This window comes from Cydia pomonella, chromosome 4, assembly GCF_033807575.1.
Source record: "Cydia pomonella isolate Wapato2018A chromosome 4, ilCydPomo1, whole genome shotgun sequence".
Taxonomy (NCBI): domain Eukaryota; kingdom Metazoa; phylum Arthropoda; class Insecta; order Lepidoptera; family Tortricidae; genus Cydia; species Cydia pomonella.
This window is the reverse complement of record NC_084706.1, coordinates 26,165-98,253: the sequence shown is the minus strand read 5'-3', so window position 1 is coordinate 98,253 and position 72,089 is coordinate 26,165. Positions and strand designations below refer to the sequence as shown.

The following is a 72,089-nucleotide window of genomic DNA, read 5'->3' as shown; positions in this document are numbered from 1 at the left end:
ATATGCTAGTGATTATATGAGTTGCAAGAACCCGATAACACCAGGATATGTGAGCCGTAGCGGACGAAACGCCGATGTCTCTGTCGCACTAATATGGAAGCGTGATAGAGAGAGATAACTACGCTACGCTACGGAGCGTGAACGTTTGGCATCTTATTTATGCACCCTGATGATGGACACAAGAGGTGCCATAGGAACATTAGGAACTCTGTGATGATACAATGCAACCTAATTGTGTTTGGGTTTGTTAGAATCGTATCGATGAGTATTAGTTGCCTGTTGAAAGAAAAGTACAGTCAGTGATAAAAACTTATATCAAGAATGACGTTTTTAACAAATAAAAATTAAACTGTAGTTGCAAATCTTAAGTTTATTAAATTAGAATTATTTAATTAGGTTGGCAAGGTTTTGAACATTTTCATAATTCGTTAAATAAAGTAACACAGCATTGTGAGAGATCCTTGAACTCCGTTTGGTAATGTCCGACTGGTTTGTGATGCTATGAATGTTTGGGCTGGGGGCACGGCAGTGCCCCGCCAAGACGAGCCAGGCGAAGCGCAAGGGCACTACCTACCTTTTCTCGAAGCGCTTCGTCGTTTCTTTGAACCTTCGCAACTTGGGTTTGATTTATATATCTGGATGAACAAAATTCTCGGGATATGATGTCAATAGTGGACTTGTTAGGTAAATATAGAAAGTTTCAATTTTATTGATATCTAAAAAACCCCGATTTCGTCACTGACTCACACACTGACGATCATCAAAACCCTTATGGTACTGGTTTTATGGTACTACCGTCACGAGTAAAAATGTATTCACTATTTAATGCATTCATTACTTTTTGTTATAGGTTCCTACAATAGTTCATGTAACGAAACAACCAAGCTACATATTTTGACTAAGGTGTAGAGTTTCTGGTTTGTGGAGGGCTTGTAGAGTTAGAAGCTTGGCTCTACATGCGATCTTATAACTTTTTAACAATGCGAGCCTTATGCTTTCGTCTTAGCAACATTTTACATGAAAATGTTTTGGTGGTCAATATTACATTTTGTCGATTGAGGGATAAGGCAACCCTAGACTTCAGAATGACCCACATTAGACCCGGCCGGGACCGGGTCAGGGCTTCCAGCACTTGGTTTTCTATGACAGGTGATCGGTGCACACGTGATACTATGTATAAGAAACGGACCTCTTTAGCGTGAGTCTTTACGTTTGTTGTAGATGTTCAACAGAATTAGAAATGAACGAAAAGAAGCGATGGAAAAAATGGTACCAATAGAGGGGGACATTATTTTGGAGGATTTAGGTATATCCAGTGAAGATATGAAGGTGCTATCGAAGGATGTGTCTGTGGTGTTCCACCTGGCGGCCAGCCTCAAGCTGGAGGCGCCGCTCCGGGACAACGTGGCGCTGAACACGGCGGGCACGCAGCACGCGCTCGGAGTCGCCAGGCAGTTCAGGCAGTTGGCGGTCTTCGTGCACGTGTCCACGGCATTCTGCTATCCGGAATATAAAGTTTTGGAAGAAAAGGTAAGTATTCCATTTTAATTTACATTAAAAAAAATGTTAGAATTTTATTCATAACTTACTTGAAAAAAGGAGGTGCTCAATTATAGGTGTTATATTTTTAACTGTATTTACGAGTATGTTCCACGGTTTCTCGAAGACGAAGTTGTGATTTTTTTTATTTAATAATATTTTTTATAATATAATTTCAATCTGAAGCTGTTAAAGAATAATGATTTATAAGAGATTCGATTCCCTCATCGCACGGGATACGTAGTATTTCCGGCCCTAATTTGAAGTAAGTCATGCCAACATTTCATTGCAAGTTTGAGAAAAAGTTATTTTACGTGTGATACGTACGAGTATATTTTACAAGTGTATATATTTTTTCGTCGGTGTTTCGTCGGAACTTATATTAAATAACAAATTTAACAACGAACAAGAAATCCAATTAAATAGAATTACGAAATTAAAATTTTGAACTTTGCCTCCAAAACGATTAAAAAAATACCTACGCGTTTTTTTCTTTTGTGATTTGAGTAGACCGCTAATATTGAAACATTTTAAATGTGTATTTGTGTAGTTACATTTGCAATTCAAAATTATTGGAATTTGTTAATAATGTGTTATTTATTATGCTCGTGTCGAATTTATATAAATAAAACTGCAAAATGTAGCAAACATCGTTTATTGTTTTTTTTTTTATAGTCGAAGTGTCAGAATATCACACCGTACCAAAAATTTAATATTGTTTATATTTTTTTTAAATGGCTGAACGCCATGATGCTGTGTCACAAATATCTGTGAAATGAAAATTAAAAAAAACCGGACAAGTGCGAGTCGGAGTCACCCACCGAGGGTTCCGTGCAAAATATCTTATTATTTTAAAAAATATTATAGTTTTCAGATTTTTCCCTGTCCTTGTAGTGAGTAGACGATATTACTTGTCAAATGGCATAGTTCTAGGGCAACGGAAAGTACCCTGTACAATTTCATTCCCTTGTGAGTGTCGAAATATACATTTTAGCGTCACAAACGGCCGCACCTTTATTTTAAGCCAACTTAGAAGTTTGATTTTTTCACAGCTTCAAAGAACTGTATATCTGAGAATATGCTTTTAATTTCAACTCGATACCTCCATGCATTCTCGAGATAAAGGGTCTTGACAGACAGACAGACGGATGGACTGACGGACCGACGGACCCACGGACGGACAACAAAGTGATCCTATAAAGGTTCTGTTTTTTCCTTATGTGGTATAGAACCCTAACAAAAGCACCTTGCCGACTTAAACCTGCGATTTTGTACGAAATTTCATAAAAAAACCTCTAGTGTAACCGCGCCTGAAATGTGATAGAGGTACATCGCAGCCTATTATAAGGAACGTAATGTGTAATGTCAATATATCATCGCATGTTTGAGAAAAATATATTTTAGAGACAATCTTACATAGACCGACCTAGTCGCAAACTAAGCAAAATTTGTTCTATGGGTATACTTACTCAGAGAGATATATATAGATACTATTGACATATATCTAAGGACGGGTCTTATGGGCGATAAGAATGGGGCCAGTACAGCGGTGTCACGCACACGATTTCGAGCCAATCGTGCAGTCTAACGCCACAATCGTAATATCACGCGCGCGATTATTCGTTGGACTGCACGATTGGCTCGAATTCGTGACACCACTGAACTATCATCATTCTTAGTGCCCGTAAGTAGTGTCCTTAGATACATGTTAATGTGATAAATACACACATAATTGCCCTTACCGAGATTCTATTCTATTATAGAATCCCCACGATTTCAGTTCCACAGTCCCCCAGCGGACCCCCACGATGTGATGCGCCTGTGCGAGTGGCTGGACGCGGGGCAGCTGGCGCTCCTCGAGCCGTCCTTGCTGGGTGCTCACCCGAACAGCTACACCTACACCAAGCGGCTCGCCGAGAGCTTGGTGCGCGACGCCTTCCCGGAGATGCCCTGCGTTATCGCGAGACCATCCATCGGTAAGCCAGATTATACAGGATATTGTAAACTTTAGTCGCCTGCAATAATTTACGGGGTGAATATATAGGTCATACTGAACATCTTTTGCTATGGAACCAACCCCGAAATTGGCGCAAACTCGTTCGCCTTTCAAATCAGTAGCCTTACCAGTACGGTCACGTCTAAAAATATCTATACGAAAAAAATGCCAAAAATATGTATGCACGACTTTATTGCCCATATATAAAGGTAGTGTATACATCTTTTTGGCACTTTTTTCGTATCGATATTTTCAGACGTGTTTGTGCCACGACTACCTTGAGTGCCTTAAGTTAGCAGTGTCAAACTGACTTATTTTATAATATATACAACTTGCTCGCACTAATCTGCGAGTACGAGCGAGATGCATAGAAAGTAAGTTACGCACATGCTAGCGAATATGTCAGTGTCAAATGGTGGTAGCTAGTAGCTATACTATACAGTAAGCAAATCGATGAAACTACTAACCTAATTCCACAGCTGCGATGCATAAAAACCGACGTAGAAAAATTGATAAGTAAAACAAAGAAAACTTACTGTCATCTTTCGACACATGATTAAAACATTTAGAACGCCATTTGACTTTGATCCTTATTCTTTCACTGATATGTGTTACATTTATTAAATATCATAAAGTGGCGCCATCTAATAGATCATAGGCGACATCGTTTCAAGCGATACATATAATAATGATTTATTGTTTACAAATGATTTATTTTGTATTTCATGATTATCTCACTAACTACAAGTTTATGTAGTTAAATAAATAAATAAGTAGGTACCTCATTTTATCAGTGAAGTCCGGACTGTATTGCTCGTTATATCTCACTCGACTCGTATAAATTGTTAATAATTAATATTATACCTTCTGTTACAATAAGGTACCTACTGATTATCGTCATTGTAAATTTAAAATATGTTTTTTCCAAAAATATTAGCAGACAGATATAATATTCCATTAAAAATCATCGCACATAAATAACTAATTACTTTGTTAAATGATTATTTGCGTGAGTTGGGTGAATTGAACCATGATTTGCTTTTTGCGCATAGTGTTCGTTTGTCTAACTTATTTTTTAACTCTCAATATCTCACAGGTTAACTGGACGAGATCTCTTATTTTCACCTTTTTAAATTGCATATATATATATATTATAATTTTTACTTTTACCGTGTACAATAAGGTATGGTACCTCTAATGGTACTAATTTATTTCATATTGATCGATTTTATTTCGAACATAATACGCTACTAGACTCAATTTGGCACAATAAATAATTATTTTCTCTATAATTTCACTTATGAAACCAATATTTATAGATTTCGGGTATTCTAGGTGTTGATGTCTGTGTTTTTTTAAATTTTGAACTCTCAACTCTGTTGACCATGTAGTGACGTCATAGAACTCGAAGCTAACTTCATGTCGAACGAGTGACATTCGTTATAAGGCATGAGGCTTTCACAATGAATGATGGATAAATATCAAAATTAAATGTTGTTTTGGACCCGAATGACGTCCGCAGATAATCTATAGACTGACATGGCTACTATCGTTTACTCCCGATTACGTAAAAGTAAACTTTTAAAATATTCTTTGCGATTTTCTAAAACATAATAAACATAAAAAATAATGTTTTTTTTTCTATTAATTGCAGAGTAATAAATAATTTTAATTTAATTTCAATTACTATATGAAAGTACATGATAACAGTAATCAATATTCATTAAAATGCTAAATATAAAACAAAGTAATAAGAGTTGTATGCCGCCCATCAGTCTTGGCCGAAGATCGCTAGTTATTTACCGCTACTTTTAATAGGTATGTTTATTCTACGTTGTATCAATATGGTATATCAAAAGTCGATAATTGAGAAGTTCCTAATGACAACTCAAACTGCCACGAGAATTCCGGCCTCTGATTTTAAATCGAAAGGAAACTCGCTTTCACGTAAAAAAACCGCATCGAACTCGGTCCATCCGTTTGAGAGCTACGATGCCATGAAAAGACACACAGACTGGGTATTGGCGTGAAACTTATAACACCCCTTTTTGCGTCGGGGGTTGAAAACAAAGTATAGGTTCGTGCGACTCTAGATTCATTATATCTAAACAAATAAAACAACATAAATTTTATTTATTCAATAAAGATAGAGATAGAAACACGAGTAGAGTTAGAGAAGAAATAAAGATAGAGATTGAAATAGAGACACCTAGATATAGGGATACTTAGATGTAAATCTCTCCTAAGTTGTAGGAGGGTATCCCAATATGGGACGGCAGGCTACCCGGCGGGAACAAGAAACACATCTTGAGCCTTGATTTTGACATTAATATGTAATTGTTATTTCTCCGTCTGTAAGCACAAAATAGGGAAGTAAGAATCTCTTAAATTTGGGATTTAATTGGGTTAAAAATGTCCTGGAAAACGAGCGTCTATCCCGTGGACAATATAAAAATCAGATTCGTAAACTTCTATTGTATTGCTGAAGTGACTTCTTTCTTAAATGTGTTTGATCCATCTGACTAAAATTAGTAACCTACAGTGTGCCCCGCCATCGCGGACCCCCTGCCGGGCTGAGTGGACAGCCTGAACGGGCCGGTGGGCATCCTGCTGGGCGCCTGCAAGGGCGTCATCCGCACCATGCTCTGCGACAGCAGCTACGTGATCCCCATCATTCCTGTCGTTATTTGTTTGACATTTAGTATTTATTCTGGCAACATTCTAGACTAGTATTTTTTATGCAATTGTTTTTTTCTTTTGTTTGACGATATTTTGTGAAATTCTTAGTATTAAATTTAATCTGTGTTATAATTCATTAGTATTTTGGAATCATATATATCAGCTTAAAATAATTATATGTAATACTGTCTTACTTATTACACAAAATTTATAATACATCTTTCAGATCTGAAGAGATACCTATCTATAATTTGAATGCGGGCGATAAAAAACCGACAACGTGGGGCGAAGTGCTAGTTATGGGGAGACGGTACCACCGGGAGCACCCGTTGGCCTGGCCTCTGTGGTACCCCCGCTTGAAGCTCACCACCAACCGCCTCGTGCACGGAGTCAGGCGGGTTCTCTTCCATCTAGCGCCGGCATATTTCATCGATTTTCTTCGCTTATTGGCTTGCCAGAAACGAGTGTAAGACAAAGTTACTATTTGTAGAAATAGATTTAGTGTATGTAAGACAAAGATACTATTTCTAATCTAGCAACTACCGTGGGCTCAGTTACCCGACAGATTTTAACCACACATTCCTGAAGTCATAAGGAGCAAAAAGACTTTATTATAACTTTTGATGAAATTCGCCATTTTTTTCATACTTTGTGCGTTTGTGTGCTTTTGCATACGACACGCTATCCGAGGGCATGGTAGTGCCCCCGCCAAGACGAGCCAAGCGAAGCGCAAGGGCATTACCTACCTTTTCTCAAAGAGCTTCGTCGTCTTTTAACCCTCATAACTTGAGTCGGGATATGATTTCAATTGTAGACTTATTAAACATATAAAGTTTCAATTACATAGCTCTTATACTTTAGATTTTATTGATATCTAAAAAAAAAACAATTTCGTCACTGACTCACTCACTCACGCACTGATGATCATCAAAACTCTTCGGGTACTTCCTGAAGTCCTAGAAAGCTGAAATTTGGTATGTAAGTGAGTATTAATACACAAACAACAACAAAACTTCTAAAACTTGAACATCTACCCCCAACCCCTTAAACTAAGGGAACGGCCAAGCCACATATTTTGACAAGTTTTTGTGAAGTGAGGGCTTGTAGGGAAGCTTGGCTCTACACGAGATCTGATAACTGTTTTACAGTACGCCTTATTTCGTCTTGGCAACATTTTACAAGAACATGTGTTTAGGTTTCCACTTCTTTTTGTACTTGCCTCGTGTCTACATTTGTCTTCCCCATATAGACAGAGCATCCTTATGTACGAGGTATAATAGTTCAACTTAAAAATACGAGCAGGTAGGAGGTAAATCACGATTTAATATCAATAATAGGGCTATTGCATTCATTTCATTTATTTAATGAAGATAATAGTGATCGTATTAATGTTAGTAGGAGCATTTTTATTTAAAAATAATGTTACTTACTTAAAAGTTAAATTCGATTTTACATTTAAAATTATTCATAAATTACAGGACAACACACATGCATGATCAGCAATCATTTTTACGATGCTGTTTGGGCTGTTCCTTGTTCTGCTCAGCAAAGACGCTGTTTTTTGCCCAAAATTGCTGCAAATCCATCGTTCCGTGACTCCGCGAACATGGTGGATGCGCTGCAGAAGTTGAGCGGTCCAGTCAACATCCTAAAGGCATTGTTGTATTGCACCCTAATAGCATTGTTTGAGTTTTGCGCCATGTAACATACGTTCGTTTACAGCATGGTGAAGATACAAGAGAAAGTCACAACTGGACTGAACGGGTTGCAATTCTTCACCATGCGGGAATGGCACTTCCCCTGCTCCAATTTTGACTCTATCCACGCCATACTATCGAAAGAGGACAACAAATTATACCCCACGTACGTCACGGACTTCGACGGGCAGATATATATGAACAACACGATCGAGGCGGGCCGCGTGTACTGCTTTAAGGAGGATCCCGAGAAGGTGCCGTTCAACCGGAAGTATTATAACTTGTAAGTTGTTTGTCTCTGGTTTAAGAACCACAGCTAGAATACCACCGCTTTGATATCGGTTCATCCGTTTAATGCCGGCTGTACACACTCGCACTCGTGGAAAACCTCTCGCCGAGAGTCTCGGCACCGCTCCCATCGAATCGGAGAACCGTGAGACGAGACGAAGAAGAGCGAGACCAGAAGGGACTATGTACACACTCGTTCTCGGCCTGCCTCGGGGTCTCGACGAGTGTGTACAGCCCGCATAAGAGCTACACCTCATACAGACACACTCACATAACAGTCGAACTTATACGGCCGCGGACTGAACGCGCGTGGCGCGGCGAGCGGGGCGGCGGGTGCAGGTGGCGCGGCAGGCCGCCGCTGTCGTCCAAAAAAGGTTCATTCAAGTCAAAATCATCATCATCATCATTCAAATGACGATGACGACCTGTCTGGCCTAGTGGGTAGTGACCCGATGGTCCCGGGTTCAAATCCTGGTAAGGACATTTATTCGTCTGATGAGCTTGGATATTTGTTCCTGCTGAGTCATGGATGTTTTCTATGTTAATACATAATTTTATTAAGACAAGAATAATTACAAAAAAATACAAATATGATATAAAATAATTATTGGAATTAATAATAAAAACCATAGCTAAAACTAGAAGTCGTAAAATTAAATCTAAAATAAATCTAAAAATGGCCCCTGCGCTGCGGCATAGTACCGAAGACGCTGGCAGCATTTCCTCGCTGGATCGTTAGGCTGATGCGTTGAGCGAGGAAGCTGCCAGCTCTTTGTTTTCTATGTATTTAAGTATTTATAAATATGTATATGTATATATATCGTCGTCTAAGTACCCGCAACACAAGCCTTATTGAGCTTACCGTGGGACTTAGTCAATTTGTGTAGTAATGTCCTTTAATATTTATTTATTATACATTTTGATCGGTTGGATAAGGTGGTGGGCTGGTGCGCACCAGTTTCAGTATTGGCGTAAAGCCACGGCAGCATTATAATTGCATTCCAATTAAGTTAATTTAAATCCCTTAAATAACCTGAAGGATCCATTCAATAAATTTTTCGTGTTATGGCTCCATCAAGGTGTTGATGATTCTGCCAATGTCGAGGTTGGATAAAACACGGCTAATACTGAAGCATCTAACTGTGGCATTTTTAAATGTGTCATGTGTCAATGCATGTCACCGTGTTAATACTATTTATTCAATCATCAAACCAAATACAATTTCATTATTACACAGGTTTCATTGTGTTTAAAACAAATTTACATTAAATTATAACGTCCTTCGGTAGAAATTGTACCATTTAAAAATAAAATTAGATTGCTAAATTTTGAAACATAAATTTGCAGAATGTGGTAAATAAGAAAAATTATTTAGGAATCTTGAGATAATTAACAAATTTAGTTGATATTAAACCTTTTTTATATCACCATACTCCACAATTTCATGGCACTACCATGTCTACCTATGACAAAAGTAAACTTCATAGTGACATGACGGTATCATTGATTTTGTTTACCACAAGCCGACGATTAAGGTCTTAGTCTGTCGTTGAGATTCAAGATGGCGAACACGTCTCAAGAATATTTTTTTTGTGTTTTGCTTATTCATGTTGTTTAAAGTGTAATATTGATAGCTTATTTATTATGCAGTGAACTATCGTGGAAGTGTGCAGCTAATGAAAAACTAATCTTGAAACGCGTTTAACCATGTTTTAATCGACACCCGGCAATCCATCGTGGCTTTTAGTAAAGTCCAGCTATCTCTTTACTAAAAGCAACTAACGAACAACGTCATGCTCTACGAGCACACTTAAAACTTAAAAACATTAAAAACGAAACTCGACGTTGGCAAAACCATCATAGATTGTATGGAAGCCATATTTTAAAGGAAGAAGAAGAAATGATCTTATTTAGAAATCTTCGAAATGGAGTTAAACCAAGATAAGTTGGCAGCAATTTTGATCATCGGATCTACTTGTAAGATATGACATAGCTCTCGAAAATGAACGAGGTCATTATTTGATGCTTCATGTTTATATTTAATTAATAATTAACATATTGTATATACTTAATATAAACTATTCTTAGAAGACCAATTCCCGTGCCAGCAAAATTCAATTTCCATAGACCGATTTGAATTCCCGTGTCCAGATCCAGACCGAATTTAAAAATGTAAATACTCGTATCTTTCAGTTTCATGAATGTATACCCTAATAAAAACATTGGTTTTATTTTCGGAAAAACTTATTTATAAGAAGAAGGTATTGTTATTATTATTTTGATGTCTGTTTCAGTTTGTTCGTGATGGACACCCTAGTGAAGGTCGCGTTCGCTTGGTTCGCGGTGTCGTGCCTGGCCGCGTGGTGCGAGCCGGTGCGGGCGGTGCTCGCCCTGGCCGCGCCGGTTCTGAAGCACGTTCCGTTCCTAGGCAGAACACTTAAACCATCCGACTAACAAATAAACGAAACAAGATAAAGGAAATTTGCAAAATCAGAAATTAAAATAATAGACCTACGGCCATGTTTCTTTCTTTAGGAAATACTTGCAATCGGAGACTTCGCATATCTAAAGACAAATTATCCCTAACTAAAAACATTTGTATTGCAATATTTGTAACAACACATATATTTTATCAAACATGCAGTCATTTTAAAATGTTTTGTTCATTAAAGTATGAAAATCAGCGGGATTGTCTCTTTCTTTTTTTCCGTTTAATAATAGTTAACGTCATTACTCATACATACATCAAAGGACTTAAGGAGGAATATTCATAATTAGAATAAGTAAACTGAATTGCACTGTGTATGTCGGTGAGGACTGTCGTGTAGTAAAATGCATGTTTTAGTGTGTAAGTTAGTTTTAAGAGAACATTTTTCATCATGTCTTGGTGCAAAACGATTTTAATTCCATTTTGTACTATAGTTTAGACATCCCTTTTTTTGGCGAAATTGTCCTAATTTAATTATTATTTTTTTATTTGTAAGGCTCAGGAATGCTTGCTTAATTCACCGAGGTCCTTTTGGCCACCTTATCTTTCTTTATTTTTATTAAACAGTACTAAGATAACAACACCCTTAAAGACTGTATCATTCATTTTGGCTACAACTTTTTAGCTAGCCGTTTTTTTTTGGTATTACATTTTATTTAAAAATTACACATGTGTTAATAAGAGCTTTAATTAACTTATATTATTATGTATATTTACTTCGTAAAGTTGGGCCTTACGGGCACTAAGAATGGCTGACTCCTATATCCTTCGATACCCTGTCGGGAGGTATGAGTGGCCGTGTCCGCCGTTAGGCTGTGACGGCTGTAGCGGATCGCTCCCCACGGATGTGGGGAGGTCATTCCACGTCTTTGTGTGGAAGTGTGTGCTGCTGGTGATGGCCAGCTTTTCGCTACCGATCGTTACCCAAGCCCACGACCCCTAGCCTGGTGATACCTTTTGAGTGGGGTCAGGTTTCGGAGCTGCGGTGAAGGCGACCGGTAGCTTAGCTATCGTGTGCGGCGTGCTGGTGAGGCTGTGTCCGAGTGCACCAAGAATGGTGCCAGCACAGCGCTATTCACGAATGCGGGGCATGTGCGCAGTCTAACGCGCTCATGATGCGAACGCATCAACCAATCGCGTTGTAGCATTCCACCGAGACACACCAAACGAGAATGTTCCGTCGGAATTATATGAACGGGCCGATCTAATTTATATTTGAGATCTTTGGCTTTAATAAGGTACACGTTTCGTCCTGGGAGCTCGACGTAAAGCATATGGTTTGGACAAAATTAACCGAATCCTCCTGAGTAACAATAACGATTGCGGACAAATACTACAAGAACATTTACGGTTTGCGAACAAGACGATATTACACAAAACTATCGTACTATGTAAGCAGAAATTACACATGATTCGAAATATCTGGGAATAGTCTAATATATTTTAGTAAAAAAAAAGTTTTGGATCTGTGCATGGTGGCCTTTTAGAGGATATGGCACGTTACTTACGACAACTCTGCCTTTGGAATCCAATATGACTATCATGGAGCGTTTCTATCGACCTGCTCTACCGATGGTTCAACGCCATGAACGTGCGTTAGGGTTTGGTTTTCGGGTGATTTTTTTTGCTGTCTCCCTCATTCTGCTTGCGTCAGAAATTAACGGGAATTTAAATGTATATGTATATGTAAAAATTAAAATTTACCACATTTATTCCGCGAATTGAGCAATCATGAAGAGGTTACCTACCTAGATAACATGTTTTGGCAGCATATTAGCCTGTTGTTTCTTTAATCGTACCAAGGAGTCGGTGAGATAGTCTTAAAGTAAGCTCGATAGGTTTGTCCAAATTATATTTGCTAGACAATATTGAAAGAATCAAAAAGTCTCTAAAAAAATATGTAAGATCTTATTTTATCGCATATGGCTTAAAATATCCACATAACCTAAGAACATAGCAATATAAAAGAATCTACAAGTCAACAATTAGACCAAGTTTTATCTGTAACCATAATGAACGAGAAGTCTTTATGACATACACACGTGCCAAGGGCAAGAACGCATGTGAGATTATTTGAAAACCAATAGGACATTTAGAGTTATGAGCTTAAACTCCACTATATTATCTCATTGTTAAAGTTCAAACAAATAATTACACATTATAACTTACTTATAATTAACTTTGTCAGTAGAACAAAGCGCGAAAGTCAAATTTGTTATGGGACGATAGCCCTTCGCGCCTACATTTCTAAATTTGCCGCTTTTTTCTACTGACGGAAATGGCTGCTCAGACTATAAATACATGGATATATGTCAGGTGTCAGATGGTGCTGGCTATAACAATATACACTGTATAAGTACATAATATAATTATATTATAATTGTTCAAACTGATAACCATGAATTTCTTTTTCCCGTAGTGCCAATTATCCGTAGCCGAATTAAAAATCTTTAATTATAAAAAAAAACCCGCAAAATTGTGTAATTCTCAATCAAAAGGTAACTTATTGTCGGTATTGAGTTACAGCTACCAGCATATAGTTCAAAACATGCTCTTTTATATGCAAAAAGAAGGTCTCTAAGTTTAGTAGTTATTTTCTATGATTTTTTGAAAATTTTCCATGTCAATGTACAGTTTTTTTTGATATCCGATTTTAAAGTTGGTAAGTTTAAAAGACCAAGTTCTAGTGCGAAGTTATGGAGATATTGAAATTTTATCTCTAATATTTAACTTATAATTGAGATATTATAAAATAAAGCACGTAGGGTATCGCAACGTGAAATATAAATAAAATATTTTTTATGACTCAAAATGGACAAGTTTTCGGCTAACTTATAGTGCCCTTGCACGTTTATAATGTAAGGACAATAATAAAAAAACGTAACACAACTACGCAGCTGGTCAGAGATTTTATTTTTAAACTAATTAATGCAAAAGTTATGGGCCAGAAAACCAGTTTTTTTGGCCATTTTTTTATGCCAAATATCTCGAAGACGATAAAGTTTGAAGTAAATATGGAATATCATATTGCTTAAAGCCGTTGCTTAATATGATAATCTACAAAAAACTTTAGAAAACTAAGGGTAAAGATCGAAGGTTATTGGCGCTTGGGAGCCCCTTAAAGAGGGAAAGTAGAAAACTTTGTGTAGTTTATTTGAGTTTAACAAAAATTTTTGCTATTCGCCATTTATGAGTTATTTTCGAAAAAACTAAAAAAGATTAAGTATATTTAATTTAACTTTTCCACGAGTCTTTTCGAATATTACATTATATATTGATCCTAGCGATAAATTCTACGGAATCTTTTTGTAGGCAATTTTATGCCGATTACTAATATTAATATATTTTTTTTTCTAAGCGGTGTCAGTTTAAGAGTTATTTTCGAAAAACTAAAAAAAGGAACCTTTAAACTGTTAAAATTGCAGCAATATTGCAGGGTGACATTACTGCCGCAATTCGAGTTTTTGACATTTGCGGCAGCAATGCCGTTGGCAGTAATGTTGCGCTCCAAAACTGCAACAGTATTGCTCGTGCAGTCTGAACACGAACGTTACATTTATTTATACCGTGCCTTATAAATACGAAGTTTAACGACTAGGGTACTCGATTGTCGATAGTAAGGACGACCGACAGTGAGGTACCCTAGTCATTCAACTTTAAGCGTGTTTTTTCCAAGTTACCGCTGGAAATTACAACTTTTGTACAATACACATGATTATTTTAAGTGTCTAGAGACTGTTTCTTAACAAAACAAAATTTCGTCAATTTCAACTTAATTTATAAAATCATTGATATCTCAGAATCCATAAGCGACAATGTGGTACCTTTTGATTGAGAATGACACAATTTGCAAACGATAAAATTGTTTTCCAAGTATTGTTATTGTAAAATAATACATGCCAGGGCCCAATTTTATAAAGTTACAAGTTACAAATTTACAGGCAGGACTTGCTCCGTTTTTTACAATTTGCGTTTTATAAAAGTACTGTAAGTAGTAAGTAAAGTACTGTGTTATAATTTTACAGGTTACAGGTACAAGTGCCTGTAGCTCAACCATAGACGAAAATATGGGAGTTTAATACTTAGTTTTAAACTCATAATCGAACAAGCGTTTTATAGAAATACTGTAAATTACAAGTGTAGGTTGGTACACTTGTAACAGAAACTGACATAGGTCTTGAGTCCTGTAACAGCAGCTACTAGTAGTGTCTCAGTACTCTCAGTGATCCGCTCTCTCGCTCGAAATTTTTACTATTAATTAAAATGATTTTTCTTCTGAGAGATTCTTCCGAGTCTTATATATTATATACTTTTCCATGCACTGACCTTATCAGTTTTTGTTAAAGTATCTGAAATATATAGTAAATAAAGTGACAATATGTTTGATATTAGTTTTATTAATGACTCGTTTTATTTTATATACTAGGAAAAGGAAAAGGGTTGGTGCCGATATTTATCGTTGATTTAATAGCAGTCGTCTCTTTATTTAGAGTAGAAAGCGTTTATTCGAATAAATATAGTGCACACATGATGGTAAAGTGTACTATTCATTATTTTCGATACACAGCGTATCTTTGAGCCGCTACCGAAACGATATATTTTAATGTAATAGCCCACGAACCTCGGTTGTAAAACCGTTCTTATTTACTTATTAGGTATATATTTCATTAAATCTATCGTCCTTTGCCTTAATGCTTTACCTGAAAACGGCCCGAAAAGTGTATATTTGGCATCGAACACCGCTCTCAACCACTCGATTTTACCTTAATTTCTGGCCATTTGTCCATTAATAATTGAAAACTAACAACAAACACAACAGCAGCATAATTCAATGAGTATCTATGGAAAACTTTTTTTTTAAACAGTGATGTCCTTCGCACCTGTAGATGTCACTTGTAATCGAGATTGGCCATGGTTCTTTACAACTGTAATTATCTGCGTGTATTTATAAAACACCTGTAGCCGTTCACAGTGCATTACAGGTGCCTGTAGCCTGTACTCTTGTAACCTGTAACTTGTAACTTTATAAAATCGGGCCCTGCCAGTCAGCGGGATGTCCGTGGTCACCTGATTCCACGCCCTTGGTTTTATTTATTATATCATCGAATCAAAAAAATACTGAACTTTTTAAAAATCCCATAAAATATGTAAAGAGGCAGGGTTTCCGATGTTAGCACTGTAATTATTCACAATTTTCACTTCAAACTGTTTCTTAAATTAATTAATAATTTCATTAAATATTTTCAACGGGTTGACTTCGATATACCGCGTAGGTTGAGAATGTTTGTTTGTATCACTTTGTAAGTTATTCATATTATAGATACAAGCAGTTATTTTATTACGGATTTTTTTTATGTGCCGCGTTAAAAAGCCTAAAATATACCTCGCGACCAGTAGGTATTCATTATAAATGTATTCCATTTATGGGGAAAATGCGACACATTTGTACTGAATTCCACACCGGTGGTGCCGCAGGCTCTGCTAGTGTATTTATTTAGTATAGTATAAAAGGCCTAGAAACTAACAACTACTTACGATTATTTTACGCATTCGCTCTGCCTAAGGTCTTGAAGAATTGGTGAAATCAAATTTATATATTTGTAAAGAAGAAATAAATACAAGGTTTAAAGGAAACCCAATGTATTGGGTTTATTATGTATAATAATCTTTGTCAGAAAAAAATCGAGTTCACGAATCATTTTGAAATTTCATTAACGTAAATTTCACGACACTTGTACATTTTATAGCAATCTTTTTATTATATTTTACGTTGTTGATCATTCATTGATAATTTTACGGTTGTATTTATTTTAATAATATTTAAGTATGGGTGTTTATTGTTTTTATAACTGTGCACGTAATTTTAATGTAAGATAAATCATTTGTTATCTGCAATAAAAAAATGAATTGGATTGAATTAAATTAATTAGTTCGCAACTCACGAACTTTCATAACCAAACCATATTATAAATTTCTTGGCAACCTTAACAAACACTCGTTGAGGAGTTCCGTCCACATTGCACTCTTAAATTGCAAAGTTCGGTTCAGATACAGACTGCGCCAGCGTCACTGTTGCACTATTGCGGCGCGACATTGCTACCGCAAATGTCTTAAAATCCTGGCAACAACATCGCGGATAGCAGATCGCTGGTGCAGTGGCACCTTAACTGTTATATACCTTACCTTTCAGTTAACGTGTGGTCTGTATTTAAAATATGGAGCGGTGGCGCACGTAAGTTCTGTGTTTTCGTTTTAAATACTTCGATAGCAACATCTAGATACGTGTCTAATTTTGGCAATAGGGAAATTATGGAAACGTTCTTGTGCGCAAGCTCCTGACGACACTCCTGGGAACGGAGTAAAACATGTCGTTTTCAACAGCGTTTTCGACTTAAAATACTTGAGTGACCCGTTTTAATATATTTCATATGTCTGTGCCTCACGGAAGATTTATTATTAAAACGTTCTTGTGAATAATAACTTCATATTTACCTAGTATTTTTATGAAAGGTTTTGATTTGTTACTACTTATATTGCTACTTAACAGTTTTTTGTTGTAGGTATAGTTTAGAGTACTCTGACATGCCGACGATGGTAGCTAATGTGGCGGACCTGCTGAAGCACCTGGGGTTGAACATTGACGGCAAAGTTCGAGGTATATATAAGTATTAATTAGTTCGTCCAGGAACTATTCGGATCCTCAGAAAATTTTTTTGCTCTGGTCGTGATGAAAATTCATCAATTTCTAATAATATTGACTTAGGATTTCTATTGAGGAGCCTTTCGAATCCTCAGATATCAATTTTTAACATGAATAAAGGGGTAATTTTATGCATGGTATTCTCAACAAATCAAATTCAAGGGCCAAACAAACATTATCTAAGGTATTTTTGTTAAAATCTTTCAGATAACATCATAGCCATTAAACTAACAATACTGAACAAAATTATTTTACAAAACAGTTTGTATAGAATATCCATAAAGTAAGCAACCCGCATTGCTCTTGAGTGAATCTCAGTGCCCTAAATGTGCCTGTTCCAGTGATCCCAATTTTGTCGGTGATATGGACGGTGATAAGCGTAGTGCTATACTTCTACGTGTATGTGTTCTCGATCCTGTGGTACGTGTTCTGGCGCGGCACCGGCGACCCCGTGGTGGACGCCGTGCTGCTGTCGCTGGCCTGCGCCTGCATCATCGGCCTTCTGAAGCTCTTTGTTCTGCACTTCAACAGGTATCGAGCTAGATGACTACAGATGTGAGGGATGTACACAGGTACACAGTACTAGGAGGAGTTGGCAGAACAATCTTACTTGCTAGCATGAGTTGCGTTCTCGCGCGTGACTCCATACATCTAGCGCGACTTTAAGTATGGACTCGCGCGAGAGAACGTACTGGACGGATATTGCTTATTGATTAATCGGGAAGAGTCACAGCAGTGGGTTAACCCGTCTTTTTACCATAGCTCACTAAGGGAGCCTGGGTCCGCTCGAGAACCTCAAGGATTTTTGCAGATGTGTTGAAAAATATTGTATGTAACGTGGGTATTATTTCAGCCGTTTCACCCTTTTAACCCAAAGTATTGTTGGATCTGTAATAAAGAGTTTCTTGTTTATTTTGTTCTAGAAAAAGCTTACAGTATACACTAATAAGCTATTTATCGTACGACAAGCGGCTATGCCGGGAAAGCAGGATGTACCGGCGGCTGGTAAAGAATCTGCGCGTGATCAAGCGGCGAGCCTCGGCAATATGGATCTTGCTTGTTGTCAACGGCGCTTTTTACTGTTTTATGCCGCTTTTACTGCCGGGGAGGCATTTGGCGGAGGACATGCAAGTGATTTACGGTCAGTACCGGGGCCGGAGCAGACAGACCGAGCACGCACAGGTACGGTAACTGTGTGGTCGAGGGCAAAGGGTTCGTAAACTGGCTGCGATTACATCGCAATCTGCCTATGATTGATGTAGTTACAAGAATGTTTTCTTAAATTAAACGGAAATACTGATTGTTAGATAGATCGATAGATTAATTTACTTCTTAACCCGTTACCGTACACGAAGCCATATTATGGCGGATATGATATTCAACTCTATTGAAAATTACATACTTTAAAAAAGTGGCCAAGTGCGAGTCGGACTCGCCCATGAAGGGTTCCGTACCATTTATGACGTATTAAAAAAAACTACTTACTAGATCTCGTTCAAACCAATTTTCGGTGGAAGTTTGCATGGTAATGTATATCATATATTTTTTTTAGATTTTTCATTCTGTTATTTTAGAAGTTACAGGGGGGGGGGACACATTTTTTCACTTTGGAAGTGTCTCTCGCGCAAACTATTTAGTTTTGAAAAAAATGACATTAGGAACCTAAATATCATTTTTGAAGACCTATCCATAGATACCCCACACGTATGGGTTTGATGAAGAAAAAAATTTTTTTTTTTAATTTTATGATGTATTAAAAAAAACTACTTACTAGATCTCGTTCAAACCAATTTTCGGTGAAAGTTTGCATGGTAATGTATATCATATTTTTTTTTTAGATTTTTCATTCTGTTATTTTAGAAGTTACAGGGGGGGGGACACAAATTTTTTCACTTTGGAAGTATCTCTCGCGCAAACTATAAAGTAATATAAATAGTTAAATACTACTACTTATATAATGTATAAAAGATAGACTAATACATATAATTATGTACATATACATGATGGTGAACCTTATTTAAGTTCTAGATTTTTCATTCTGTTATTTTAGAAGTTACGGGGGGGGGGGGACACATTTTACCACTTTGGAAGTGTCTCTCGCGCAAACTATTCAGTTTAGAAAAAAATTATATTAGAAACCTCAATATCATTTTTAAAGACCTATCCATAGATACCCCAGTATGGGTTTGATGAAAAAAGATTTTTTGAGTTTCAGTTCTAAGTATGGGGAACCCCCAAAATTTATTGTTTTTTTTTCTATTTTTGTTTAAAAATCCTAATGCGGTTCATAGAATACATCTACTTACCAAGTTTGAACAGTATAGCTCTTATAGTTTCGGAAAAAAGTAGCGGTGACATATATAATCGGACAGACAGACGGACATGACGAATCTATAAGTGTTCCGTTTTTTGCCATTTGGCTACGGAACCCTAAAAATAAATGAATTCACAAACCTAAATTAAAAATTTCTCCAACAAACGCGAAATTGTAATTTTTCTGGTTCCGTAGTCTGTCCGTCTGTCCGTCCGATAGTGCTATAAAGCTGCAATTTGGCATGCGGACAAAGTGGTAAAAAAATAGAATTGGTGAATGAGAAAATTTAAAAACAAAGTTTTGCAAACTAAAGCGTGTCACATATCAAATGAATGGGCTCAATGTGAGGATCAAAAATATATTTTTTTTATTGTTCTAAAATAAACAATTTAGAAGTTATTCCAAATTACCATTCCCTTCCCTTTATCTCCGAAACTACCAGGTCTAAAATTTTGAAAAAAAATCACAAAATAGTTCTTTACTTTTTATATATCAGGAAAACCTATTAGAAAACTACAGTCAAGCGTGAGTCGGGCTTATCAACAAAAATGTCTTTAAATGGTTTACGTGAAATGTGGTAAGGACAGCTATTGTGAAGGCCGAGATTCGTTTAGAGATGAAGACCTGAAACGTCCCAAAGAGGAGTGGCTGAACGCGAGACTGAACGCCGAGCTGAGGGAAGTTAGTGCTTGAGGACTAACTGTGTTTGAACACAGAACATATACTTCCTACAAATATCGAGTATCTTAAATGCAAACGCTGATGGCCGAGCTCCGCGTAGGGCCAATTTCCCAAAGCGTCCCATTTCCTTTCAAACAAAATTGTACTTAAGAAAAAAATACGGCTAGGACGTCTACAAAAAAGACGCGAACGAGTTTGCTCTAAAATGTGTGTGATACTAGAGTGTGACCGCCTGTTGTTACCTCTTCATAATGTGCTTCTAATAAATAACATAAAAAATAGCGCAATGTACGGAACCTTTAGAACGCGAGTCCGACTCGCACTTTTCCGGTTTTTATTTAGGTTAAAGTTGGCTCGATAAAAATCTTCCGTCGCAAGTTTCGCGCGGCGCACTGTATCTTTATTCCTTTCTAATTTCCTGGTTTTGTGCCACGGAACATCGCGTAGTCTCTGCTTTGAAAACTCAAAAACGTTCTAAAATTATTGTACCATACTCAGCACGTGTAGCCAGCACGTAAATTATTAGTTAATATTATACTAATCACTACATTTTTTCCGTTCAGGCCTGGAACCAATGTTCGAATCTCCAAACTACGAAATAGCTCACATCCTATTTTGGATCACCATAATGGTGACCGTGTACTGCTCCGGGAGCATAGCCGCCCTCCTCATCACCTTGTCGGGCTACATCGAGGCGCAGATGATCGCCCTCGGCGACGAGATTCTCGACCTGTGGCCGGACGCGCAAGCGTTGACGTGCGAGACCGGTCAGGACGAGGACAAACTAAGGAACCTGTACATTAAACACCAGCTGGAGTACATCGTCCAAGCACACGCCGCTAACTTAGCTCTCCTTCGACTGACCGAAAGCATTTTCAGCAACGCCATCGCGGTAGAATTTTGTTTACTAGGCCTGGCCCTGATCGCGGAGTTGCTCGGTGGAATAGAAAACACGTATATTGAAATACCTTACGCCTTGAACCAGGTATCCATGGACTGTTTTACTGGACAGCGTCTCATGGAAGCGAGTCTAAGGTTCAGTGACGCGGTGTACGATTGTCAGTGGGAAAATTTCGACGCATCCAATATGAAAACGGTGTTGATGATTTTGAAAAATTCGCGGACGATGGTACTCTCGGCTGGGGGCGTCGCGGAGCTGCGGTACACCAGCCTAATGTCCGTCATCAAGTCCATATACTCGGCCTACATGGCGCTGCGGTCTACGGTTGACTGAACATTTTTACTTTGTAAATCCATAGTGCACTCAGATACAAGCACCATTGCACAGAGTATAATTATATCTTTAGAAAATAAAGTTCCACAGAAATCATATTTTATCTCGTTATATTATATATGGAACCGCGTGGAGGAGGCCTAAACCCAAACAAGGGTTCTTGTAACAGAACCATAATAATAACTAGGTATATACTGCTAACGTATAGGGATGCGTCAATAAAACTACGTGCTCGGATCAAGACTGATTCATTTATCTATATCGCTTACCCACCCACATGCATATTAAGAATAATAAGAACCTACCCACAACCCCCTTATATACTTTTCATTTTACAATTTCTGTATTTGGTTCAAATCATACATTTAACGATTTTATTCACAAGAACAAATATAAATAGGTACTTACACATTTTTCTTTTTCACAAAAAAGAACTTAATATCACAAAATTTTATAACGCAAAATTACAGGGATGGTATTAAAGATAAAACAAATCAGGCATTCAAAGAACAGTAATATTTAAATCACTAATTATATTTAAAACTTAGCAAAAAAATATTGTAATAATTCCATTATATTTTTTTATGGATGATTACTATAACTAGCTTATATCTAAAATAGGCCCTTGAGGCATTGTACCAAGGATGCTGGCGGCATTTCCTCGTTGTATCGCAATACTGATACGTTGTGCGAGGAAGCCGCCAGCTCGTCGGTCACCAGTTACGTCAACCAGACGTTTCGCGATTTCTCCAAAAAAACTTGTGCGCGCTGGGACCCCATGGACCTAGAGTTTAAACGCCAAAGTTTCATCTGTATTTTTTTATGGTAGGTTCTTTAGGTAATAGGTTGAAAGAAATTCAATGTCATCGCTAGAACAAGTTAAAATTTTTTTTTTCGAGTGTAATAGCTAGTTAATAATTTCATAAAGATATATTATTACATGGTAAATAATCATACAAAACTATTGAACAATATAGGTAGGCAGAATACAAAATGACATATCGTTGCAATATAAAATATATTTCATACTGATTATATATTTTATCAATAACATTCATTCATTAATATTTCAATACACGCATCAGAAATAAATGCTTATTTTCATCCTTAATTAGATAACAATGGCTAATAAAACATCATGCCACACATTATTTAATTGAAACTAATTTCATTTCACCAGGAAATTTACAACAAACATTTCATAAAAAATATTAAAACACATTCATAATCATGGTGACCTGCGACAGTGACAGGTAGATATACAATGCCAACATTTTTATTATAACGGCTAAACATTATTTATACCTATATTATGTTATTTTATAAATTATGAGCGGAATTCTTCATAGCAAAAATCAAACCGTCAGAGGGATTGACCTAACTGTTTTATCGACTTATCGATGTTACGGAATAATATCGCATTAGGTATCCATAATCAACTTAAAAGATTATTCTGTAACATTTGAACTCTTTGATAAGCAACTTGCATCTGCATATTCAAGTAAATATTAAAGTATAGAGTCCGAATATTCAAACAAATTTGTCCATCCGTACCATTGCCTCCAAAACCTATTATAACTAGGTGGGGCACATGGCTTAATGCAGCTATATATTATGCAGAAAATTTGGAATGTATTACAGAAGTAATTTCAAACTTAAATTAAAATAGTCGGCTGCAATAAGAGAAGCAAAAAGAGTACTTAGGCACAATAATTTGAGAAATGATCTGTTATACATCAAAAAAAGTTATGGCATTTTATGTGAAGCAATAATCAAATTACAAACATCCTGTTTATCCTTATTAGACTCTCTTCTAATACTTGACCAGGTGAGAACTATTCTAAATTGGTGTGGATCTCACACAGTGCAAATAAAACTTTGGAAAAGTACTAGATAGAATTCCGGACTACGACATGATACGCAAATATGCTGATTTTATAGAAAAAAGTGATTACAGCCAAAACACCGTTATCGAGTACTACAAATATGCTCCTGTTACTTCAACTGAGGTAGAACGCTCGTTTTCATCTTATAAATGGATCTACAATGAAAAAAGGAGTAATTTGAAAGGTGACAATGTTGAAAAAATAATGACTATTTTCTTTTACTACAGGGCAGATGAAGAAAACATATTTAGTACCATTTAGATTTCGACTCTGTTATTTTGAATGAAGATTAGTTACCTACTCTTAGCAATATTTGTTTTTAATTTTTCATGATAAGTTTCATATAGAAAATTTTAAATAAAAATATTTTCTGTTTTATTCTTTACTATTATACTAAAATACAGTGGCGGTCAGCTAATTAGGGACACCGTTAATTTGTTTGTATGTATATCCAAATTAATTTAACTTTGTTTCGTTAAGTGACAAATATTTATCGATAAGTCGATAAAACAGTTAGGTCAGTTTGATTTTTGCTATGAAGAATTCCGCTCATCTTAACTACTTAATACAGGTTTTCTTTACAAAAATAACTCCGTTATCTGTATTAAATGGTTTCAATCTTATGTGCTGTACGAGTATAAAAACAATGATGAAGTGTCAATGCAAGTTGAACCTTATTGCTTCATGTTTATAGGTACCTATCAAATTGTTCAGTTATGTATAACAATCCATCTTCGAAACTGCACATACTATCAGCCGGCTGGCTGCTAATTAATACTAATCAGGAGGAATCACCACCCTGCCAGAACGAGTGACATTATTGTTATTATTTGGAGCATGTTCGGATACTGAGGCCGTGTCGATAGTACTCGATAGCAGCACGCTGCGCGTGCGACTGAGGTAGCGGGGCGCGCGCATGCGCCCTAGCGTTATCATTATTATCACTCGATATTGTGATATCGTCATAAGGTCGGGGACACACAGGTAACTCCGGGCGATATTCCGAATCTAATATAAGATGACGCCTGTTTCTCACCAACGTACCACCCTGCATCAATTGAAATAAATATGATCGGATACCTTTAATATGCAAAATTGCGCCACTAACCCATTTCTTATCTACTCTAACCTTAACTTTTTGACCGGGCATCAATTGCTTTAAATTACGGGCCGTCTTGTCGTACTGCTGTTTTTGTTTATTTTGTCTCTTTTCTAACTCTGCCGTGACATTAATTTGGATTTTAGGATGAAGAAGTTGGGGTGCATACGGTACGATTCCACGAAACTTTATATTATTCAATAACTCTGATGGAGATGCTAAATATTCTAACAGTGCTTGCCTGAAGAAGTTTTTTCTACACTAGTTTTTTTAAGTATATTTTTCACTGTTTGGACGCTCCGTTCGACTTGCTCATGAGATTGGGCATAACATGGAGAAGAAGTAATGGCTCCTCTACATGATGGCCCAGCGCTGGCCCAGCGCGATGGCCATTATGCGATGGTTGAAACACCACTACACGATGGCGACATTCAGTTGCGATCTATTCGTTTTCCAAGATGGACGTGGAAGCATAAGCCGTTGCAGCATGTTATTTATCCGCCACGTACCATCATTTTCTCAATCTGCACAATAATAATAATAAAGTAATTAAAATGAAATGACGTAGAAGATTGTGGTGGATGTTATCTATCCATCGAAACAAATAAATAAATAAACAAATATTATAGGACAGTATTATTACACAAATTGACTAATTGTAAGTTCCACGTAAAGCTCAAGTGTTGTCGGTACTTAAGTAGACAACGATATACATAATATATACATATGTATAAATACTTAAATACATAGCAGATATCCAAGACTCCAGAACGAATATCCATAAATGCTCTTACCAGGATTTGAACCCGGGAGCATCGGCTTCATAGGCAGGGTCACACAGGTCGTCAATTAAATCAATTTAAATTTGTGCAATAACTCTTCTAAGCTTTAAAACGCTACTGAAAAATCATTACTTGTCTCTTCCTTAATTTGCCACTGTGTAGATATATATTTTACATACGATATGTAATTATGTATGTATATATATTTAGATATGTAGGTATCTAATATTTATTTATTTTAGTACTGATATATATATTGGTATACTTATTTATTTAAATTGTAAATGTACTGTATGTACAGATGTCTATCTGTTATAAAAACTTTTTTTTAAATATCCTGCTACCTTATTAGTCTATATATAGTGGTCTTTATGTTTGGGGTTCCATGTTACGCTTTCTCCCCGATATAATTCTAAAAACTTTATCGTTTCGTGATGCGGCCACGTACTCGTCATTTTTAATCGAAATAATACACATCACGAACGTCCTCACTCGACCGCGATCGAGCACGCACTGCGGGATGGATGATGTCACGTGTAGATGCGTACAGCCATCGCTGGCCCACTACCTTTGATGTGCGGGCGAAAAACCGACACCGCGGCCATCCCATCGCCATCCCGCCGCGCCATAAGCCATCCGACACCACTACCCTCTCTACACGCTGGCCCAGCTTAGTGGGCCACTATGATGGTCCATCGTGTAGAGGAGCCATAATATGTTCTAAACACCACTGGGCCAATAGCTGACATCACAATGTCAAGTATACCCTGATGACTAAAAACTATTTTAACTGCTCAATAATATGGCCAGACTGTAAACAATTTAACTCTAGAACTTCCAAGAACTTACTAAAATAATCTACTATCAATAAATATTTTTTCTCCTTAAAGTGGAACACGTCTACCCCAACCTTTGACCATGCCCTGTCCGGTATCTCATGTGGTATCAATGATTCCTTTCCATTCTGGTTTTAAAAAGTAAGATATGCTTGACAATTTTTAATAAAATCCTCCAACTGGCTACTTATATTTGGCCAAAATATGGATTCACGCAATTTTAACTTGCATTTCCCTAACTCTAAATGTCCAATATGCACCCGCTTTAACATTTCCTTCCGCATAGCTACTGGAATAATAATACGATCACCCTTCCATGCTATACCATTCGCGACCGTCAATTCATCACGATCCTGCTTATGCTCCGGCCAGCCTTTTGTAATATATTTTATTAGTTTGTGGAATACTTCTGACGCTGAAGTTATTCCAAACGGTAAACGCAAAAATTTATACCTTCCAAAACTCGTATTAAAGGTAACTAAATCGGTACTATCCTGGTGAAGACGAAGCTGCCAGAATCCTTGCTTGGCATCAAGGGTGCTAAAATATTTGGAACCTCCTAGATTGACAGACATTTCATCCAACGTTGGCAATTTAAAATGCTCACGCCTAATCGCCTGATTCTATTCCCTTGGATCCAAACATAGCCTTATGTCACCGTTAGCCTTCCTCACAACGGTCATGCTATTGACCCAATCCGTAGGCCCCTCAACTCAACTTTCGCAATAATCCCATCACCAACCATCTCATCCAACTTATTTTTAACACTATCTTTCAAAGCTACCGCCAATTTTCGCGGTGCGTGTACCACTGGCCTAACATTTTTATTTAATTCAATCTTATACGAGTACACACTCTCGGCATACACCCTATTTATTCAATTGCCATCAGCGAAGTACTTAACGCGTTCAGTCTTATGGGCACACTGCCAATGGCAGCAGCATATGGGATATTTGTAAATATAATTTAGGCCCTATACTTTAAAATAGGTCAGTTAAGTTTAGTTTTGTACGGTTCCAGTCATTCTTGTTGCCAAGAGTTGTCGGTAATAAAAGTTAGTAATCAATTTCAGATGATTTATTGATAAATGTACATCTCATTTACATGTCAAATAGAAATAGAAAATATTAATATTTAAATTATCAAGTTAATAATACATCACACGAAATTTCATAGATAGATAGATGAATAGAACACTCTTTATTGGCACACCTCAGTAAAAAGTTACAAGAAAAGAAACAATTGATTAAATGTAGAGGCAGACAACAGGCGGCATAGGTACATATTGTTATATTATTTTTATTTGCAGAATTTGAATATTGTTAGAATCAATGATCTTTTTGCAGAAACTCGTTTGCATTGTAGCACGCAAGGACAATAAGAAGTGTCTTTAGTGTTTTTTTGTAAATGAAGCATTACCAAACACTAGTTTCAAGCAATGCATTTTGACCAGTGGACTGCATTTTTCAACACTTTATAACATCCCGTTCCAAAGTAACATATGTTTTATGCACTAACAGATTTTTTCTTATTAGGAATGATAATAACAATTAATATTCCCTACCATTCGTATTCGCATTCACATTCGGACATTCGCATCCTGGGTATTCGGATTCGCATTCCCGAATGTGAAGTACACGACATTCGTGACATCCCCGGTGCCGACTGCGTGTGGGTCTTTGGGTAGATTGCCCGTATGTTTTATAGTTATGTAGGTTGCTACGAATGTATGTACAAGCAGTCAGTATGTATATAAACACTTGGTAAGGCAAGGATTTTATGAAGTCTGAATATGTCTTTAGCGAGACGGTCTACCAGTTTTCGGTCTATGATGCGCAAAACTCGCTTTTGCATTTTGAAAACCCTGTCACGATTAGCAGACAGAAATGAAGTGGATGTAACCTAAGTATGCTTTCCTCAATGCGACTTGCGTCAGTACATTTGGACCGTCCCACTTGAGTCTCACGGTTAGGTCCGCTGGGTCAGACGCGGAGTATGCAGCCAAAATGAAACTTGCCAAATACGAGTACACTGCCCTGAACCAATTGTACGACTTTGTACCAGTTGCAGTCGAGACTGCGGGACCTTGAGCTTTGGAGGCGAAGTACTTCGTAGGGGATTTGAGTAGGCGGCTGAGGGAGAGGGGGATCGTACCTGGTTCAACAGATCTCATTGGCCATTCAGCGTAGTGTTCTGTTTGTAGGAAAGCAATAAAATTATACATTATTTCACTCCTCGAATGCAACAGTACATTTTAATGCAATAAAGGCTTCATCGTTGAAATTGTCTAAATACCAAGCCTTTTATAAAACGCTACCTATATATACACGTGCACTACCATTTAATTCGGAAACGTAAAACATAGGTGCCTAATCCAAGAAATATATAAACTACCGACTTCTATTTGTTTCTAACACAGGCAAAAAAGACAAATATACATGAAAACAATTACAATAAAAAATAACTAATTAACAATTAAAACTGTCTATACAACAGTACAAACAATCTAAAACTAAAATTAAAGTATATAAGTTACCCAACTACTCGAATAAGCCATCCTCCCGCAGCTGCAGGCCCGCGTCTTTCCCGTTGCAAAGGTGCCCGTCAGATATAAGTACTTTCGAAATATCTGAATACTACATTTATTATCAAATCTTGTATACCTACGTCTACATTACACAACGACTGAAAAAAATTCACACTATATAAAAATACTTACCATTTAGGTTTAAAGTTTGGATATCATTATTTATAAAATAAATATCATGCTCCTTTCATGCATTTCGCTCATCGGTTATAATAAATATTGTTTACACCTATTTATGTACATTTTCATATTAAATTATGTTAATGATTCTCTCTGAAGAACAAGGTAAAAGATTTTTAATTCTTACTCGTGTCTCTATACTTGTACATATGCAAATTCGCATTGTTTAAAGCGATTCACGTGTTACTAATTATAAACCTACGGCCCGATTCAAACTTTAAGATACGTCAAATATTAAGTCTAGATACGATATGGATCGGATATGTTAATGTCAAAAGTGACGTTTTGTTTAAAGAAACGTCAAGCATCAAGCATGCGCATCCGCACACTTATACGTTGTTTAGAAGATATGACCCGACCCTGCCGGCCATCTACATATACGTTGTTTAGAAGGTATGACCCGACCCTGCCGGCCATCTACATATACGTTGTTTAGAAGGTATGACCCGACCCTGCCGGCCATCTACATATACGTTGTTTAGAAGGTATGACCCGACCCTGCCGGCCATCTACATATACGTTGTTTAGAAGGTATGACCCGACCCTGCCGGCCATCTACATATACGTTGTTTAGAAGAATACCTATGATCCGACCCTGCCGGCCATCTACATATACGTTGTTTAGAAGATATGACCCGACCCTGCCGGCCATCTACATATACGTTGTTTAGAAGATATGACCCGACCCTGCCGGCCATCTACATATACGTTGTTTAGAAGATATGACCCGACCCTGCCGGCCATCTACATATACGTTGTTTAGAAGATATGACCCGACCCTGCCGGCCATCTACATATACGTTGTTTAGAAGGTATGACCCGACCCTGCCGGCCATCTACATATACGTTGTTTAGAAGGTATGACCCGACCCTGCCGGCCATCTACATATACGTTGTTTAGAAGGTATGACCCGACCCTGCCGGCCATCTACATATACGTGTACCATATTTTTATTTTTGTCTGACATTTAAAAAAAGTATGGCGTTTAAATTACGTGTGGAAATTTCTTTGATATAATATTATTTACACATCAAGTTACATTTATAATGTGAACAAGAGACAATTAGCGATTTTGAGAAATTCAACCCCTAAGGGGGTTGAAAGTTTGTATTAGGTACAAATTATATTTTGAGGTATTTCTTTAAAAGAGAAGAAAACTCATTTCAGCGTTTTTTGAAAAGTCAGCCCCCAAGGTGGTGAAAAAGGGAATGAAAGTTTGTATGGAGATCAAATATTTTAGTGAGTGCGGGACATGAATCATTGCATCAAGACATATTATTAGAATAAAAGAAAAGTAATTTCAGAGTTTTTAAAAAAATCATCCCCTCAAGCCTCCAAAAAATCCATCCACTGGGTTAATAAGCGGTTGAAAGTTCGGATGGGGTTCAAGTTTTATTTTGAGCTAGGAACTTAAGACTTTGTAAAAAAGTATTTTATTGAAAAGAAAAATCTACTTTCACCGTCTTAGAAAATTCATCCCCTCTTTAAATAGGGGTTAAAAGTTCAAATCCATTACAAATGCCTTATAACTTCTTCTTCTTCTTTTCTTCTTTCTTGGTTATTTCCACTTTCCTGATAATTCAACCCCTACGGGGTTTAAAAATGAGAGAAGTTTATACGGGGATACGAGTTATCTTTTGAGCTAGGAACTTGAAACTTGAAACTTCTTAAAAAGGGCATTATGTTTAATTATACGAAAACGGATTTGACCGGTTTTGAATATTAATTCCCTAAATTGATGAAAAAGGGGCTGACAATTTGCAACAAGAACGATTTTTTTTTATATATTGAACTTGAAATGTCGTAAAAAGACACAATAATAGAAAACAAGGAATGTAATTTAACCATTTTTAGAAATTTATTCCCTATGGGAGTTAAAATAGCTTTCATTAAAAGTTTGTATTAATTCCCTTAATTGGTGAAAAAAAAAGCGTTTAAAGTTTGCGTCGGGAGCGAACATTTTTAAAATAGTGGATTGAGAATCTTCATAGGGGGTTGAGAGGGATTATATCGAAAACATTTATTTTCAGTTAGGGGCTTGAAACTTTGTAGGTTGTGACAGACTAATCTCATGCGTTGTATAATGATTAACCGTCCCTACTGCTATATTTTGCTGCATAATGTTCTATACTCATGTAGAATATATAACCACCAACATAGAAATCCTATATATATATATATATATATATATATATATATATATATATATATATATACACACACGCATTTATATATATATATAAATGCGTGTGCCCTGACTGACAGAATTCATCAACGCAGAGCTGAAACTACGAAAAGCTAAAAAGTAGAAATTTGCACACAAGGTTGCATTTATATGTAGAGTTAACAAGAGAAAGAAGCGATAAAAAGAAGTGAATGTTTGAACAGCGTTCAAGTTTATTAGTATCATATTTTTCTCAAGCTTGCAATGAAACGTTGACATGACTTTCTTCGAATTAAGGCCGGAAATACTACCTAAAAACGTTAGTGACTCATGGTACAAGTTTAAAATTTTAGTACCATATGTAAACGCTTGGAACTCTGTACACTTTCTCCATACATTTTCCGTAACGTTCTCGATATCGAGTAACATTATTTTATTAATCATTTTTATATTAAACCCATACATGACGACTTCTTCAAGGCGACATATTCCGATCTCATGGTAGCCACACAGGTTGAACGTGATACGCTGATAAAGTGAGACCTAGATAATTTGGCAGCCATTTTGACAGCCCAGACAGTGCAAGTGTTATTTTTAACGCCAAACTTCTACCGATCTAATTATGACGTTTACTTAACACTTGCACTTAATACTTGGCCTATCAAAATCACTGCCATCTAGCTTGGTCTGACTCTACGTATTGATCCTATTGAGGTTTATTTTCCAAGTATTACTTTATATTTTATTAAGATTATCAATGAAATTAGGTTTAAAATGGATTTTAAATTATTCATTTTTATATGTGAATCAGTGGGAGTTCATTGCCATTATTGAACCTTTTACCTCAATTGTTCATTTAAAGTTGACCTTCAGATATAAGTAGGTACTACAAGTGAATCCTTAGAGCGTTTTCACATTGTCCGATCCGATATCGGATCACTCATCACTTGTTGCCTTAGGGCACTCTCTAGCATCTGCCCACGATATCGGAGCGGTAGGTACTGTCATGGGGCCATGTCGGACCCCGTCAGCTATGCGTATGTGTAGATATGTAATGCTTGCTGTAGAGTGCGTGATCACTTGATCAGTGAAGACGCCGTAGTGTCGCAGAGATTTACACTCAATAATAGACCCGTTGACTTTGTTCTACGTTCAGAGCAGTCAGGTCAGAGCAGTCTGTATTTCTGTAACAATGTAGCTCAGATACATAGTATACATACTTTTATATCAAAGAAAGTGATGATGAGATTTGTAGGACAAATCACTCGGCTACTATGTATAGTTTGGCAGTTTTATTTATGTTTGAGCTAGGCACTGATATCGAGTTACTTTAAAGTCACATTTAACTCTTTTTAAAGAGATTTTAAGCAAACTCGGAACTCTTATCGTTTTGCCTCCTAGCCTAGTCGGTAGTGACCTCTCTACTAAGCAGAAAGACCCAGGTTTGAATCCTGCTAATGTCATTTTTTTATTTATGTGTTTATCACAAATATTTGTTTCGGAGTTATATATGTTTTCTATATATTTAAGTCTCCTCTTTTAGGAAGAAGAAACGTTACCCCGGCATTTTTGCCACGGCTCACGGGAGCCTGGTGTCCGCTTGACAACGAATCCCCAGAATTGGCGTAGGCACTAGTTTTTACGAAGCGCCTAACCCTCCAACCCAGAGGGTAAACTAGGCCTTATTGGGATTAGTCCGGTTTCCACACGATGTTTTCCTTCACTTAAGCGACTGGTAAATATCAAATGATATTTCGTACATTCGTTCCTAAAAACTCATTGGTACGAACCGGGGTTTGAACCCGCGACCTCCGGATTTAAAGTCGCACGCTCTTACCGCTAGGCCACCAGCGCCTCAATCGTGCTTTCTATGTATTTAAGTATTTATATATAATTCTAAATTGTCGTCTATTTAGTACCCAAAACACAAGCCTTATTGAGCTTACTGTGGGACCAGGTCGATCTGTGTAAAAATTGACCCATAATATTCATTTGTTTCTTATTCGCCATGTGCGTCTATCGTCTGTCTATGTGTGCAAAGCCCCGTCCGAAGTTGGACCGACATTAGCAAATGTCGAACACCGAAAGTCGTATCCATCCAATACCGGTACGGGCAATGTGTAAACGCTCTTATAATAACTTAAGTTTATAAGAAACTGTGAAAATGATGTACAAAGCAGTACGCGATCAGCGTATGATAAATAATATTAACGGTTTCATATAAGATTTGTCTTCAGCTTTAATTCAAATTAATTGAGTTGAAATCATCAACTGAATCAAAATACGCTGATTTTGTGTTTGTGTCACCCAGTACTGATCCGACTGTATCGGTGAGTGTTCATTTATCTTTGCTTATTTATCATCATCATCAACCACGAATATTTGTTTGAATGTTTAGTTTCGTTACCACAAGTATTGTATAATAAAAAATAACGAATAGTGAATACATTTTCACCGTATGCTCATATGACGGTAGCAAAACGGCCAAGCCATATATTTTGACTGAGGTGTAGAGTTTGTGAAGCCAGGGCTTGTAGAGTTAGAAGCTTGGCTCTACAGGAGATCTGATAACTTTTTGACGATGCGAGCCTTATGGTTTCGTCTTGGCGACATTTTACATGAAAATGTTTTTGATGGGATTGTATTTTATTTTTTATTTTTTTATTTTTTTTTATACCACGACGGTGGCAAACAAGCATACGGCCCGCCCGCCAGCAGTCACCGTAACCTATGGACGCCTGCAACACCAGGGGTATTACATGCGCGTTGCCGACCCTTTAAAAACCTGTACACTCCTTTTTTGAAGAACCCCATCATACTGTAGCCCCTCGGGAAAACCTCGGCAGGAAGCTCTTTTTATTGATTGTAAAAATTATGTGCCCTGTTTGCTGAATAACGGATTGTTAGTTAAGTATATATTATCATGCGGTTGGCAACCCTAATTACCATGATATACCAAAAAAATACACATTTAATAATAAGTAAATAACGAAGAAAGCTTATCAATATCATGTAACGTAACACTAAGGGCCGATACAGAGGGTCTGCAATTTGTATGGGAACTCCACGCCGACTGCACGCCAACTGCAACGACGGCGTGCAGTTCCCATATAAGTTGCAGTCGGGTTACAGTCCGTCTGTATCAGCCCTAACAATAAATACCATTTAATATAGGAATGGCGCCGGATACCAAAGAGAATGAGCCACTAGTATCCGAGCCGAAGCTCGCCGAGCCGCGGGCGCCAGCGGCCCCCACACCGGAGCCGCGGAAGTACACCGTGCGGTACTTCGTGGTGCTCAAGTTCGTGTACTGGCACCTCGGCGCGCTGTACGGGCTGTACCTGGCGTTCTCTGCCCACTGGGCCACTATAGTGTTCAGTACGTATTTTACTACATCTACTAATCATGGCCATCAGGCCACGGCGGGGGCACGGGAGTGCCGGAGGTACCTACACAGTGCGGCCCCTCGACTAACCTCGTGGTGCTCAAGTTCGCGTGCTGTACGTACGTAGCTCAATACGTACTTGGCAAGTGTGCTTCCTCTATGTTGCATCTCCTTTAGCTTTAGCTGGCCCTTTTTACTTGCCATATGGACACATGAGGTGGCCATATGAACTCTGTGATAAAACAACGCAACTTAATTGTGTTTGGGTTTGTCATTTCCTATATTTAAAAGACATTATTTCCCACCATCGCAGATTCACGCGGTGTACGGCTGCAGTCAAAATTACACTCTTTAGAGTACCTTTTGTAGCTTGAGTTGCTGAACTATACTATGCACGTACATTAGCAATGTCCCGCTCATATAGCGAAGATTCCGAGCCTAATTCAATATTGCCTCTTAATGTTAATATTTCTGTTAAAATAATATTTGGCTAAGCATATTTCCGATTGAAAATATAGACGATAAGCTTATGTTTAAACACTTATATTAATTTACACTTTAATTAATTTAAATTTAGCTAGTTTCGAAGACTTGTGAATGCAATAAAACATTTTATTTGTTATTTGGAATGGTGGTTTTGGTATCACAAAGATGTCATTTTGTTATTATTCGCGCGTGCATTTCGCTCGTACATGTTTATACATGTATTGTCGTGTGTAAGACTCACGAGCTAATGATAATAAAATGATATCATTTTGTCATTAAATTGTAGGTATATTGGCCTCACGGTAATCTAATCCTACCCACAGAGATTAAGAAGAAAATGTGAGATATGAATTTTGTTGTAATTCAATAAACCGCTCTAATATTTGTTAAAAAGCGGCCAAGTGCGAGTCGGACTCGCTCATGAAGGGTACCGTACCATTTATGACGTATTAAAAAAAACTACTTACTAGATCTAGTTCAAACCAATTTTCGGTGGAAGTTTGCATAGTAATGTATATCATATATTTTTTTTAGATTTTTCATTCTGTTATTTAAAAGTTACAGGGGGGGGGGGCACACATTTTTTCACTTTGGAAGTGTCTCTCGCGCAAACTATTCAGTTTAGAAAAAAATGATATTAGAAACCTAAATATCATTTTTGAAGACCTATCCATAGATACCCCACACGTATGGGTTTGATGAAAAAAAATTTTTTTTTTTAATTTTTAAGTACTTATTAAAAAAAAACTACTTACTAGATCTCGTTCAAACCAATTTTCGGTGGAAGTTTGCATGGCAATGTATATCATATATATTTTTTTTTGATTTTTCATTCTGTTATTTTAGAAGTTAGGGGGGGGGGGACACATTTTTTCACTTTGGAAGTGTCTCTCGCGCAAACTATTCAGTTTAGAAAAAAATGATATTAGAAACCTAAATATACCATAGATACCCCACACGTATGGGTTTGATGAAAAAAGATTTTTTGAGTTTCAGTTCTAAGTATGGGGAACCCCCAAAATTTATTGTTTTTTTTTTATTTTTGTATAAACATCTTAATGCGGTTCATAGAATACATCTACGTACCAAGTTTGAACAGTAGAGCTCTTATAGTTTCGGAAAAAAGTGGCTGTGACATAATCGGACAGACAGACGGATATGACGAATCTATAAGGGTTCCGTTTTTTGCCATTTGGCAACGGAACCCTAAAAACCTACGCTACGCTCTGTATAATATTTAACTTCATTCATATATTTAACGCATACCTATAGTACAGCAATAAGAGCAGGATGCATTCTTACTACATGTGTCTCACTCTTATAATAATTAAATGCGCTTATTGTATATAATTAGAGCGAGACAGATGCATCGCTGTCCTAGTTAACCGGTTTTTGCCTCTCAACTTCTGACCTACGGGCTAAATTCATCGTGTGACAATTGTTGACTTTGGTGAAACAGAAAGAATATTTCAATGTCAATTTTTCTTGACACATATGTCGCACTTGTCAGGTTGGTGAAACAGGGGCCAGTTTCAGGCGCTGTTAATACGAGTAGGGCTGCCACGTTTCTGAATGCATCCAGCATGTTTGCCGAAGCACGAGTGGGCGGCTTTACCGTTGTATTGCGGAAAAAGATGGCATCGCTTCTGACTAGAATACGAGTACGTGACATGAATGACAGACCAAGAAGAAGTACGTGACATGACAAACAGTCTCTTGAAGGAATTAATGCGCAATTATGCAACATTTAACTAAAAATACTCTGACGCTCGTTAATTATGAATATTAATAATAGTTATAAGCTGATATTAGCTGATATTTCCACAGGAGCCGGACGGTTCGTTCGCGCCTTTGATGGTTAAGCCGGAGGATGTGGCCCTAGCTCTCGGCTCGTTCAATAGTGGTTCTGCTGCCGGCTTAGACGGTATCCGCCCGACTCATTGCAATAGGTAGCACATTTCGTCGCCTAATGGCTAAGATTGGATGTAGGGCAGTTAGGGAAGAAATGGCCGCTTATCTTCGTCCTTATCAGTTGGGGTTTGGCACGAGGCTAGGTTGTGAGGCTGTCATCCACGCAACATGGGCGTTACGGATCCGGGTGCATTGTTGTCAAGCTGAACATTAGGAATGCCTTTAATTCCGTCTAGCGCGACGTTTTGTTGGTGGAAGTAAGGGAGAGGGTGCCATCTCTCTACCCTTTTCTTTTCCAGGTGTATTCTTCTCGTTCTAATCTTTTTTATGACGGATCCCTCCTTCTTTCGCAAGTTGGCGCACAGCAGGGGGACCCTCTTGGCCCTCTGATTTTTAGTCTCGCGATACATAAAGCCGTCTCCGGGCTGAAATCCCCACTCAACATCTGGTACCTGGATGACGGTACTATTAGGGGTAAGCCTCTGGAGGTTCAGCAAGATTTTCTTGCCCTTCTTCTGCGATTTCGAGACCTAAGGCTGGAGGTAAACTCTAGCAAATGTGACTTTTTTCCCTGTGGCGTCGAGTCCCAGCTTACCTTCAGTTTATTTAGCGACTTGCTCCCTGGGCTCAAGGAGTTGTCACCCCGAACTTTAAATCTTTTGGGGTCTCCCATTTTTTCGGAAGCTATACCGGAAGCCTTCGAGTTGAGAAGACAGCTTCTTTTGAGCGCGGGGGATAGGTTAAAGAACATTTCTGCGCACGTGTCACTGGTTCTGTTGAGGTCCTGTTTCGTCGTTCCCAGAGTCACCTACTTTTTGCGCACTGTTCCAACCTGGCTATGCCCCGGGCTTATTGACTCGTTCGATAGCGTGTTAAAGGATTCGATAGAGTCAATGTTGAACATCTCCCTCAATGCGGACCAATGGGATCTGGCCTCCTTCCCATTCGACCGGGTGGGCTAGGCGTGAGGCGCGTACAGGACGTTAGCTTGCCGGCCTTTCTGGTGTCGGTGGCAGGGGTCGTGGTTGGACCTTGTCACTCAAATTTTATCTCCAGTTGGTGACAAGGTATCCATACCTTCCGCCGCGGAAGCTGTGGAGGCTTGGCTGGCTCTCAACCCTGAGGCAACGGCGCCGGAGAGACCGGATTGTCAGCGTTTGTGGGATGACATGGGGGTTAAGCGGGTGCTCGGTAACTTGGTGGGATGTGCAGTGAGTGTAGACAGGGCGAGGGTGCTCGCAGTGTCGAAGCTGGAGTCTGGAGCGTGTAACGTTACTCCCTAGGGATTATGTCCTCTAGGAAAGTTGGCAGGGATAAAAAAAAAAGAACTACCAGCTACGTTAACAAAAGTATTTTATTATATTTAAAAAAAAACTAGAATTTAATAAAAAAGGTCGTGGAACTCTATGGCCGGTCTTAAATTTGCACCCGGAGTGGTACTGCCCTGGCTGGTCGAAAGGTCCGCAGCTGGTGGGTGTCACGACAGCGCAGAAGAGGAGCCGAGGCGACGGCGGGCGAACGACTAGGGCTCCAGCCCTGCCGTCGAGGTGGTGAAGGCTCGAGGGTCTCTTCGACCGGAGATTATTTTTAAAAATAACGACGCACCCTGTAAATTTCCACGTCTTACAAATGTGTTCCTGCTCGCTCTGCTATTGTGAACACCCTGTGATGATGATGATGATGATGGGACCATGTGTAAGCCGGTGCACCATGAGCAAAAAGCATGTTTGTGTTCACAAGCAGAGCGGAGTCACAAAAGCGAAGGGAAAGCACAGAGTAAAGAAAAATAGAAGAAGAAAGAACAAATAAGTGAATTTAAATAACGGAGCTACTTAACGCTAAAACTAAGCTACTCAAACATTCAACACTTTGCACTTACCAGTACGTGGGTGTGGGATTAACTATAATGCGCGAAAGCGTCGCGGATTAATTTTATGAATAATAATTATAATTGTCCGCGCTCACAAACATTAAAATTAAGAATTTAAAAATCGTACGGCGCGCGAGACGACACTGCTCCGTGTGCGCGGCCGTACGTGCGTATCTTATCGGGTGTGGCGCGGACTGGCTGCCCTGGCGGTCAACGGAAGGACAAGGCGCTCGCCCCGCTGCATCTCGAACTTTCCATGACGTAGTCGCTGGACCGGCCGCGAGTACAGTCGTTAAGGAAAAAATATATTATTTAAAGTTGGGAAGATAATATAATTAAAACTTGTACTTAATTAAAACATGTACGTTATACGTATACGTACAACGTTACATTACCCCCTCGCGCCGGAAAAGGATTTTGTTCCTCAGAATAAAATCCGCGCAATATACGTTTGCGTATTTGCATTTACTCTTTCAATCTATCTATCATAAATACATCACGCAATCATAAAAAAACATTAGTACCTAGTTTTCAACTACAGATGCTAATGCGCCCAGACTTTTGTAGGTAATCAGTTGTCGTTCAACTGAAAACCAATACAAATACATTTCATGCACTAAGATAGGTGTTAACAGCGCGATTTGGGAATTAATGCAACAATTTTTTTTTTTACTAACATTATTTATTCAAGCTTGATAATTTTAAATCTTTTATGTGCCAAGTCCCTAAATTCCTACCAGACATGTCCTCCAAAACATAAACCAAAGGCGACTTTTTCTCAACAATACGACATTGTAGAAACTTCGGGGCTAGTTTTTTACTAAAGAACTTATCTTTGTCACTTAAAACATAAGCACGTTTCATGACTATATCTCCCACATTAAATTCGACATGCTTACGACGTAGATTATAATGAGCGGTATTCTTTGCATGAGCTTGATATAACTTTGCCTGTACATTATCAAATATTTCAGACATGCAACCTAGGTTTTCGGCGTAAATGTCACGTGGTAAGAACATTAAGTTCCTACCGAGGTCACTATCTACATAATGCGTACCGCAAGTCACAAGGTCTCTGGCATATACAAGGAACGAAGGAGTGTAACCCGTTACTTCATTTGCAGAATTATTTATGGCAAATTGTACCTTTGGTATAAACAAGTCCCAGGTCCTGTGATCTTCATTGACAAATGTTGATAAGCAAGTGACAATTGTGCGATTCTGACGCTCGACGGGATTAACCTGCGGTGTGTATCTAGGCGTATAGAATACATTGGGTACATTATATTTTTTAAACAAATCTACGGTCATGCCGCTTGTGAATTGACTGCCGTTGTCGAGAAAAATTGTTTGAGGAACCCCATGAACTAAAAAGAGTTGGTCCTCTATTATTTTGGTGATTATAATTGAAGTGGCATTACGAATAGGGAAAATCAAGCAAAATTTTGAAAAACAACAAGTTATGACCAGGATATATTGGTTTTGTTTCCGAGTGATAGGCAGAGGGCCCATGAGGTCAATCGAAACCATTTGAATTCAAAATTCAAATTCAAAATTCAAAAATTTATTCTGCAAGTAGGCCTCAAGGGCTCTTTTACAAGTCAATACAACATTTATAGTAACATCATATAGTGATATGAAAAATACATAACAACATTTATAAATACAACAGCCAATACCTGGGTAAACATTACATTATAATAATCTTAAAATAAATAATTAATACAATACAATAGAGATGTATAGTCTCTATGGTTAAAAACACATTAAATCTGGAGATGTAAAAGGTCCCCAATGTCAGAGTACTAATACTAATAAAATTTGGAGGTGTAAAGTCTCTCCAAGTGTCAAAATAAAATTTATACTAAATAAATAAACCGCGTCTGGACTGTTAAACTAGCAGTCTCATAAACTAATGCTACATTCTGTACATAACTAGTATGTACCAAGTCAAGTATATTATACAATATGTCAGAGACGTATAGTCTCCACGGTTAATACATTAAGTTTGGAGATGTATAAGGTCCCCACGGTCTGAGAAAAATAATAATACACAATAATAAGATTTGGAGGTGTAAAGGTTCTCCAAATGTCAAAGAATAAAAAAAATAAAAAATTGTATGAAATACATATTTCACGTCAAGAGACTGTTAAGGTAACAATCTTAAAACTAGTTCTACAGAATACATAACTACTATGTATTTAATATGTCAATGTCATCATCAAAATAACTAAAACATAACAAACATTAATACATAAGGTTGAACAGCTAGAAACAACAGCGCCATATGCCTCTCCGGGACACTGCACGCAAAACTATTACAGCTTTTGAGACTGGATACTTGGCCATGATTCCGTGTCTCCCAAGTAGTCATCTATTTTATAGTATCCCTTTTTGAGAAGTGCATTTTTGACGTATTGCTTGAATGAAGTATAGGGCAGGTTCCATGCCTCTAAGGGTACTTTGTTATAAAATGTTACACAGTTTCCCATGAACGATTTTTTAACTTTCTGTAGACGAAACTTGGAGACTACTAACTTATGTTTATTTCGCGTATTATAACTATGGATATCGGACAGTTTCTTAAAGGACTTTATATTCTTATGCGTATACATTATCACATCTAGTATGTATTGTGAAGCTACTGTGAGAATATCTATTTCCTTGAATCGTTCTCTCAGTGAGTCACGAGAAGCCATGTTATAAATAGATCTGATTGCCCTCTTCTGAAGAACGAAGATGGTTTCTATGTCAGCTGCTTTGCCCCACGCCAGTATGCCATAAGACATAATACTGTGAAAGTAGCTGAAGTAAACTAGGCGAGCTGTCTCCACGTCAGTAAACTGCCTGATTCTTCTTACTGCATACGCGGCAGAGCTCAACCTTTTCGCCAGGGCAGATATGTGAGGGGCCCATTGCAGTTTACTATCTAAAGTAAGGCCCAGAAAAACCGTATTCTCGACAAGGTCCAGCGTTTCGCCATTTAATGTGATGATAGTTTCAGATTTTCTTACATTCGGCAGCGAAAATTTGACACATTTCGTCTTTTTCGCATTAAGAAGTAAGTTATTTGCTGTGAACCATTCTAGTACCTTTTCCAAAGTTTCATTGACTTGGCTATAATCGCTCAGTTTCCTGTCAACTTTGAAAATTAGTGAGGTGTCATCAGCAAATAAGACTATCTCACATTTATGTTTTACAAGGTTCGGCAGATCATTTATATATACAAGGAAGAGAAAAGGACCCAAAATTGAACCCTGTGGAACTCCGAGCTTTACAGTCATTCCAGTAGACTCCGTTCCATTTACAACCACTTTCTGGGTTCTTTGGTTTAAGTAAGACTTAACAAGGCTTAGAGCTTCCGTTGACAGACCGTAGTGCTTCAGCTTGTGTAGAAGTGTGTCATGCTCCACGCAATCAAATGCTTTGGACAGATCGCAGAAGACACCTATAGCATCTAGCGAGTGTTCCCAGGCGTCGTATATGTGCTTGATTAGTACAGAGGCGGCATCAGTCGTCGAACGACCTCTTGTAAAACCAAATTGCTGATCTTGAAGTAGTTCATTCGAGTTGAAATGTCGAAGCAATTGGTTTAATACAATTTTTTCAAACACTTTACTGAGAACAGGAAGTATTGAAATAGGTCTAAAATTTCCAAGGTCATCTTTGCTGCCCGCTTTAAATAGAGGAATGACCTTACTGTACTTCATCAGATCAGGAAATACACATTCTCTAACACAAGCATTAAATATATCGGCCAAATACGGTGCCACTACGTCGATTACAGATTGCATGACTTTCACAGAGATCCCCCAAAGGTCCTCAGTATTCTTTAATTTCAAGGACTTGAACGTTTTAATGATTTCATGGGGGTCAGTATATTGGAAGTATAATTCCATGCTGCATTTCTTGACATTGTTTGTATCTAAGTAAACACCAGCCTTTGCTACAGAGGAGTTCAAGTTCCGTGTAGCATCTGTGGCTATGTTGGTGAAAAAGTGTTGAAAGGCGCCAGCAACATCCAGGTCTGCAGACAATATTCGGTCTTGAACTTTCAGTCTGTAGTGGCCATCACGGGGTTTCGTTTTTCCAGTTTCAGTGTTTATTACAGTCCAAGTAGCTTTTACTTTATTGTCAGCTGACCTGACTTTCTGACCTATAAAGGCAGACTTAGCCGCGGCGCAGACTTTCTTAAACACTTTTGAATATTTTCTTACATATTCTGCAAAATTCTCGTCATGGTTAATGCTCCTCATTTCATACAGGTCATACAATCTATTCCTACTCTTATGGATGCCCACTGTGGCCCATTCACTAAACCTTGTTTTCAGTGATCCTTGCTTTAGAGTCTTTGTTTTAAAAATATTCTTGTGGACGTCATGTATCACATTCGACAGTTCCTTGTATAGTGTATCAGGATCTTGCTCACCTGTAATCAGTGCTGGTACCTTGGATATAACACCTTCTCTAAACCTTTCCATTCGACTGGCAGTGATGGGTCTATATGTAAATGATTGCTGTTGTCTTATAACATTGACTTGGAAATAGGCTTTTTGACCACAGTGATCAGAGTTGAAGCAGCTAAAGATCTCTTTTTTTATAACTTCACAATTATAGAATACATTGTCCAAACATGTCGCCGTGCTAGCTGTAATCCTTGTGGGCTCGTTGAATAGCGGAAACAAGTCAAAAGACTGATAAAGGTTTAGAAGTCTTACAGTGTGTGCATGTGTGGGATCTAATATATTAACATTAAAGTCCCCACAAACTATTATCTTCTTACTGCTAACAAAGACTCGTTTCAACGCATCTTCCATCACGGACTCAAACTGGCTAAAATCCGACGAAGGTGGTCTATAGACACATATTATAATGTGACTCTCCATTTCCACACATGATATTTCTATAGTTCGCTCGATAGAAAGTTTGACTATGTCGTTTCTTTCCTTGCATTTAAATTTTCTTTTCACTATAATCAATGAGCCCCCGTGAATGGCCGACTTTCTACTGAACGAGCTAACTATATCATAATTATAAATGTTGAGTAATAACAATTCATATTCCTTGAGCCAGTGTTCCGTAATACACATAATATCTACATCTAGAGATTCTAAGAACAGACCCACCTCTAATTCCTTGCTGGAGAAGCCCTGTAGGTTTTGGTGGACTAACATGATCTCGTGGGGCTTCTCCGCTGTCTCAGCAGTCAGTTTAAATGCTGTGGGCGCCCCCCGGGAGAGGCTGCGCTCGCGCCTGCGCTCGTGGCGCCGCTGGCGCTGTTGCCACTGGCTGCAGAGTCAAAAAGCCCAGGTTCAATGTTGTAAGCAAGCAATTTGGCTGTTGTAACTTTACAGTTTCTCGGTACATACAAATATTGATCATACAATGTGACATTATAAAAGTTTCTTTTGTACATTTGGTTGATATCCATAAAATGGTAGTTACTGTTGTAACATGTCACAGTGTACAGCATGGAATTTAATTCAGACACTCTAATATTATGTTCACGAGATACTGAATTGGAATACGGAAAGGCACACAAAATAATTTTATAAATTCCACGCTGCTCAATATCTGACAGTGTTTGCATAAGGGGTTCTAGGTGGGATTTCCTTACGCCAACACTATCGCCCAAATGTACAATTAGAGTGGTGCCCCTATCCAATTTGTCCTTCGCTAAGCGGTCCACAAAACATTTGATGGAGGCACCACGCATACATATATTTGTCACCTTCTGCTGGAGACATTCACTCAACATGGATCCGAGGCCGGCACCAATACCATCAGAGTAGACGACTGTCGACGGGGGAGGAGTGTCCTGGCTCAGGTCAGGGCGCGCGGGCAGGGGCGCGGCGGGCGCCGGGGCGGGCGCTGCGGGGCCCGGGCGGCGCGGGTCGTCGGTTGACTGTGACGTCTCCTGGCTCTGGGGACTCCTGAGGTCAGGTCGTGCAGGCTGGGGCGCGGCCGGGGTCAGGGGACGCGGAGCGGGGGTCGCCAGCAGAGGCGCGGCGCTCGACTCACTCAACGCGCTCCCCGGGCTCCGGCACTGCACCTCGGGAGATGGTTGACAGGAACACTTGCTCATCAGATCTTGTATCAGTTCCTCATTTTCATGGCAGAGGTCGACCAGGTCTGAGGCAGAGTTAACATGCTGTTGGTTTTCTTTTACAATATGATTGTAATTATCACTTAAGGTTTTGAGTGACCATTTCAATCTACTTATTTCGGACTGAAGTCTAAATTTTTCAGTCTCATATAAATCAATATTGTCCTGTAATTTTCCATGACACCGATCTAATTTTTCCACAAGGTCACTTTGTTTCCTTATAAGTTTCACATTGAGTTGCACACTTTTATTTGATTTAATAAGTTTCTGAGTGCGCCTTATAAATTTATTTAATTTAATATATTTCCTCAATTTCTTGTTACTTGCAAAATAATAAGAAGGGGAAGAATCAACTTTAGTCACATCCATAACTGACATTTCAGCAAAAAGGCTCTGTGTATGTACAGTTTCATTCATCTCACATTGACTCCGCAGATCACTTATTAATAAATTTGCTTCATTCAGTTCACTTTCTAGGTCACTGATACGCCTTAAATTGGATTCATAGTTTAAAACACAGTTATCAAATGTGTCCACAATACACTGTAGGTGTTGACACTGTTTCACACTGTCCATGTAATCAGAGTGTAGTACATTCAGCTGGTTCTTTAGCTCAGAGTTTCTTTGAACTATTTTTGCCACTTCCACTTCACTTTCATCTCGTTCACATATTAGGTTGTTACAGTCCTTTCTCGAGATCTCAAGCTCTTTCAATGTCGCTTTCAGTTGCATTTCCAGGTGGCGAGTTGTGCCTTGACGTGTAAGAACATTTGAAGCCATTCTGAAATATATAAATACAACTGAGTAGGTACACTGAATATAAAAATGTTTGTCAAATATATTTAGAATGAAATGAATGTGTGAGATTATGTGTGTAGTGTATTAGTATAAGGTAATGTATGTGGCAATTGTGTATATCTCAAACTTTGTTTCCACTTATATCCGTCAAACAAAGAGAAATTGCACGTAGCCAATGTATTGTAATGGGACGTTGCTCACAGCGCTATGAGCTTTGTAAAATGTAAGTCGTCTCACGTATGCAATACAATGAGAACTATTGTCTTATAAACTCACAAAATAAAAATACAAAATACTCGCCCGGTTTAAATCCAAATTCCAACGTCCGATACTTGACACTTCAGCTTCAACAAAGGCCGGTGAATAGGTACAAAAAGCAATGTAATATTGTGTATAATCACTGTTTAACGTTATTTCTACAATTATTACACTTTTTTAATATACACAACATCACATTATTACAAAGATTTGTATTATTTTAAGAATTTTAGCAAACAGCTGATTCAACATGATGTTGACAGCGACAGGGGACGACAACATTGTTTGGGACGACCCATTTCACCAAGCACCTGATGGTTTTGATGTTTATACTGTAAACACTTATTGCACGAGCCTACAAATTTTACGACGTCGTTATGCATCCCTGGCCAGAAATATCTCAACGCCAATCGACGATACGTTTTAAAGATACCTAGATGTCCAGCCATGGGTTCGGAATGATTTTGTTCCAAAACATCGTGACGAAATTCGCTTGGGACGACTTCCTTCCAAGAGAACTCGGAGGTTTGCTCGTGTTTGTTTTTACACAGTCTATACAAAGAACCGTTTTTAATTAAAAAATTAGGAAAATTTTGAGGTTTTGTTAGGCAAGAGTTATAAATTTTTTTATACCATGCATCAGACGTATTAAGGTAAGAATTAGACAAATCAATAGCGCTAATAGGGACTGCTCTGGAAAGAGCGTCGGGAATCACATTATCCACGCCTCTACGATGTTTGAGTTCGAAGTTAAAACACGACAAACGCACGCCCCAGCGAGCCAGACGACCGGTAGGGTTACTTAGAGAAAGGAACCACTTTAAGGCACTGTGGTCTGTAAAGACAGTGAACGGCTGTCCATTCTCCAAGTAACACCTCCAATGCTCCAGAGCTATAATTACCGCGAGTGTTTCACGCTCAGTTATGCTGTAATTACGTTCAGCCGGTGTCAATGATTTGCTCATGTAAGCTACCGGGTGCTCCTTACCGTCAATTGTTTGAGTCAGCAAACCTCCTACGCCATAGTTACTCGCATCAGTATGTACCTCGAATTGCTTGTTATAATCGGGGCAAGACAGCACTGGTGCTGAAACTAAGCATTCCTTCAGCTTGCTAAAGGCAGCATCGGCTTCAGGAGTCCACTTGAAAGGCGGTCTACCCTTCCTGGTGGATGTCAACTGATTAAGGGGACCCGCTATCGTACTGAACTGTGGCACAAACCGACGGTACCAGGTGGCAGTTCCTAAAAATTTCTTTATGTCCTTGACACTAGTAGGTGTCGGATAGTTTAAGATGGCGTCAACCTTACCTGGGTCCGTGCGAAGACCATGGCTGTCAACAACGTATCCTAAGTATTTAAGCTGACTTCTAAAGAATTGACATTTTTCCAAGTTTACTGTCAGGTTCGCTTGGCGAAGTTTGTCCAATACCCGCAGAAGAAGTGACATATGAGAATTAAAGTCCTCAGAAACTATAATTATGTCATCCAAGTAGGCAAAGACCTTTAAGTCAAATTCTCTAAAGAGAAGATCAACTAAACGTTGCTGCGTTGCTGGCGCATTTGTGAGGCCAAATGCGGTTCTTTTAAAACGGAATGTACCACGACCAGGGACATAAAAAGCAGTTTTGTCTCTGTCCTCGACAGCAATTGGAATCTGCCAAAAGGCTTTGGACAAATCGATACTCGTAAGGTAGCGAGCGTCACGCAGGTTGTCCAATATTTCCGTGACATAAGGTAAATTATACGCATCCTTTCGAGTAACTGAATTCAGCTTGCGACTATCGAGGCAGAAACGAGGCTGGCCATTCTTCTTTGTGACTAGCAGGACAGGTGAAGACCAGGCGCTTTCGCAGGGCTCGATGACGTCGAGACTAAGCATTTCGTCAACCTGTTCGACGAGGATCCGTTGTTTCTCAGGTGACATACGATAATACCGTTGCCGGATCGGCTGCGCATCACCAGTATCTAGACGGTGTTCAATGAGACTGGTCTTACCCAAACCTTTGCGTTCGGTAGAAATATCCTCGAACTGTGAAATAATGTTGTCAGCAATGGACTTCTCCGAAACGCTTAAATGATCATAACCATGAATAAACGTAGGATTATAAGGCTTCGGTTCCTCTTCAACTACTGAGGCATTAGGAAAAGTAATGCTACTTAAGTTAGGGAGAATATTAAATTTACGCCAAAAATCTACGCCTAATATAAAATCCGTGTTTACATCTGGTACAATATGTGCAGTAATAAAATGGAACTTATCTTGAAAATGTACAGGTAAGTTAAAGTAACCCCGGCTCTGCATAACACGATTGCCAGCCCCTATAGCTGAAATACATTGATCCCTATGAATCGGTAAACCTTGGAGTGCTTGATGAGCCTCACTTTTTAACACAGTTATGGCAGCACCAGAATCGAGCAAACCTGTCATATTAATACCATTAACTTGTACCGTTGCATAAGGACGATTGTCAATACTGGGATCATCATTCAGAATTGCGTCGATCTTATACGAACTGAAAAAAATGTTAATAGTTTTCAGCCATTTGCCCCAATCTACAGAATCGAAATGATTAACGAGATGGTTGACACAATTCCGACTATTTAGTTTTTTGAGGTGGAGGGTTTATCCTTTTTGCAACTAGGGCAATCTGGGGACTTGACACCTTTATGACCACACTTAAAACAATAAACTTCATCTTTATTTGCTGGACACTGACGCAAGTTGTGGCTATTGTTGCGACATCTAGGGCAAAATAAAGTTTTGGCAGAGGGTGTAGTAACTGCATGTACTTGTTTCATGTTGTTGTTATATTTATTGAAATTACTGTTATTAGTATAAGATCTACTATTATTGTGATTAGAATTAAATTGATGATACTGTTTATTATTGTTATTCTTGTACGTGAAATTCTTGTTGTAATTGTTGTTATTATTTTTATTATAACTAATACCAGTATAAGCAAACTCAGGTGCCAAGGTGTCAGCTGTCCGCCTGGGTGGTTCACGAAAGTCAGCAAGACGTGCCTGAATGCTTTCGTAGTTACGACAGTGATTACGTAAAGTGTCTATGTCAGTGATCGCGGCTGCTGACGCTAAAGTACTGGCATAGCAAGGCCTAATGTTATGGAGGAGTATCTCTAATTTCTCGTCCTCAGGTAAAGGTTTAGAGAGGCGCGAGAATAAACCAGCCATAATTGATAGGTACACGGTAATGTTTTCAGATTCACCCTGTGTGCGTGAACGAATCTCATTACCGAGCCTATAATCATAGTCTCTCTGACCGAAATCTTGTTTTAGCAACGTGGCGAGTTCAACCCAGCTGGACACTTGACCCTTAACATTACGGTACCAGTGTAGCGCATCACCAGTAAAAAACTCTGTGGCATACGACAAAAGTTTCGTGTCCGAAATAGACCTAGCCTGACAAAATTCCGTTATGCGTTCCACGAAGGCACGGACGCAAGACTTGCCATCAAACTTGATCTTGCAAAGCTCATTGTGACTACCACGGTCGCAAGTGACATTTACGTTTATCGGCGCCGTGCTAACAACGGGTTCTGTGTTAGGAACAGGCAAAACGGTCGCGGTAGCCGTGTCCTTGACGGAATTAAATCTAGCTGTAAGAGCTCGAAATTCCTGCTCGCAAGCGTCATACATGGGTTTGGTCGTTTCATCACATACTATACGATTGAGACGGTGATACAAGTGATTTAAAAGATTTTGTGTGCGAAGCAAAACGTTCCTATCCGGTCGTGAATCTAAATTCGACTGAACCTTTGCGAGAGCATCACAAACACCCTTCAAATCGGCAGAGACAGAGAAATTACTTTCTAAAATATCCTCGGAAGGAAACAAAGGGCCTAATTTTGAAATTTGTTTCCGCAAGTCCTGGACAGTTGAACCCGGTGTCTCACCACGAATGCTAACCTCATATTCCAATTCCGGCTTTTGAAGCGACAAAAATTTCACAGGAAATTCCATTTCTTTTTAATTTAAATAAAATAATAATAATTTAATTAATAATAATAATAACGTGCAAAATGGCAACCGTGGAAAGTGTTGAACGCTTGTTTTTAACTAACACTACTCCGTCTGTTACAATAATAAACTACGTAACGTTTTGGTTGGCAAAAAAAATCAAGCGCAAATTAAAAAATAAAATAAACAATCACAAAAATAAAAAATAACAAGCATTAAATAATTGCAACTTGTGTGTACCACAAAACTACAAAATAAAATATCACACGATAAAAATATTCATAAAAAATTTGACTGACTGTACTAGTCTACAATGTACTAGCACAGCATGATGTAAAAAATTCTGAATAAATTATGACACACAAAATGAATTATATTATTAATGAATATTAAAATTAAAATTTGATTATAAATAAATAATTAAAATTATTATTATTATTGGGGTACACCTAAGTTACATGCAACCAAAAAAAAAACAACGTTTCACAAAAATAAAAAACAACAAACACACATAAATGCTGCGGGGCAAATTTAGACCATTTAGACCACGTTTAAGGCGCCAATGTAACGTTACTCCCTAGGGATTATGTCCTCTAGGAAAGTTGGCAGGGATAAAAAAAAAAGAACTACCAGCTACGTTAACAAAAGTATTTTATTATATTTAAAAAAAAACTAGAATTTAATAAAAAAGGTCGTGGAACTCTATGGCCGGTCTTAAATTTGCACCCGGAGTGGTACTGCCCTGGCTGGTCGAAAGGTCCGCAGCTGGTGGGTGTCACGACAGCGCAGAAGAGGAGCCGAGGCGACGGCGGGCGAACGACTAGGGCTCCAGCCCTGCCGTCGAGGTGGTGAAGGCTCGAGGGTCTCTTCGACCGGAGATTATTTTTAAAAATAACGACGCACCCTGTAAATTTCCACGTCTTACAAATGTGTTCCTGCTCGCTCTGCTATTGTGAACACCCTGTGATGATGATGATGATGATGGGACCATGTGTAAGCCGGTGCACCATGAGCAAAAAGCATGTTTGTGTTCACAAGCAGAGCGGAGTCACAAAAGCGAAGGGAAAGCACAGAGTAAAGAAAAATAGAAGAAGAAAGAACAAATAAGTGAATTTAAATAACGGAGCTACTTAACGCTAAAACTAAGCTACTCAAACATTCAACACTTTGCACTTACCAGTACGTGGGTGTGGGATTAACTATAATGCGCGAAAGCGTCGCGGATTAATTTTATGAATAATAATTATAATTGTCCGCGCTCACAAACATTAAAATTAAGAATTTAAAAATCGTACGGCGCGCGAGACGACACTGCTCCGTGTGCGCGGCCGTACGTGCGTATCTTATCGGGTGTGGCGCGGACTGGCTGCCCTGGCGGTCAACGGAAGGACAAGGCGCTCGCCCCGCTGCATCTCGAACTTTCCATGACGTAGTCGCTGGACCGGCCGCGAGTACAGTCGTTAAGGAAAAAATATATTATTTAAAGTTGGGAAGATAATATAATTAAAACTTGTACTTAATTAAAACATGTACGTTATACGTATACGTACAACGTTACAAGCGTGGCCTCTCCGCATTTGGGTACACTGCTTGACAACGTCTCGACGCGGATTGCAGTTGCTCTTCGCCTGGGCTATGCAGTGTGTGAACCCCACGCTTGCATCAGCGGTACTATGGTGGAGAGCAACAGTCATCACGCGTTGAGTTGTGGTCGGTGTGCAGGGAGGTTTCCGCGGCACCACGTGCTTAATGATATCGTGCGGAGAGCGCTATATAGTTACTGCAAACGTCCCGTGCGTGCTGGAACCTCCGAGCCTCAGTCGCTCTGACGGGAAAAGACCCGTGATGGGTTGACGTTGTTTCCCTGGGAGAAGGGGAAATGTTTAGTGTGGGACACAACGTGCGTCAGCACTTTCGCGGCGTCGCATATTGGCCGTACGGTGAGTATGGCAGGGGCAGCAGCCGAATTGGCTGCGGTTCGCAAGCGGGAGAAATATAATCCCTTGCGAACTATTTATTTGTCCCGCTTGCTGTAGAAACCGCTAGGTGCTGGTGTTCCGAGGCCAAGGACTTTTTCGAGGAAGTGGGGAGGCGCATGCGAGGGAGAGGTTTGGATCCTCGCTCAGGGACCTTCCTGATGCAAAAGGTTATCCATAGCCGTTCAACGTGGCAACGCGACGAGCGTCATGGGTACTTTTGCGTCGGGGGGGGGGGGGGGGGGGGGTGCGGAGTGACTTTCTAGTGTAGTATGTTATTTAGGTTAGGGTAGTAGGAAGTAGTTTAAGACTTTAATTTTAAAAAAAATATGTTTTTTGATTTATTTGTGTTTGTATTATTTATTATTTATAGTTAGTATTATTAGCTTGAAATATAAGTTGTAATATTAAATTTTGCATCGTTAATAATAAAATTAAATATGAACTATTTGAAAATAAAATATATATGATTCTGCCAGTGACCAAATATTTCCAAGTAATTTAAAAAAGCTACTCCAAGAAAAAGCTTATTACACTATTGACGAATTCCTCACAGGGAACAACCAACATGTACACTGATTTTTTCAATTGTAATTACATTTGTACCTATTTGTAACGATTACGTAATAGACTAATTTATTGTCTCCTTATTAAATGACTAAATTATAATTATCAGATTTAAATTAATACTGTACCACAATTATATAAAATGATGTATTTTTTTGTTATTTTTTCCATGTCTACAAGTATACGACTTTTTGATTAAAGTAGGTACTTACTTAAATAATATATGTGCAATGGGTTTACCTCAAAACGTTAATACTTATACAATGTATTTTTTAGTAATGTAATTACTTTTAAATAAAATGAATGTATTTTTTGCTACTTGAAATTAACTTGACATGTAAAATATTATTTTTTACCAATAAATGCTATCTATCTATTTATGTCACTATTTGCGTTATAAGTAGTTAAAGTATGTACTAACAAATTATGGATTATATTGTATGTGAAATAAAAAATATATAAGTAGCTTTTGGTATAAATTCCATAGTGGCAAAGCGTTGACAGTTCTAAAAAAGAAACTGATTTGACTAGTAGGAAACTTCCCTATTGTTTCGATGAGTATTCGTTGCCTATTGACACAAAAGTACAGCCAGGGATAATGTATGTATGTATGTATGTAAACACTTTATTATACATAAAACAGATTACAAAATACAATAAAACAAAATATATACAACGTACAAAGGCGAACTAATTCCAGGGATCCCTTCCAGTCAACCTTTGCGCAATTGAGAGTAAAAGCTTGTATAAAAAATTGAATTTTTGAAAAAAAACCTATTCATATTAATGTGTACCGTTTCCAGACGTGTTCATCTATATGGCGGCAGGCTTCGGCGTCACGGCGGGCGGGCACCGGCTGTGGTCGCACCGCGGGTACAAGGCCACCCTGCCGCTGCAGGTGCTGCTCGTGCTGATGCAGACCCTGGCGTGCCAGCTCTCCGTGCACAACTGGGCGAGGGATCACAGGTAGTACACGTGTTCGCGTCTCAAATATCCAAATGACCGTGATATTACAAGTATTTTCGGCATTTTTAAATCAAAATATAAAAAATTAAAAATAATTAATTTTTGCGACTCTTGTTAAGTACTTATACCTAAACCTACCTTGATACCTGTGTCAAGAGACACAGCTCTTCCTTACTGGTTTGTTAAGTAACAATAACAAAACAACGGTTAAAAGAAACAAGAATAAAACTAAACATTTAAATTAACGTTGCAGGAACCTTGAATTTATTTAAATTTAAAAGAGCTAAATAACTAATCGAAGCCACTTGTGTGTGTGTGTGTGTGTGCGCGCATGCGTGAGGTGTATGTGTTAACATTTTTTTTAAATCTATTTATCAAAATACTTGATGGTGTTTGCATTATTATATTCTGCCAAACTGAAGACAGTTTGTTGGCGGATTAAGCGCTCTTTAACATGGTGTGTTCTACCCATTTATAACTTTTCCTACTCCTCTACTGTTATCTGTCATTTATGCATTCATTAACACGAATATAAGAACATACATAAAAGATTTCAAGAAAAGTCTATATTGTCTATTCCTCATAAAAGCTCTTGTGCTTTTATAAGCTATAATGTTACTGCGATTAATGGCTACCAACCTAACAAAACCAAAACGAATACAGTTTTAAACTAAGTGCATTGATGCCAACTTACAAAATATTCATTTGGTTGCATAGTAAAAATAATTACGTCATAAGTCAGAAACACGCATGTGACACCCGTAATATAGCAACACCCATAGACTACGAAGACCGCTTAGCGTTGCTTGTTAGTCTCCGTAGGCTACGGTGGCCAAAATTGAGAAAAAACTGTCCAAAAAATTAATTTAGCAAGTAGCGAGTACCAGGGCCTCATGAGTTACGAGGAAGTGTCGCCGACCGGCCGGCCGCGGCCCGGGGCGGGCCGGGCGCGTAACAAGGTATGCTCGCGCGTCTTGGCTATATACTTTTGCTGTAATTTGTTTACCTAAATTAAGATTTATTTTTGTTGACTCGTAGGAAAAATATTGTATGCAACGTTGTATAAGTAGGTCAAAAAATTCTCGTGGCGTATTCCTTTACAATGTTCGCCTACGCCTTCGGCTCCGGCTCACATTGTAACTCACGCCACTCGCCTTTTTTGACCCTTCTTATACAACTGATGCATAAAATACTATAATATAATTTTATAACTTATGCACTACTTAACTAGAGCGGTAGGTATACTAAAGTTATGCTATCCAATCACTATTGTACAATTTATAGCTGTTGGTTCTCCGAACAATAAATAAATAAATATGCTGTTCCTATTACTACTCCACATACAACAAAGATGAGGTTTGCGGAACACGCGGTGTTGTATGAGGATTGTAGATGTTCTTCATTTACTAGAGACGGAATTTGGAACTTCGCCATCAAAATTTACGGTATTGACTTACGCCACTTACGGGCGACATCTGTTGTCCGGTAAGTGTACTTGAAGTTGCGGCTAGATGCCGCTGGCGCTCGGAGTTTTCATTTAAACAACATTTATGTGTATTAAATATGTTAAAACGGGTCACTCATGTATTTTAAGTCGAAAACGCTCAACACCCCTGCCGCCACCGGCGCCCGCGACTGGTGCAATATAACAGTGCTAGAACAATCATAATAAATTAATGGACCTACCTCTAAAATAACTAATTTCAAAAATTAATATTAAACCGCGCCGATTCGGTGTCATAATTACGATTACGAAAATACAGAAATATAAACAGCCCAACCCGTAAAAATAACTGCATCGACCACATTTTTAGCAATGTCAGATCCGGTAAAGGTAAAACCCAACAGCTAGGCCTCTCAGACCACGATATCTGCCAGAAATTGAAGAAGTTGATAGATTCTGGCTAGCCAAATATTGTTGACAGATTTTTCCTTGTTGTATCGCCAATTGTCTTTGATTTAAAATAATTTTTAAGAAAAAAAAACCGACTTCATTGAGGAAGACCGGTAAAAGAATGATTATTGTTGATTTTAGATTTCATACAATGAAATTAAAAAGACAGCGTCCTACGCCTATTTATGTAGAAAAGGAGGTAACATGTTTTTTTTTAGCCACTGCGCCCACCTTGACACATTTCAGATTTGCCCTATGGTTGACTGGTAAGATACCCGCAATAGGGTATTCGACTGTATTTAAGATAAATTATTTCGCACCATGCGTGAAATAAAGCACCAGATAATTATTAAAAAAAAACTAAATAGGATAGAAATATAAAAATGTGCCTTGAAAACCTAACTACTTGGCAAAGAGAATAAATGCCAAACGTGAACTATGCATCATTGAAGAGTTCCGTTCTGTTCATCATCAGCAGTTCCATTTTATCAAATGTCACTTCTACAAATGTAAATATTTGATTTATTAATGAAAATACTAAGATCACTATATATATATGCCTTTAACATTTGAGGAGTTCCCTCGAGTCCTCATGGATCCCATCATCAAAACTGAGTTTAGACAAAAACGGGACCAATCTATATAAAATCAAACAAAAAAATAATTTTCAAAATCGGTTCAGAAATGACGGAGTTATGGAGTAACAAACATTAGAAAAAAAAAAACAAAAATAAATAAATAAATAAACAATGGATGGTTGTTGTTCTGGAACCACCCGCAGCACTGTAATTTCCAATTTACCTAGATTTCAGTCTGTTTTAATGTTGTTGTGTATGTGTGTTTCGAATAAAAGCATAATTCATTCAGTGACGCACGTTTATTTCTTAGTTTTCTTACCCCCTTATTCATAAACGTCTATTAAAGTTAACAAGCCGCTAATAATCGTTTGTCCCTTTCCATCATACCAATACGTTAGACATTACCTCCACATCACAATCAATTCTCTTTGTAGTGTAGTGTCTATATCGCTACGAGTATATTGTGTGAGTATATATGAAATGAAGTGACGAATGCCTACTTTGGTCCAGGTTGCACCACAAGTACGTGGACACGGACACGGACCCGTACAACGCGCGCCGCGGGCTGTTCTTCTCCCACATCGGCTGGCTCCTAGTCGACAAACACCCCGAGGTCCTCCGGAGGGGGAAAACGATATACTTGGCGGATCTAGAACAAAATCCGGTGGTGATGTTTCAAAAGAAGTAAGATCTTATGGCTACTGTTGAAAAAACTCAAAGGTGTAAGACCTTTCTATCTTAAATAACAGTTTTAGCGTCGCTCTAGCGCAGTCCAACTGACGAGCATGGATATTTCAGCTACCCTAAGCAGAAAACAAGTATCTCGGTTTTGACAAATTTTTGAGGAGAGCAAAAAAACGTAATTTGTCTGTTTTGTTGGGTATTTTGTCTAAAATGTAACATCTGTTTATGCAATTATACTGAGAGTGATAAAATTAAGCTTGGACAGAGTGCATTTTTTGATATTCTTTTAAATTAAACTTTGTACAGGCAGAAATAGTTTTCTGTGTAGATAACTGCCCAAAAATCTCAGAAGCATTCTACACCAATTCAAGTATCTCGTGTTTAGCTTTGAAATTGGCAAGTAATGTAACTTCTGAAATACTTCACAGATTTGGTTCTCCGCTCAATAACTTTTCCAATTTTTATGCAATCCTGACGAAAATAGTATCAAATGAAAACTAATAATATAACTTACCTAAAACGTATTTTTATTACTTTCTGCTTTGATCACACTAAAATTTCCGTTAGACAAAAAACACATTAAAACATTATAGTATTTTTTTATATTAAAAAATATTTTTCTTTTAAATAACTGGCATCCTCGGACCTTCTGACACATTAATTGGCACCCATTTCATCGGTTTTATTAATTTCTAAAGATTATTATGTGTTACGATGTGCCATTCCTTCAGTAAACTCGTTTTAAGTCCTCGTGGATGGGCGGTGCAGGATCCTGCTTCCGAACCTTTCTTTACATTTTCTTTTGCTTTCCTTTTTTTATAGTCCCATTCCCATTAGACAGACTTGTTTGACAGGAATATTGATTGATTTTTATGGACTCACCAGCGTGGTGGAGAGTCCATGAAAATCAATATTTGAGGACAATCTCACACCCGGTCGACCTAAGTCCGACCGACCTAAGTCCGACCGACCTAGTCCCAAATGGGTATTTGGTGACGATACACATAGGTACTTGTATAGATAAATACGTAGATATTTAGGTATTCGACACAACAAGTATTCGCAATGAGCACAATAATTGCCCATACCGGGATTTCAACCTGGGACCTCTTGTTTTGTAGGCTAGGAGACCGTTAAATTATATGGGAATGTTTGTCGTTCTAAATAAAATCATATCAACACACTTAAATTCACTTTACTTGTAACAAAGTAACAGTGTAATTGGATCTTTCCAGTCAGTATTACCTACTTTTTCTGTAGTCGTATGGATCTGAAAATTTGCGTGTATTATAATATATATACCTTTAATACAGATGAAAATACATTATTCTTATATAATGTAATAAAAAAGGTACTCTATATGTATGCGACTAGTTTCTACCCTAAAATTACAGATTATGTTAATCCAACAAAAGCATCGTAATGAATTAAGTTTTAGTTGCTAACATCTACGGTAAAAGCATGTATCTCGGTCATCTATATGAATTACAAGTATCTTTTTTGAGTTACTGGACTTTAGCGTAGAAATGGGAGATATACTTGAATTTAGCGTAGAATACAGAGCAAAAAAAGATACTTGGATTTCAAAAACGCCAATATTTTGAAAAATATACATGATTTCACTTTTTTTCCAGTAAAAGATGCGCCTGAACTGAAACAGTAGATTCCGAAAATCCAAAAAATTGTTATTGAAAATTTTGGAGATACTTGATTTCTGCTTAGGGCAGCCGAATTGTCCCTGAGTCATGGATGTATTCTATGTATTTAAGTATATATCGTTGTCTAAGTACCCGCAACACAAGCTTTATTGAGCTTACCGTGGGACTTAGTCAATTTGTGTAATAATGTCCTATAATATGTATTTAGTTATTTATATTTTATTTATTTATACAGTCGTAGCTCAAAACCGGGATGAGTGGAAGAAGAGGGGGGAGGCCTTTGCCCAGCAGTGGGACACAATAGGCTAGTAATAATAATAATTATTTATTTATTCTTATTGCCCGTAAGGCCTGTCAAAGGTCAAAGGTCAATCAATGGTCAAAGGTTGATATCACAAATTGATTACTACAATACACATTTAAAAATGTCATTTTATTATTCCTAATCTAACAAATTAAGACATTCTAATTATCTTATTGAAGTTTGACTGGTCACACCTCGATTTCATGAAACTGAGCTTCGACATTCGCCTGACCAAAGGACCATGGGCAAATTTGTATGGGCACTGTATATTCATTACTTAAAAAGAGGCATCGGCACAGATGTAAAAAGTTTACTTATAAGTTACGAAATAAATATTTTTCATTTTCATTTTCATTTTCACTGTCCCCACCCACCAACAGAAACGAAACATGTTTCATTCAATAGGTCTTGGCAACCTGATGATTTGTTACTATGACGAGGATCGCCCTATGCATGGGGTTTTCTTGGAAAACTGTATTTTCTTTTTATATATTTTTCGCTCATTTCATTGAAAGTTGCAGGCAGAAGGTTATAGAAACATTATGTTACTGGCAATAATAAACAAACTATGTGTCTTAAAAAAAGAAAAACAAAAATTCGCTTAGAGCTGTATATTTTTTATATCTACAATATCTAATACTACTTTACATATTAGACAATTATTATCACATTGTTAACTCAAAATTCATCGAATATTACATTACTTAAGAGTTCTGCTGGCAGAATAAAATCAGTATGCCTAAGGGCCGGTACAGACGGACCGCAACTCGACTGCAACTTGTATGGGAACTGCACGTCGACGTTGCAGTTGGAGTGCAGTTGGCATGCAGTTCCCATACAAGTTGCAGTCGAGTTGCAGTCCGTCTGTACCGGCCCTTATGATACTCTGATAAGGAAAATTCAGAAATAGATGTCGTTCGGGTACTATTCAGAATAAAAGTTAGGTTTGACATTTATTTGCATTTGGCAGTTTTTTTTTTCATTTGGCGGGTTTTTTTTTGTCTCGCACTGTTATGGAAAATCGAAGATGTCTGGCCTAAATATATGTATGTATAGTAGGAACATTATTGCTATAACCTTCTGCCTGCAACTTTCAATGAAATGAACGAAAAATATATAAAAAGAAAATACAGTTTTCCAAGAAAACCCCATGCATAGGGCGATCCTCGTCATAGTAACAAATCATCAGGTTGCCAAGATCTATTGAATGAGACATGTGTTGTTCCTGTTGGTGGGTGGGGACATTTCTGCCCATGGTCCTTTAGTCTCTCCTAGGCTTGACGAAAATTCTTTAGTCAAAGGTCGAAAAACGTCGTTTGTTTGTCCTCAGACTAGTCAAACCTAGGAGCGCCGGAGCTTCTATGTTTGACTACATATATATATCCATATACAGATATATGTATATAATTGGAATGGAGTAAATTCTTTCAAAATGGCAGTGGAGATGGAAGTACCCCAAGGATCTATTTTAGGCCCATTTTTATTCCTTGTGTATGTCAATGACCTTGACATAAATGGGAAGCCGAAGATCAGGCATTATTATGTTTGCTGACGATACTTCTTTATTGTTCAAAGTTAATAGGAAATATACTGAGCTTGTTGAACCAAACAATACCCTATCCATGATATCCGACTGGTTTGCTGCCAATAATCTAGTACAGAATCCAAACGAAATGTATACGGTTCTCACTAACTTTTCAGCTAAGTATCTAATATTAAATTAAATAGTCAAACTTTAGAATTTGTTAAGACTACTGTTTATCTAGGAATAACCTTAGACTCCAAATTACTATGGGGCTCCCATGTAACTTCATTAAATAATAGGTTGAGCTCCACTGCGTTTGCAGTAAGGAAAATAAGGCACCTTTACCTTATTATACGTATGGTCTTATTTTGTGGGGATTGGCTGCTGATACTGATCCAATGTTCATTTTGCAAATAAGGGCAATTACACCAATTTACAACCTGGGGTCGCGTGAATGACTAAGAGAAGGAAATACATATTCTAACTCTGCTGTCGCTATATATATTTGAAATAATTATGTTTGTAAAAAATCTTACACAATTTCCCAACGAATGTTGATAAGCCAAAGGCTACACGAAACACAGTAACATCTTACAGTGCCTAAAACAAGCAAGTCGTTCAAGTCGGAAATTGTGTAAAATTCTATAACAAGATACCAAAAAAGCGGCCAAGTGCGAGTCGGACTCGCCCATGAAGGGTTCCGTACCATTTATGACGTATTAAAAAAAACTACTTACTTAATCTCGTTCAAACCAATTTTCGGTGGAAGTTTGCATGGTAATGTATATCATATATTTTTTTTAGATTTTTCATTCTGTTATTTTAGAAGTTAAAGGGGGGGGGGGACACACATTTTTTCACTTTGGAAGTGTCTCTCGCGCAAACTAATCAGTTTAGAAAAAAATGATATTAAGATCCTAAATATCATTTTTGAAGACCTATCCATAGATACCCCACACGTATGGGTTTGATGAAAAAAAAATTTTTTTTTTAAACTTTATGACGTATTAAAAAAAAAAACTACTTACTAGATCTCGTTAAAACCAATTTTCGGTGGAAGTTTGCATGGTAATGTATATCATATATTTTTTTTTAGATTTTTCATTCTGTTATTTTAGAAGTTAGGGGGGGGGGGGACACACATTTTACCACTTTGGAAGTGTCTCTCGCGCAAACTATTCAGTTAAAAAAAAAATGATATTAGAAACCTCAATATCATTTTTAAAGACCTATCCATAGATACCCCACACGTATGGGTTTGATGAAAAAAGATTTTTTGAGTTTCAGTTCTAAGTATGGGGAACCCCCAAAATTTATTGTTTTTTTTTCTATTTTTGCGTAAAAATCCTTATTGCGGTTCATAGAATACATCTACTTACCAAGTTTGAACAGTATAGCTCTTATAGTTTCGGAAAAAAGTGGCGGTGACATAATCGGACAGACAGACGGACATGACGAATCTATAAGGGTTCCGTTTTTTGCCATTTGGCTACGGAACCCTAAAAATGTCGCCGAGCATACAGATTCTAAATTCAAAACTGTTGTTAAGCAAAAACTCATTTCGCGAGCATACTATTAAATAAGTGATTATAATATCATGGATCGTCTGCATTAGCAATCTAGTGCATCAAATTTATATAAGAACGTACCTACTGTATGTTATTTTATGTTTTTTTATGCATTCCATATAAATTTAAATTGTTTTTTTTTATTAAATGCATGTTAGTTATAAGATGTAATAGATGTGTCCCACCGAGTTTCTTGTCGGTCCCATATTGAGATAGGGTCTAGGGTTACAGCCGGCGTTGCTTTATTTGGCGTTCATATGCGCATTGTAATATGCCTACTGGAAAATAAACTATCTTTATCTTTATAGATGTACCTAATAGCAATTACTTTGCGATTTGAACAAAAAAAGTGGGATAGGGTCATTATAAAATTCATATTTCCATAGTTTGACATTAATGATAACATCGCCACTTTGCAAATACCATAAATAGTTAAGTTGGTCCGACTCCTCTTAGATGTTATAGTTTGTTATGTTTTGAATCGTAAATTTTTTTAAATGTATTATTTCAGGTACTATTATTATCTGAATACTCTACTGGGGTTCATCATGCCAGTCGTAGTACCGGTGGTGTGGTGGGGCGAGTCGTGGAGCCACGCGCACCACGTGCACCTGCTGTTCTCGCTGGTCGGCCTGCACATCTACTTCAGCGTCAACAGCTTCGCGCACGCCGGCGACCGCAAGCCCTACGACGCCACCATCACGCCCGCCGAAAACAACTTCCTGTACGTGATCCTCTTCGGAGAGGGACACCACAACTATCACCACGCTTTCCCATCCGACTATCGAATTTCTGAGTTTGGATTTAAATATTTTAATTATTCGACTACTTTAATCGAGTTGTTCGCGAAGATCGGTTGGGCGTACGACTTAAAGCCGGCGAGTCCCGACATCGTCGCGAAGAGGGCGCACAGGACCGGGGACGGATCTCGCCAGTGGCCCGTGCCAGTGGAGAACGGTTTTGAAAATTGTTCTTGATAAATCTTAGCGTTTATTTCGTTTCATCCGCAGAGGTTAGCAGAGTGACAATCGTTTAATAGAAAACGCCAATCGAATCTTGTTAATACGAGTATGTATACATTGGTATGTTAATTATTGACGTTTTATTGGGATTTTTTCTGGCATTGCGTTTATACTAATTAAAAATTGAAAAAAAATGTTTTTATTTTTACTTCATTATACTTAATCATCGAAATAATGGATTTGGCTTTCCTATCGATTTTTCACTAATTTTACCTCTGTAATACCTTCAAAATATTCAGTGCCTAAAAGTTTGGAATTTCGACAAATAAATATTATGTGTAATATAATGTAATATCACTATGGAGCGAAGCGAAGATCTTACAATCAACCATTATTACTCAAGTCAGCTACGCGCTCGTCATCGGCATCATAGTCTCTCTATTTGTCTCACGATATCGTTCGGCTCTTGAGATATCTTCGAGAGGATTATTAAGACGAAAGTGGAGGACCCGCGCGAAATCGTCTTTTCATACAAACGTAGTCCTCATTTTCCTCCCTGGATATTAACTTTTATTGAAAATATTTTGACACAATTCGTTGTATATTAGACACAGCTATGTCCTACATTTGATCGATTTGGTTTTTATTAAAAGAGGAGCATTTAAAGATCTAAAAACTAAAGAGAAAGTTACAATATTTTTTGACAGCTTTAAAGCGTCTAGTAATAGTTACCTGCGGCGGAAATGGTCTGGCAATGTTGAGGCAACATTGCCAGACCAGTTTGATAATGTTGAATCCATCATCATAAAAAAATGGAGTAAGGCACAAGTCAGATCTTGACTATGCATATGCATTTCCTTCATATTTCTACAGAAATAAATCAGATAATAACGAAAACTCCCACATTACTTTCTAGGTCTCACGGGAATATAACAAATGCCACGTGCCACTAACAAGTTGCATGTTAGCAAAGACCAAAAGAAAAACTACATTTTCTACATGAAATCACAAATTCTTACCCGGATTAACCTTTTAGACTCATGGATCATACGCTGCAGTCACCAGAATTGTAATTTGCATGATGTAATAAAGCTCAAATATCAGACGCCATGTTCGTGTGCACGCGCTTGCTGTAACAAGAATAGGACAATTATAGTATGCATCGAAAACACAGAGGCTGGATTGAATCTCTCAGAGGCCAAACATTGCGCCACTGGAACTTACATCTGTTAAGAATGTGTTTGCATTGTTTTAAGGAAATGCCTTCCCGGAGTGATTTGACTCAAAGATCCAACGCTGATGATCTTCACATCGCTGCCCGTTTCCCGAGTGACGTGTCGCGTTCAGGCAATAGACTTTTTGCCATTTTATTTTTTATACTCTACATCTTTGGTCCGCAGGTTGCCACAGGAAAGAAAGCAATGATCTGCCCACAGTGCAAGCGAGGTCCTAAACAATATTTAGAAATGGACACCTTAAGAGGCTAATTATATTTAAAGTTATCATTTTAGAAGAATTAGGTATTATGATAAGAACATTTTCTAACATAGATAATATAGGTACGGTTAGTAAGCCTTACTTTTAAAATGTATTGTGTAGAGTCTGTTCGGAAAGAGAAGAGTCGTGGAATGTATTGGGCCCCATAAATTACATTACACGACTCTTCTCTTTCCGCACAGACTCTAACAAACAACGACGGCACCTAATATGGTTACTAGCGCTATCTAGTAAATTTGGCAGGTACCACTTTAGTTTCGCTACTCGCCACAGGACAGCGTTAGTTGTACGCGGTTTATAACAGTTTACGCACGCTGTTTCCAACAATTATAATATACAATGATTACATTATGATGTAAATTACATCATGTAATGTATAAGGTGCTAACAAATTAGCTACCGATATTTTTACATCTCATAGCACTCGGTTCTTGGAGTATATTTAAGTATGAAACATTATAGGATTTATGATCTTTAATTGGACAAAATTGGAAAACAAATTTGCTACGTAAAAACAGCATGTTAATGAGATAATTCAATGAGACCTCATTGAACATATTCAGCCACTTCACGTTTGAACAAGGTCCAAAAATAACACACACTGTATAAAACCACCACTTTATTTACTATGTACACTACTTCTACTACACACTGTATATAACACTCATTGCTTGATTTGATTTTGAACTGACGACCTTTTGTTCCTTGGACCTTATATATAAACCCGAAAAAATCTCACCATCGCGTTCTAGGAACAAAACTTTTGATTAATTTGGTAATTAATTTTCTTAAACAACATATCGCTAAGTTGTGACTTTAAATCCAAAATATTACATATATGTTATTCTAAATTATTTTACAAATATTTTAGTGTTAATTGCCAACAAAAAAAAACCATAATAAATTTCCAAAATCGCTACTACTTATGCCATCTATTGGCGAATTAAGTCAAACTGTTAAATGCTGAAGAAATTCATAATATTAAAATATACGGTTTCAACAACGTTTATAAATCAAATGACACGTTGACATTTAAGACAAATTAATTGTTGACACGATAGAAACTGTTAAACTTCGTCAGTTATAAAAAAAAAATAGATAGAATTATATATATATTTTTTTTGTTCGGTAAATAAAAACAAAATAAAAGCGTTTTATCATTCTCTTATTTTAAAAGCACAGCCAGTGGATGTCATTCCAGATCTAGAGCAGAGCCCAACTGGGGAAGTACCTCCACCTTACAGAAAACAGCACCCAAATAACACTAGACCCTACTCATAGTGTTGTGTTCCTGCCGGTGAGTAAGGTTGCCAGAGCTCATCGAGGGGGGAGGCGGGTTTAGGGTCGGCAACGCGCATGTAACTCCTCTGGAGTTGCAGGCGTAAATAGGCTACGGAGACTGCTTACCATCAGGCGGGCCGTATGCTTGTTTGCCACCGACGTAGTATAAAAAAAATACCGGCAGCTCGGCGATTTTAAAGGGATTTTTGCTCCGAGGAGCTGGAGCTGATGACGTGGGCGTCGTGGGCGATTTTTGGCTTAATTGACGATAAGACGTCACCAACTCAGCCAGAGCTGGATCGTCTTCGGCCTCGACAGCCGCGGGTAAATGTTCTGATTCTGTGTCCTCGGTCTGTGTGCTTTTCGCCATGAATTTCTTTTTGAATGGTTTCAAGTTCATCTTTTGTACAAGTACCATTGACGTCAACTTATTTTGGTCGACTTTGTTAAGATCTTTTATGACCTTAACATAGTCGACTGGCTGCGGGTATATCCTTCCCAGGAAATACGCTGGGAATACGTCGACGGTACTCTCTACGTATTTTTTTATGTCCTCCTCCGTAACGTGGGGCACGCTCGCACCCCAAATTGAACTATGAGCCGATCTGGCCTCATTATAGCATCCACAACTTCGGACACTGCCACCAGTTTCTTTATGAGTGCCGCTTTATGGGGGGTCATTTTGAACTCATGTTTAGGATCGCATGATGGGTACCCAATTATACGATTCTGAACTATCGTGTTACGGGCGGCACCTAGAATCCGGAACAGGATCTCTATGTAGGTCCCCCTGAACCTACTGTGGTGCTGAGTCTGCGCGTATACAAATCGTAAGCACTCGGCGTAATTTGGGGGTACACTGAGCTGCTGAAATTTCTCTAAAGGGAGTTCAAAGTCAAGGGGCAGCTCCGTGACACGGACCAATTTTGTTGGTTCGTCCTCCACGGCCCCTGTCAAGAACGGCCGGACAAATTCGGCGTCGTATCTTTTGGGATTGTCCTCAACCTAGCAGTATAACATTTGTTCCACTACGTAAACTCTGTTAATATCAGATCTGTGTAACAACCCCCTTGGACACAACGACACCGCCGCTTCCAGTCGATTCATAAAATCGACCCCCGTGCCTTGCACAAACTTTGCCCAGTTTCCCATTTCCACGAGGCAATGGTTTTGGACCATCATCCTAACCAGTGCCCCGATGGAGTTCTCCGCCACAGAGTCAATTTCGAAAAACTGTGTGCCGGGGATGTCTTCGCCTTCAAATTCTGAGACAATCTCAATACGTAAATCCCGGCACATTTCTGAGCATCTACGAATTATCCGAGTTGGGTCATCCACGCTCGAGCACGGTGTCCCAGTTGAGAGTCACCTGGGTAACCCCGAGCCAGCACGTAACCGAAGAGGGACATTTGGTCATCATGGGATGGGATTAAGTGGCTGGTTGTCTCGTACGCTTGCATATACGAGACACCAGGGAATGCGGCCGGCTTTTTTACACCGCTAAAGGTACCGTGCCACGCCATATGGTATTTTTTATATACCACCATACGTCCCTCACTTTTCCCCAGAATTTTTTTTACTTTATTAATGTCTAGTAGAACCGTGGAATTCGGCAAGGCTGGGTCTACTGTTGCACCAGTTTGTAGCTGCACAAACTCAAGGCTCGTGCTTGAAAGGTTGCACGTTTTTGCCAACCTTTGTTGTTGTTGTCAAGCACTGCATGCGGTGGATCCTTAATCCCGTGCTCACATACGTCAAAATACGTTGCTTGAATATTCAAGCATGACCTTATCATCATGGCCTCTAGGCGAATGTTGAAGTTCGCCTTGAATTTCTCCCAATCGGTGTTTGCAACCGAAAACTGTGACAATTTGTTCTGTACTGAGAACAAATTGCTACAGTTTTTCCTCGTAGACTTTGGCGGGAAGTCAGTCACGGCTGGCACAACGATCTTTTCATAAAATTCTTCTGGAATTGAATCTGACATTGGTCTTTTGTGACCATATGTAGGACCCTGACCACCTCTGAGTTCGTCTCCAAAAGTCGAAATTCGACCCACCTTTTCTCATGAATATCGGCAACATCCTCATGTCGGACGAGTAACGCGTCCAACATCTTGATGTTGCGACATTCATAGAAGAAGCGGTCATTTGCGAAAATTTGGGTCCGAACTCCGGGTTTTACCAGCCCACACCCACACACACACATAAACATACAATACCACCACTGCCAGAACAAATAACAAACTAATTAACAAAAAAATCAACAAAAACAACCTAATACCAATAAATTTTAACAAAGAATTAACAAACTAAGTAGGAAGCTTAAACAGAGAGCTAAGTACTCTGAAAATTTCAGGATAATCCGATAACTGGAAGCGCATGAAATAATTCATAACTTATTTTTGTCGTCACCCATAAGGTAAAGTCGGTTTTAAGATTTCATCAGATTTTGACAAACAAAGTGTCTTTGTGGATAAATATGGACAAATTAGAGCCCTATGGGTCAAAAATATACCTATCCTACCGACCTATCTTTTACCGTTATTTAGATAGATTTTTGAATTAGTTTACTCAAAGTTAGGATGGTTTTTTTTTCGCAGGTGGAGGAAATCCTCATTGGATACCACCAGGCCGGTCCTGGTGGCATGCCCGACTCGACTGTGGCTAAGATTAAGATTTAAACTCTATTTCTTTGCTTTAGTGGTTGCCTATAACAATTGCTGTTATTTGAAAAAAATGTGAGATGTTAAAGTAGTTTAGTAGGTAGGTGGTTTTGACTTGGCCAGTTTTAATCAGAATTAAAATATTGTGGGCTACTTTCCCTACACTTACACTAAACTTAAAATTACATATTTACACTTATATAAAACATAATATTAATACATACACTTATATTACTTATATCACTGTTTATGTGCAATTAAGTGACATACATACATACATACATATATTTATTTATATACATTTTATACATATATTTACATTTCATCCGTCAATTCTTGACGGTGCCAACAAGTCGTGTGCAATGCAGACGCGCACCGCGATAGCAGTCCTTTGTTCGGAGCACCCGATTTTGAGATGCACTCCGTGCCGGCTGGCTATCGCCAACGCCGCGCCCCATCTCAGTCGATGCAAGATACCGACGCGCATGTCGCTCATGACCGCTAGACGCATAACGGTCGCTGTTGCTTTCGCTGTAATTTATATTGTATTTTCTGTTTCTATCGTTCTTCTGTGTTGTATATAATTGACATTATAATATTGTTGGAGAGAAGCCTAATTTTTCCAAGACCAGCTTTGAACAAAGCTGTTTCGCGCTATACCAATAGATGGCGCTCAACTACTTACCGATTTCCTGCAACTTCAGCCCGCAACAACTTCACGCAATAAAATGGCGCCACATTGCTTTCCGCTGGCTTGAGACACTTTTGGCTCGACACTGGTGCGCTGCGGTTGTCCCGAAATTCGCGATTATTTTTCGTTCACGATTTATTTACATAGGTCGAATTTAAATTTAAAAGCATTGATTTGTGCGTTTTTTCATCAATAAATTGAAATTACTTTTGTAGCCTATGTGTTTTTCCTTATAAATTCAAATCTCCTTGCTAAAATCAGAAAGCGGGATATTAAGAACTAACGCATAGCCACAGTTTTATTGCTTAAGCCGTCTTGATTGAAATTTTAAATTATCGAATAACAGCTACCGTGGCACGTCACATCGTTATATTTGTTTTGATGCCGATTATTTTTCTTCGTGTGCGGATTTGTTGAAATCGGGCAGTAGTTTTTATAACCATAGTTTTTGGAAGTGATTGTTTTTACTTATTTTGTGGGAAGTGTTACTTAGTTCTTAGGTACAAATAACGTTTTGTGCATACAATTGTCACCTTTGTGTTCGTAAATCGAAGTAATCATTTAGTACCTACCCACCTGTAAAAAAAAGTTATTTAGTTCTGGGATTTTGAACTTCATATCAATAAAGTTTTGGCAATGAGTGATCGGCGGTCACGTACACGAAGTAGGAGTCGTCATCGTAGTAGAAGTCGTCATCGTAGTGAAAGTCGGTACCGTGATGACCGTACATCTAAAAACGTTGATCTTCAAAAAGAAATGCGGAGAATTCTTGAACGTTTAAGTGCGTTAGAAAGGCAACCACCCTCATCGCAATCAATGTCGCTGCCAGCCATAGGTCATCGAGACTCCGGGGGCACGCCGCCGGGCACGCCGCCGGGCATGCCACCGCGTAGACGCAGCCGGTCTATGGCGCACGCGTCTGACCACGTGGCGGCCAGCGCCAGTCCACGGGCGCAGTGTGCGACCAATGCAGTGGCTTCGGAGCAATCTACAACTGAAGCATTGGTGAACGCGATACGATCCATCAATAACGCGGTGAGATCTAACCATTCTTATTATATCTCTAACTTTGACCCTAGCATATACGATATCGAAAGCTGGTGCGAGGAGGTAGATCGAGCTAAGGTAACAAACAACTGGACCGACAACCGACAATGAATGTATATCTCGTATTGGCAATTGTCTAAAAGGGGACGCTCGAGTTTGGCTCAACGAATGGGTTACGAACGACCGTAGTTGGAGCAATTTTAAAAGGGAATTTAAGCCTTTATGTCCGAAAAAGCCTAACGCTGCTAATATTTTATTTGATGTAATGAAAGCCGATTCCTACCAGTATGTTACATATGCTGACTATGCGCGTCATTCGTTGCTCCGCCTGCGAGCTGTAGTTGGATTAAGCGACGAACTAACGTCTGCTATTGTGATTCGTGGTATAACAGACCCCCAAATTCGAGCGGCCGCTACCAATGCCAAACTCTTGCCAAGTGATTTGGTTGAATTTTTATCAATTTACGTCAAACCAAGTTCAATCAGATCTGGTAGTTCTTCTGTTTCCTCAATACGAGGTAATCGCGACGGTTCTAAAGGGCGGCGACATAATGACGTAATACGTAAGCGTCGATTTGAGAGTGGCAAATGTTTTTCATGTGGTTTACCCGATCATGTACAAGCTTCATGCAACAAGAAGGCTAAAATTGAGAACGCAATACTTCAAATTCTAATCAGGCTGCTGTCATGCCTGGCACCTCAGCAGCAGCAAAAACCATAGTGTGCTCATTTTGCAAGAAGCTTGGGCATAAGGTGGAAACCTGTTATGCAAAAATGAAATCAGAGTCTCGCAACCAGTCAAACGTCAATTTTTGCCGGGAAGTTGACAGTGAATGTGATAAAGATGTAGTAGCTGCCGTTATACAAGGCGTGCCAGTTGATGTTTTAATAGATAGTGGGTCGAAAGTTACACTTATTTCGTCAGACATTTTAAAGCATCTTAACGTTCCGCGTAAACCCGTGTTTCGCGTATTAAAGGGCATTGGTGGTGAAGTAGTGGTTACTCAATACGTCATTTTGCCGATTGAATTTAATGATGACACCTTAGAAATGGATTTGTCTGTTATGAATCCCAGGGATATGAGTACACCTGTAATAATGGGAACTGATGTGCTTAACCGCGATGATATTTTGTACGTGCGCAGAGGTGTGAATCAAATTTTTACTCGTGTCACTAACAATCAAGAAACAGTGATGGTGGTTGAGTCTGATGGTCAGCTTCCGATAAATACCGAACTAACTGGAGATGATTTGAACAAACTCTTGAGTTGATCAAAGAATTTTCGCCATTTTTTATAACTGGTACGGCGGTCTCAACTGTTAAGACTGGAAGCATGGCCATCAGGCTTACCAACAACACATCGGTGCATTATAGACCATATCGCCTCTCACAGGCTAAAACTTTACGCGTCCGGGAAATCATAAAAGATTTGTTTGAGAAGGGGGTTATTCAAGAATCCGAGTCCAAATACTCAAGCCCCATTATTTTAGTTAAGAAGAAGGACGGCACAGATCGTATGTGTGTCGACTTCAGAAAATTGAATGAGGTCACGGTTAAGGATCGATCCCCATTACCACTTATCGATGACCACATCGATCGACTAGGCCGTGCTAAATATTTTAGTAGTCTTGATATGGCCACCGGATTTCACCAGATTCCAATGGACAAGGACTCTATACCGCTTACCGGTTTCGTGACCTAAAAATGCATTATGGTCTCGCTAATGCGCCGGTTGTATACCAGCGCATCATTACCAAAACCCTGCAGCACCTCATTGAATCTGGTAAAGTCCTGGTGTACATTGACGACGTGTTAATTATCAGTGAGACCGTTGACGAAGGGATTGCCACTTTACGAGCGGTTCTTTCAACTCTGACAAAAGCTGGGTTCTCTATTAACCTAAAAAAATGCTCATTTTTGTCGACTAAAGTCTAATATTTAGGCCGAACCATCAGTCAGGGTCAGGTACAGCCGAGCTGCGGCCGAGTATATGGTTCCTTGGAAGGGCGAGTGGACTCCGGACACATGTGCTGCCTTCTTCGAGGGTGAGCTACTCCCCTATATTTTTGATAAGTGAGCAGACCTCACTTTGCAAGCAGACCTTGCATGCTTGTAATTTTATGTAGTGAGCAGACCTCACTTTGCAAGCAGACCTTGCATGCTTGTAATTATATGTAGTGAGCAGGCCTCACTTTGCAAGCAGACCTTGCAGGCTTGTAACTTTATGTAGTGAGCAGACCTCGCTTTGCGGACAAACCTTGCATCTTTGTCCTTTTATTT

General features: G+C 38.4%; 3 protein-coding genes, 1 long non-coding RNA gene and 1 pseudogene across 5 annotated transcripts; 3 read left to right on the top strand and 2 right to left on the bottom strand.

Annotated features, from left to right (window-relative positions):
- Positions 1-11,066, top strand: part of LOC133516775 (putative fatty acyl-CoA reductase CG5065) — an 11,512-nt pseudogene extending 446 nt beyond the window's left edge.
- Positions 11,067-16,216: 5,150 nt separating this feature from the next.
- LOC133516771 (acyl-CoA Delta(11) desaturase-like) lies at positions 16,217-62,815 on the top strand. 2 transcript variants are annotated; one of them, XM_061849724.1, is made up of 9 exons: positions 16,217-16,309; positions 16,878-16,919; positions 17,248-17,342; positions 17,729-17,918; positions 18,311-18,528; positions 34,326-34,529; positions 53,292-53,454; positions 56,437-56,610; positions 62,177-62,815. In XM_061849724.1, exons 2-9 carry the CDS (start codon positions 16,903-16,905, stop codon positions 62,640-62,642), a joined length of 1,527 nt encoding a protein of 508 aa, XP_061705708.1. In that variant the 5' UTR covers positions 16,217-16,309; positions 16,878-16,902; the 3' UTR covers positions 62,643-62,815. The 2 variants fall into 2 exon arrangements, with proteins under 2 accessions (XP_061705708.1, XP_061705709.1); XM_061849725.1 differs by lacking the exon at positions 16,878-16,919 and having other exon boundaries at positions 16,242-16,309.
- On the top strand, positions 20,450-22,111 carry LOC133516773 (odorant receptor 22c-like). The gene has a single exon (XM_061849727.1). It carries the CDS (start codon positions 20,957-20,959, stop codon positions 21,614-21,616), a length of 660 nt encoding a protein of 219 aa, XP_061705711.1. The 5' UTR covers positions 20,450-20,956; the 3' UTR covers positions 21,617-22,111.
- Positions 38,270-40,332, bottom strand: LOC133516774 (uncharacterized). The gene is made up of 2 exons (XR_009799277.1): positions 38,813-40,332; positions 38,270-38,539 (listed from the first exon to the last, which is right to left on the bottom strand). It is a non-coding gene; the product is annotated as an uncharacterized LOC133516774 (long non-coding RNA).
- Positions 43,786-45,339, bottom strand: LOC133516772 (anti-sigma-I factor RsgI8-like). Its single transcript, XM_061849726.1, has 2 exons — positions 44,536-45,339; positions 43,786-44,093 (listed from the first exon to the last, which is right to left on the bottom strand). Exons 1-2 carry the CDS (start codon positions 45,325-45,327, stop codon positions 44,016-44,018), a joined length of 870 nt encoding a protein of 289 aa, XP_061705710.1. The 5' UTR covers positions 45,328-45,339; the 3' UTR covers positions 43,786-44,015.
- Positions 62,816-72,089: the final 9,274 nt, after the last annotated feature.

What these genes read in the sequence shown, in the direction of transcription:
- LOC133516772 (XM_061849726.1), bottom strand. Translation starts at nt 45,327, where the DNA reads ATGAATGAAACTGTACATACACAGAGCCTTTTTGCTGAAATGTCAGTT. An exon ending in GTGAATGTCTCCAGCAGAAG is followed by an intron (nt 44,094 to 44,535) that starts GTGACAAATATA and finishes TTGACTCTGCAG; the next exon opens with CCAGTGGCAACAGCGCCAGC.
- LOC133516773 (XM_061849727.1), top strand. Translation starts at nt 20,957, where the DNA reads ATGTTCGAATCTCCAAACTACGAAATAGCTCACATCCTATTTTGGATC.
- LOC133516771 (XM_061849724.1), top strand. An exon ending in CATTGACGGCAAAGTTCGAG is followed by an intron (nt 17,343 to 17,728) that starts GTATATATAAGT and finishes TGCCTGTTCCAG; the next exon opens with TGATCCCAATTTTGTCGGTG. An exon ending in TTTGTTCTGCACTTCAACAG is followed by an intron (nt 17,919 to 18,310) that starts GTATCGAGCTAG and finishes ATTTTGTTCTAG; the next exon opens with AAAAAGCTTACAGTATACAC.